The sequence below is a fragment of the Lonchura striata genome, chromosome 27 (assembly GCF_050655825.1).
Source record: "Lonchura striata isolate lonStrDom1 chromosome 27, ASM5065582v1, whole genome shotgun sequence".
NCBI lineage: Eukaryota > Metazoa > Chordata > Aves > Passeriformes > Estrildidae > Lonchura > Lonchura striata.
Genome location: NC_140729.1, coordinates 4,857,401 through 4,929,489, shown reverse-complemented (window position 1 = coordinate 4,929,489; position 72,089 = coordinate 4,857,401).

Below are 72,089 nucleotides of genomic sequence, written 5' to 3'. Positions count from 1 at the left end.
CCAACGTGGGGCCCTGGAATCGCAGCTAGGACCCCGTGGCAGAGGAGTTTGAGGTCCCCCAGACCTCGGGAATTACCCCTCGTGGCCGTCAACTGCCCCTGGTTAGAGCGCGCTCCGTTTTAGAGAGCTGCGCTCCCAGGGGACGGAGCCGGTAGCGCCGGAGGCACCAGCGGCGTCGGTCTCCACCGCGGCGGTTTGGTAAGTTCTGTTTTTTCGTTTCTACCCTCCCCTGGTGGACCCTCACCGTGTAGACGGTGTAGGGGCGGTCCGGCTCTCCCCTAGCCCTCACCGGGTTTGCCTCCCTTCCCGGGCGGGAGTGCGTCGAGGGTGGGGACAGAGCGGGGAGCGGCAGTCTTCTTCGTTCTTTTGGGATTTTCAGAACTTACCTCGCGGGGCACCAATTAACAGCGAGCTATGGGTGCTAAGCTCTCGGTGCCCCAGAAAAGCCTCTATACCCAAGTTGTGGGCATCCTTTTAGTGGGTGGGGTGAAAATTAAGAAAAATGAAGTTAAAAAATTTGTCAGATGGTTGTCGCAGGCTTTTCCCGACGTTTCGGCAGCTAAATTGTACCAGGTCCCCTTTTGGGACCAAGTCGGGAGGGAGATTCTGCGTAAGTCAGATCTTTCTCTCGCAAAATTCACTTTATTGGCTCTCCAAATTCGCGATATTGTTAAAAATAACTACGGAAACCTGCCACAGCCAACTGACAAACAAATCCCCAGTTCAGCGGGTGGGTTTAGCAACCCTAAACCTCTTTCCTCTCCCTCTGCTCCTAATTCTCCCCCAGGCGAGACAGGCGCCGTCTCTGCCTCTCCCCGTTCCCCTGCTTCTCCCAAATGTACAGCCCTGCCCCGTAGAGGGTCTGTTCGTGTTAAGTTATCCCCCGAACCCAAAACCTCTCCCTCGGCCACTCTCCCTGGGCTGCCACAAAATGGCCGCCCATCTCCCTCAGTCTCCCGGGCACAAGATGGCGGAGCCCGCGTGGCTTTTCCCGCCACTTGTGCTCCCCCCTCCCGCAACCCCTTTCTTCCCGCCTCCTGAAGTTCCGCCCCTTCCCCGGATCTCCCCGCCCATGTCCCTCCTCCACCCTATCCCGACCACGCCCCTGCTGACGCGGGGTTTTCCCCGCCCCCTGACTCCGCCTCCGGGGAGGGGAGTTCCCATCCTGCCACTCCCCCCGCTCCTGGCCACGCCCCTTCCGCCCCGCCCCCTGGTTCCCACGCTCTAACTTCCGGTTCCCACGCTATCGGTTCCGGAAGGGAGGGGCGTGGGAACCCGGAACCCTCTCCAACCCTTCCGGCCTTCTCTGCCGCGCCAGTCGTCTACACACCGCGGCAGGGGGCCGGGCCCCTTGCACAGTGGTCACCCATCCCACAGCATGTCATCAAGGAGCTGTGCAAGGCTCAGAGGGAGTTTGGCCGCGAAAGCGAATATTTTCGGGGGTTGCTGAAAGCAACCTTTTCTGCGGCCGAATATGTCCCCGCAGACATTCGGACGCTCATATCATGTCTCATCTCACATGGTGAGTTCCTGATATGGGAGTCGGAATGGAAGCGGGAGATCAGGGATGTTCTCCCTGACCTCTGGGCCTCTGCAGAGACCTCCCGGGATGGGGATGGGGCAGTGATATCCCTCGACCACTTGTGCGGGGAGGGGGATTGGAAGGAGGGGGCAAAGCAGGCGGAAAAAATCCCACGGGGCGCACTGCAGGTCAGTGCGAGAGCGGCGGAAAAGGCACTGGTCACCTTGCGATCGCGCGGGGCGGCCATTGATTTCTTATCTATTAAGCAGGGACCAATCGAGCCATTCGTGACCTTCGTGGACCGCCTGCACAGGGCGATGGAGGCTCAGGTTCCGGACGAGCGCCTGAGGGAGGGGATGCTTGCCACAGTGGCAAAGCAGAACGCAAACGAGCCCTGTCGGCAAGCGATCCTCAGCCTCCCTCTTGAACCTGAGCCCACCCTGCAGGCAATGTTGCAGGTTTGCGCTCGGAAGGTCACGGTCCCTGCGGAGGATCCGCGGAGGACCCCTCAACCGCCATCAAGGAGGGTGTCCTTCGCCGCCGCCCGGACGCCGCCGGCCACACCATCGGCCAACCGTCGTCCACCAGGAGCATCCCCAAGAGGACCCCCGCAGACGGAAAAGTGCCACCTCTGCGGGCAGGGGGGACACTGGGTCAACAAGTGTCCCCTCAGGGAGGAGTTCTTAAATTACAGGCAACACCAGGGGAGGTCTACCCCCAACTTGGGGGCTAGACCAAAAAACTGATCTATGAGCGCAGTCCCTCCCTGCGCTCAGACAGAAATAAGGTGGGGAGATTAACACCGGAGGAGGGGAGGGACAACACCAGCTTTCGCACCCCGCCTGAGGACCTTTCTTTACAGGACATGACCAAGCACCGGACGAACGAACCAGCCTATATGAGGGAGGACGTGGAATTCATTTCCACTGCTTGGCTGGGTCGAGACCCAACCCAGCCCAAGCCAATACTTAACACCACCTCTAATTTCTCCCCATATAGGTTGGCCCTGACCGACGCTCTGCATCTGCGAGACGATCATTGGCATTTCGTCACTGTCAACGCTGACGACCCAGGGACCTGGAGGAACATCCGTAGTAAGTACATCGTCCTTGGGGACACAAAATACACGCCTTTAGACATTACCATCGCTCCCTGTGTAACATCAAGGGATCCGGACCAGGTGGTTTTGTGGCTGCACTGCTCCCACCCTCCGGCTTTCCTTCCCAAGGGCCAAATCATCGCCCAAGCAATTCCGATATCTGGGCCACCGGTACACCCTGAAGATTTGTGGCGCAAGTCTGCCAAACAGGATTACCAGGTGTGCCGGGCCCAGGTCATTGGGAAGGAAAGGCCGAAGTTGGGTTGTTACATGTGGAAGGGCCAGGAGTTCAAGCACATCAATGGACTCCTGGACACAGGGGCAGACGTCACGGTCATTCCCGAACGGGATTGGCCGTCGCGTTGGGAGTTGCAAAACGTAGCGGGAAAAATTTCAGGAGTAGGAGGCACCCAATTGGCAAAACAATCGAAAAACATCGTCAAAATTGAGGGGCCGAATGGGCAATCGGCGTATTTACGCCCATTCGTTTTAGACTATACGGAGCCCTTGTGGGGGAGAGACCTGATGGCCCAATGGGGGGTCACAATTGACATACCGACCCCCCAGGTTTTTCGGGCAGCGACCATTGAGGAGCGTCCCACCCAGAAACTGAATTGGCTGACAGATACTCCAGTGTGGGTGGAGCAATGGCCGCTGAATAAACAAAAATTAAAAGCGCTCCGGGAGCTCGTGGACGAGCAGTTAGCCAAAGGGAATATCCAAGAAACTACATCTCCTTGGAATTCCCCCGTCTTTGTCCTCAAAAAACCGGGCAAAGACGAGTGGCGGCTCCTTCACGACCTCCGTGCAATCAATGCAGTAATTGAAAATATGGGCTCTCCCCAACCTGGGATGCCGTCCCCGGCGATGTTGCCTCAAAATTGGAATCTGGCCATAATTGATATTAAGAATTGCTTCTTCCAAATTCCCCTACATCCTGATGACGCGCCGCGGTTTGCCTTCTCGGTTCCCTCCATCAACCGAGAAGCCCCAATGAAGAGGTACCATTGGAGAGTACTTCCTCAGGGCATGAAAAACAGCCCAAGTATTTGCCAGTGGTACGTTTCTTCATTGTTGTCCCCTGTGCGTGCAGCCACAACTGGCGTGATCATCCACCATTACATGGATGACATTTTAATTTGTGCCCCCAATGACGATCTGCTTACCCACGCGCTTGAACTGACAACCAGTGCGTTGGTTGCTGCAGGGTTCGAGCTGCGCAAGGACAAAATTCAGAAGATGCCGCCCTGGAAATACCTGGGTTTGGAAATTACTAAGCGGACCATTGCTCCGCAGAAATTGGCCATCAAAAATACAATTCGGAACCTAGCAGATGTCCAGCAGCTGTGTGGGTCTTTAAATTGGGTGAGACCCTGGTTAGGTATTTCCAACGAGGACCTAGCCCCTCTTTTCAATTTATTGAAAGGGGGGGATGAGCCTAGTTCTCCCAGGGAGCTCACCCCAGAGGCCAAAGCTGCTTTAGAGAGGGTCCAGGAGGCCATGTCTGCCAGGCAGGCCCACAGGTGCGATCCGGGCCTGCCCTTCAAATTCATCATCATGGGCAGACTGCCACACCTCCATGGCATCATCTTTCAGTGGATGGAGACCCTGGGAAAGGGCACGGACCAAGGCAAAAAGGACCCCCTCTTAATCATAGAGTGGGTGTTCCTGAGCCACAGTCGGTCCAAAAGGCTGACCAAACCACAAGAACTGGTGGCGGAACTCATCCGCAAAGCGCGGATGAGGATCCGGGAGTTGGCAGGTGAGGACTTTAAGTGCATTTACATACCTTTAAAATTGGAATCGGGCCAATTCACCAAGGCCATGTTGGAACACCTACTGCGAGAAAACGAATCCTTGCAGTTTGCTCTGGATAGCTACACGGGCGAAATTTCTGTTTTGAGACCAGCCCACAAAATTTTTGATTCGGACGTCCAATTCGAGCTAAAAGTAACACGGATTCAGAGCAAAAAACCCCTAAAGGCTCTGACAGTTTTTACTGACGCGTCCGGAGGGTCCCACAAGTCCGTAGTGACTTGGAGGGATCCTCAGACTCAGCGGTGGGAGTCTGATGTCGCTGTGGTGGAGGGATCCCCACAGCTAGCTGAGTTGGCCGCAGTCGTCAGGGCTTTTGAGAAGTTCTCTGAACCCTTCAATTTGGTCACAGATTCGGCCTATGTAGCGGGTGTAGTATCTAGGGCACAGGATGCAATCCTGCAGGGTGTTCCCAACGAGGCCCTCAATGAGTTGCTCTCAAAGCTGGTTAGGCTAATCTCCCACCGAGAGCAACCGTTTTATGTAATGCACATAAGGTCCCACACCGACTTGCCGGGGTTCTTGGCCGAAGGTAATCGGCGTGCCGATGCCCTTGCGGCCGCCCCCGTGCAGCTGGCGCCACTCCCGGAGAAGTTCCAGCAAGCTAAGATCAGCCACCAGTTCCATCATCAGAATGCGCCTGGTCTGGTCCGGGAATTCCACCTGACCCGGGACCAGACCAAGGCCATCGTGGCGACTTGCCCGTCCTGTAAGTCGCTCCCCTTGCCATCGGTGAGCGCAGGGGCTAATCCCAGGGGACTCCAATCCTGTGAGGTGTGGCAAATGGACGTTACTCACGTCCCTTCCTTCGGGAAGCAGAAGTACGTCCATGTCTCTGTGGACACCTTCTCTGGGGCAGTTTTCGCCTCTGCCCACACCGGGGAGAGGGCAAAGGACGTTCAGAAACATCTAGTCCAAGCCTTCTCCATGCTGGGCGTCCCCAAATTGATCAAAACCGACAACGCCCCCGGGTATACCTCCAGGGAATTTGCCGGCTTCCTGCAGCAATGGGGAATAGAACACAAGACCGGCATCGCCTATTCCCCCTCAGGTCAAGCCGTGGTGGAAAGGACTCACCAAAACATCAAACGGATGCTGAAACAACAACTCTCAGCATCCAAGCATGAGTCCCCCCAAGTCCAGTTGGCGAGAGCCCTGTTTACTTTGAACTTTCTAAATTGTTCATTTGAGTGTCTCAATCCCCCCATCGTGAGACACTTCGGGGCATCAGAGCAGAGCAAGGTCAGGGAGAGGCCGCCAGTTCTCATCAAAGATCCAGAGACCTGGCGACAGGAGGGACCCTATGACTTAGTCACCTGGGGACGGGGATACGCTTGCGTATCCACGCCCTCAGGCCTGAGATGGGTCCCTTCCAAGTTCGTCCGGCCCTACGTCCCTAAGAACTCGGACAAAAGACCGTCAAGTCCTCAGGTGGGGCACGCGGCCCTCCGCAGGCGGAGGAGGTCCCTTTCCCCCAACTCCGAACCATTTTGTTATGACCTTCCTTTCCCCTTCCTAGGCTCCACGGAGTCCCTTTTCCTTTGGAGGATGGACCTCCCTATTAATTTTAAGTATTAATTTTCGTGTCAGTTTATTTTACAGAGCCGTATCCACCACCACCGGTCCACCCAGCATGTTCCCACCAATCTACCTCATCCTTCTGGGCCTCTCCATCGCCCCACATCTCCTGCATTCGTGGATTGTTCCTCAGCCTTTGGAGTTCGCTGGCGTGTGCTGTGTAAAATCGAGTTCAAGGGCTGAGGACGTCCGGACGTCCATCTCAAGGATGCAGGAGATGATCCATCACATCCAAAAGGAGTCCACAGGATGGCTGGATTCCCTCTTCGAAGGATGGGGCCTCGCTGGGTGGATCCGTTCCCTGATTCAGACGGGCATCATGCTGCTGCTGGGGCTCATCGCCTTCGCCGGGGGCTTCGGGGTGGTCAAGCGGCTGTTGCTGAAGGCCCTCAGCAACAACATCAACATCAACCACGCTACAGTAGCCGACCCGGGTGAGCTCCAGCCACTTAACATCAGTGAGCAGCCAAAAGAAGACCCAAACGATGTCTGGTTTGACGAGGATGCCAAGGACTCTGTCTCCCCAGTTTAAGGACTTGTGTTTACCTCCCTCTCCTTCTTTTTCTTTTAAACACAAAAGGGGGAGATGTGGTGGTGCGTTTTTATTTATTTTATGTACGGTTTTACAATTTTGTATTTCCCCAATGGTTTGTTCCTGTCTTCCCCTATTTGCTGTATTGGTACATCCTTTTGTTCTGTTTTCCCGCCTGGTCCCCCTTTCCCGCCTTCCCAACACCTGTCCGTCATCCCCAAAACTGCCAAGTCATCCCCCTGTCCCCTCCCAGGTACCTTGTCTGTCACTCGGTGTTCCTTCCCCTCTGTCCAGAAACTTCTCCACAGGGCACCGAGTGATTGGACGAGGGCCTGGGGCCACTCCCCTGTCCCCTTCCCATTGGACCAGGCGGAATCACCCCACCGTGGAGCCACTCCCTTCCCCGTCTCCCATTGGTTTTCCCTCCCTGGTTTCCACTCCCATTCCCTTCCCAAATCCTATAATTGCCTGCCCCGAACCCCACTCGGGGTTCCAGCTTGGGGGGGTTTCCTGTTGGTGTATCTTCTTTGCGTTGGCCACGTTGGCTCCAGATTAAAGAAGACTTTTACCCCAGCTGGTTCCGGCTTTTCCTTGCCGCCTTAGGGTAGCCGCTGCTGATTCAGGACCCACGGGGACACCTCTCAAACCCCATCAGGGCGCAGCGAGAGGTGCCTCATTGCCCGTCCTCACCCCAGGTGCCGAGCTAGCCGGGGTTGAGCGCAACATCAGAGGGCACTTGGGGCTGGGGAGCGCGGCACTCTACTCCCACTCCATGTCCAGAGTCAGCTGAAACAGCCACTCCAGCACCAGAGCCAACCTTCAGCTCAACCCCTTTTGAGCAGCCAGAGCCAACACCAACAGAGTCAGGCTGCTCTACTCCCACTCCATGTCCAGAGTCAGCTGAAACAGCCACTCCAGCACCAGAGCCAACCTTCAGCTCAACCTCTTTTGAGCAGCCAGAGCCAACACCAACAGAGTCAGGCTGCTCTACTCCCACTCCATGTCCAGAGTCAGCTGAAACAGCTACTCCAGCACCAGAGCCAACCTTCAGCTCAACCTCTTTTGAGCAGCCAGAGCCAACACCAACAGAGTCAGGCTGCTCTACTCCCACTCCATATCCTGAGTCAGCTGAAACAGCTACTCCAAGACCAGAGCCAACCTTCAGCTCAGCCCCCTTGGAGCAGCCAGAGTCAGCACCAACAGAGTCAGGCTGCTGTACTCCCACTCCTGATCACTCAACTGCAACAGCCACACCAGAGCCAGAGTCGACCTCAAACCCCTCTGAGGAGCCAATGTCAATGCAACCTCTCTTGCCTGCTCCACATCCATACCAGATAGTGGTGAAATTCTTAACTCGGGTGCACCAGATACTGCTGGGCCTCATGAGAAAAAAGACATGGGCAGCAGGATGAACAGGATCCACTGCAGGCTGCAGTGGACCATGACCATTACATACTGGGGCAGTGCCTGCTCGTCCAAAGGCAGCCTCAGGTCAAAGGCGTCCTCTGTCCTGCCAATCTTCCTCCTCTGCATGCACAAATGCTGAAATTTATTTAGTTGTGTAAATAAAGTTGCCTGTTACCACTGTTAGCATGTGTTTGTAGTCCAGTCCAGTCTCCTGTGCAAGGCAAGGACTCCCAAGCCAGGCACCAGCAAAACAAAGCTCTGATGGGAGAAGGGACACAGGTCACAGGGGGCTACAGCTCTTGAGGACAGCAGTTGGGAACACTGTTTTATGCTGCCCAGCAGTGGAATCCCTGGGTGCGGGACTTGAAACTCAACTCTCATGACTCAGGGAACACCGTTCTAGAAAGTCTCAAGGCTGAAGATTGGCCGGACACAGGCTGAGGAGGAGTTCCACAGCCAGAAGTTCCACAGCCAGGAGCAAGGATTTCTGAGCAGTGGGCAGACCAGAAGAGCTTTGTGCCACCCCCAGTGTTGTGATAGATGAACTGTCCACAGCTCCCCTGCAGACACTGCTGGCACTCAGACTGACTCCACATCTGTCAAAGACATAAGGAATATTTTGGCAAAGTGCCTCATGTTCCCCTACTGAGCATCCTTACCACCCTCTCTGAGGAAGCCACATCCCTGTGCTAAGGCTGGAAAGCAAACACCCAAACCCAAACCCTTTACTTCTTCCCTAGCACACCCACCCCAAAGAAACTCAGAACCAAAATTAAAACAAAACACCCCCACCAAATAACACCCCCAAAAAAACCCACCTCCACATTAAAAAATTAAAACTGGACTATTGAATTAATTTCCCATACATTCATAAACTAGATTATCTCTGTGAAGAGGCATCATCTGGCTTTTGCATAACCAATACTTGGCAACTAAAGTTATATTAGGGGATTTTATTATAGGTTGGGTGTTAGGTTTTCTATCCCATATGCAATGGAATGTGAGGTTTTCTATCCCATATGTGAGGGTTTCTGTCCCATATTCAATGGCATGTGAGGTTTTCTATCCCATATATGAAGTTTTCTATCCCATACTCAATGGGATATTAGGTTTTCTATCCCATCTGCATATTTTCCCCATTCCCTGGAGCCTCTTGCACTTTTTGGAACCTCTGCCAGCAACATTCTACTCCTTGATCTCGGTTTTAATAGGTTCAACATATTAATTGTCAAACATTATTAGTGTTTGTTCTTAAGCACACATATGCTTTGGTCAGTACAGAATTCTTAAAAAAAAGGTTTGGCAAAGTAAATGGTTGATAAATCAAGGGAACAGAGAAAAAGTAAACTGTAAGGAGAATGTACATAAATAAATACAAACTTTTACCTTCATCAGGTAGCTGAGACTTCTTTCACTGAAGACATCCCTAAGGAATCCCATTTCCTCTTTATGATTTGAATCAGGTCTTAGCTGAGATGTCAAAAGGGCCAAAGTTTCATGCAACCCTAAATTTAGATTCAGGACAGAACAAAAACATTCTACACAGCATTTCTCACAGGACCTTCTACTGCAGTCTTAACAGTCACTACATTTATTTGGGTATCACATTGATGATCATCACATTTGCAGAGACTTGTGATTATCTCGTGTTTATCCACAGCTCATTTTGCAACACTCCCCTCATAAGTGTCAAGCACACCATCATATTAAGGCAAAATCTAACAAAGCAATATATATTTCTTAAGAAATTATCTTTCACATTTAACACTTCATGTTTATTACTCCTTGTTTCCAGAACCCTTTGTTTCCCCTCTTACAAATTTGAAATTTTAGTACCACAGCAGACTCTCAAACTGATTGAATGACCTTTTTTTGCACAGGTAGCAGCTCTACCTCCCCAGCAGCTTTGCTTACAAGTGTTATCCTGCCCCTTCCACTCTGAGGCACCTATAAAAAGCCAGGCCTGACCAGAGGAAGAAAGGATAAAGTGTAGATTTCCATTGTGGTGGAATCAAAGCTTGTGGCTAGTTTTCTAAAAAAATATTTAAATATCCCAATTTTGCAACACACAGAGCCAGACAAAGGCCAGATTTTTCCCGGTGAACCATGTCTGGGAACACAGGACCAAAACAAAACAGGAAATATAAAAAGGTGGAGGGGGTTCAAATCTATTCCTGTGGCTATTCTCTCCACGAACCTTAGAGTGGATTTTGATCCAGGAGACTCAAACTCACTCCTGCTTTAATCCTAAGCATCATTTATTATCTGTGACTTCTCCTGGGCAGCATACTGGAGAAGCTAGTAAAGTAGCCTCGAACAAAGACACTTATTTTAAGTTAAAAGGAAGGATATTTACAATGTTTATCAACCCCTGTTCAGAAAATATTAAGAAATGACACAGCAAGCAGCAGAGATATATGGGCTGATCTTTAGTAAGCACATGTAGAAGGCACTGTTACACTGAGGGGTCCAATTCTGCCTATCAGAATATATTCAGGTCTATCAGAATATATTCAGATCTATCAGAATATATTCAAGTCTATCAGAGTATATTCAGGTCTATCAGAGTATATTTGGGTGCTCTAGGGTTAGTAGGAAACTGATCCTGACAAACTTTATTAATTTTCACCTTTTACATTCCACCTTCCTTCTTGTAGGTAATTGCTCAGAAACTTCAGTTGAATTATCTTAATTCTATTACATTTTACTCCTATTTAAATTATTTTTATGTGTGAAACAGGTATGACAAGATTTCAGTCACTGCTCTGTTGAAAGCATGCAGCTGAATTACCTGAGTCTTCTGAAAGCACTGGCATGGCTTTGTTCTTACTCTTAGAGACAAATGTTCAACTTCAACCAAGAAGATTTTTCTTCTTTCTGGACTGTGGTTCAGAAGCACTCCTGAAATGAGCAAACATAATACCTAAGCTCAAATATGCAAGAAAAATGTCAGGCATGTAAAAATAGCATTTTTTTTAGTTTTCAGTATAACCTGGATCGAGCAGAGTTCTGCAGTTATTCTGCTGTGCAAGTAACAATGTAAAATACTAGGTTATGTAATGAAATGTAAGTAAAATGAAAAAATACTAGGTTATATAATAACCATATTGTATCTTGGATAAAGCTGAGGCTGAAGAGAGTAGCTCTCAAGATAGGTCTAAATAACCATCTGAAAAAACAGAAGGGAAGGGATGTTTGAAAGCACTGGAAAACATCACGTGCAGAAACAGAGCATGCAGGAAGATGTCACACCACCAGATGTTCTGGGGCTTCCTAAAAGCTCATCTCAAAGAAATGTCCACATCCCTGGGATTCTGAGGAAACGAGGGTACACTTACATGCAGCTCCTTAAAGCTGGCAGGACTGGCACTCTACCAACCCTGGTCACAGGTACTAAGAATGTTATAAAAAATAAAGCTACTTCCACTGCCCAGAAATTGGTTTGGATATTTCTCTTGCAGATGACTCTTGTTACCGAGAGCAAATTACTCCAGAGAAATATTTTTATTTTTATTTTAAAGAAAATCAAAACTGAATCCATGTATGTAATTGCCAGTCCAAGAATAAACATGTTTCAGGGCACTTACAATCTTTTACATGCTTATAAAATTCATTGGAGTAGTTTATAAAAATAAACCTCCGTAACAGCACAACATACTCCAGCTCTTTGCTGAGTACAAAAAAGGATGCTCCTTGTGTTTCTATTTGTAGATAAGTCTCTCAGAGTTTTATTGTATGAAACAAGTTTGACGGTCTTCCAATTCAAATTTTCTTGATTAGCTGCCTGAAAATACCATAGTACTGCATGACAAATTAGCATTTACTTATTTAGAATTTTCTTGATTCTTGAGTTTCTCTACAACATAGTGATATACTAAGCTCAACAGTCAGCTGTGTTTTACACCCTGTATTTTCTACCACTACAATTAATTAATCCATCTGGGCATAGGTGGACTTCTCTAAGTAAAGGAACTGAGTGTTGAAATTTCACTCTAATCCATGGATTGTGCTCCAGTGCATTATATATACTATACCTTTATTTAAACACTCTTATGACCTATTGCTTAGAAGAAATAAACATTTCACTCAACACGCTTCATGCCAAAGGAATTTATAGGCAATTCATTCGACTGCTTTGGTTCCTTGACTATGGCATTTCATTTGACATATATTTAAATCATCTCAAATTATTAGAAAGAACTTTAATTGCATGCTTCATCTTTGCAACAATGTGGTTCCTACAGTCAAACCTATTTTGCACTAAACCCCACGAAAAGCCAAGATATTTTCTAGATTCTTAGTGAAAAATAGCCCACACAGGAACCTGGAAAACACACATTTCAGCATCGTAAAAACCTGACAGCAAACTCAGGAGTATCAGAATTAGTCTAGGCACAGCAATCAAAATGGAGACTTCCCCTAGAGGCATCTTCCATGCTCTGTAAAGATCTCGTTACACAGAACTGCCTGGAATGAACACTCCAAAGAATGAAAAGCATTCCATACCCAGGGCTGGCTTCAGAGCTATGACAATCAGCCTCAGCATGTGGTATTTTGCAAGATGGGTCTCAAAACCACAAATCACTGCAGCATCAATAGGCACAAATACATTTTTCCTCTTTAAAAATATCTACCTAAAAGTTAATTCATTTTTCACACAAAATGTGAAAAATGCTAAGAGCTAAATAAAGGGCTAATAAAGAGCTAAATAAACCCAACTGATGCTTGCCATAGGGTCAAAACAGAAGATAAAACAGAAGTGTAACATGATCTGGCATATCCCTATTAACTTGTAGAATAAACCTATTGTGGTTCACAGCCTAACACTACATAAAGCTTCTGTAATCCAGATTGTACCATTCAAAGCACTAGTTGCTTTCAGAAAGCATCTGCAGTTTAACATTTTACACGACCCTAGCGAATAGGTCAGAAAATCCATCAGTATCCTGACCGGGCCATAGGTGATAGCTGACGGCCACACAGATTTCTCCTCCTGTCAAACCTGAGCGATGCTCTTTCGCGGGGTAGCGTAGGTACTGTAGCAGGGAAAAACTCTACTCTGGTGCTGCCCGAGCACAGACAGAACCGCGCATCCCTGCTGGGCACCGCGGGCCGGACTCTGCCCCAGAGCCCCACGTCAGGGGCGGCCCCGGGCTCAGCCGGGCAACCCTCGGCCGGCCCGGGGCCCGCCCGACACCCCACGGGCAAGGGCTGTCCCGCCCCAGGGAGAGCTTCGTGTGAGCTCCACCGAGCCGCTGATTCTGCCGGAGGCGACACCCGAGGGCCCAGACCGCCTCACGGCCGCGTCCGGAGGAGGCTGCGCTCCGCACGGAGCGGACAGCGGCGGCCCTGCCCGAGCTGCTCGCCGAGCCGCGAGGCCGCCCTCAGCAGCGAGCACATTCCCGCACCACTGCGAGGGTGGTGGAGGGCCGTACGTGTCTGGCAGGGCGGCTCGGAGGCGCTGGTGTTCCCCTGGCCGCTGCAGACCCTCACGCTGAAGTTTCCTTCTCTCGTGCCCTCAGGGCTCCCAGAGCCGCCCTGGGCTCTGGTGGAGCAGGCCGGGGCTGCTCCATCCCGGGGCACTGGGCAAAGCCATTCCTTGGTGTGGGTTTGATGTTCCCCACACAGACAGCGCCGGGCTGTTTTGGGGGCTGTTTTGGGGAATTGGGGCTGTTCTGAAGACTCGGCTGCAGCCCTGCTCAGAGGGACCGGGAGAGGCCCAGCAGCACGGAGCCAGCCTGTCTGGAGCACTGGGGCACCGAGCAGGACGCAAAACCTGCTACAGAGAGGTGCCACTGGCCACAGCAGCAAATGAGGAAATCTTCCTCTGGCTGCAGGTCAGGGAGCAGCGGGTGTGATCAGCGGCGTTCCATGCCCCTGTAAGGTGGAGGTGGAGATTGGAAGAGCCTCTGGAGGGACTGGCTGGACGCTGCAGTGGTCAGTGTGACACGGAGCTGTGGCCGGCCTGGTCAGTGCAGGTCACTCTGGCCCCTCTGTTTGGAGGCACAGGTCACCTCGGGGCTGGAGCCCAGCTGGAGTCAGGAGAGGCTGCGCTCAGCAGTGCCTCTGGAGTTGATAATCTCTCTCTGATTCCCGTGTGGTTCATGTGCCACTTCCCAAACAGCACGGAGAAGCCCACCTCTGCCTTTAGTGTGCTTTGAGAAAGCCCAGCTCAAACCTGCTTAGTTTTCTAGTGAGGGAATTTGTCTTTCTCCACAGGCTGCAGAACCCAGGAGTAGGTTGCCAAGTGTGGACAGTTGGATGTTTTCCTTTCACTGACCACTGGGGCTTTGGGGTCCTGTGTAAATCCATGGGGCAGAGGGATGCTGGGATCAGGTGGCAGTGCTGGCTGCTGGAACGTGCCAGGATCCTTGTCTGCAAGCTGCAGTTGAGTGCATTCTGTAATTCCTGAACCAGAGGTGCTCACCTGCCTCTCCCATCGAGTGGGTTTGTTTTTTGGGGTCCTGTATTTCTTTCTTGTTGTCTTCCACAAATCCAGGGAAAAACACGCATTTTATTTCAGTTCTTCTCCTCACCTAATCCTCTAGCTGCTCATCTAGAGGTCTCTTGCAGCCCCTGATACTGAAGGAGTCTTTTCAGGGTTACCTAGGGGCTCTGTGGGGTGAGAGCTCATGGATGAAGTGCTGCTTGTGGCCAGGGAGCAATGGAATGGCAAGCAGCTGGCTCTCTGGGTAGAGAGGTCTCATTTCTAGCTAAGGGAACCTATTTCTGGCTCTGATCCACAAACTGGGTCAGGTCCAGGCAGTTCTCTCTGGACTGCCCACACTGGTAAATGCAGCTGCCTCAACTTCTAATTTTTCTTTTTTTCAGACTCCATTGATGATGTGTCTTATGACCTCCTGGAATGCCATGGCAAAAGGAACCTTCTTTTCAGCTGCAGGGGTGGCACCTTCATCATGTGCTGCCCTTCTGGAGCAGGAGCTGCTGGCACATCAGCCATTGATCTGAGGGAATGAAGCAGGGTGCACAGGAGAGCATTTCTCAGAGCCAGAGGCCATGGAACAGGGTGGATGCAAGCTTGGGGAGTTCACCTCATATTAAAATCCTCTGTGGCCTATGGGGAAACAGCAAATCTCTCTCTGCAAAGCCTAAGACTGGAATATGCCAGCACCCATCATGCCAATATGTCCCTGTCTTGTTTCCAGACAAACCTCCTGTTAAACCTGCCAGAGTTGCCAAGATGACCAGAAAAGTGAGGGCCTTTCAGACAAATCCTCTTCCCCTTGAAGACCTCTCTGAGCTCCCCAGCTCCTTCTGATCTCTGCCCCATCCTTGGCTTTCCACCCCTCTCCCTGCCTCAGGAGCCATTGCTGGGAAGGATTTACCAGCTTTGGGAACTGGGAGCTTCAAGATTGAAGACTTCCAGCAGGAGCCCCAGTTCCCAGATGTACCCAGTACATCTGTAAATCTCCCCCACAACTGTTATTTGCTAAATGGAGCAGTCCCAGCAGTGCTGTATTTCATCCCAGCATTTATTTAGCTTTATTTTTTGTGCTGTACAATGTGGCTGCTTCAGTGAGGCCGTGGTCCCCCCACCTTCCCCTGCCTGGCCTGGCTGTCCCCAGGGCACCTTGCTGAACTCTCCCATGGTGCTGCTTACTCCTGGGCTTGTGTCACATGTCCTTTCTAGAGGATGATTTTATTCAGCAAACTCCTGGTGCAGGACAGCAAAGCTGCAGAGATGAGCACAGACGCCAACAGAGAACCTGGGTGTGCTGAGGCAGGACATGGAACTGATGCAGGCCAAAACTGCCCCAGGGTCACCCCATTCCAGTCAGGAGTGTGGTATCAGGGCTACCAAACCGTGAAGTGTGGTAGCCCCTCTGTGCATCCCTGTGGGATGAGGAGGACAAGGCAGGGGAGTGTGTGAATGGGGAGGGAAGAGCTTCCAGGTGTTCTGGATGAGGTGTGGTAGAGCCAGGGCAGCCTTCCTGTGCACCTCAGGTGAAGTGCTGAGGGAGTGACCTTCACACAAAGCCTTGGGTTTTCCCACTGCATTCCCCAGGTGCAGCAGAATGTCAGAGAAGGAATCAAAGCACGGAGGATTTCCAGTGAAGGAGATACTGGGAGGAGTTGGACATGTGTTCTTCCATTCCATAAAACAAGGAAAACCAGGGGCCAGAGAGAGGGATAAGGAGTTTCCAACGTCTGCCAATCCCTGGTGACTGCCCTCCCTGCCCTGCCAGACCTTCTGGCACAGATTCCAAAGCTGTGGGGCAGATCATGAGGGTGAATGTCCTGGTTCTGGCCAGGATGGGGTAAATTTTTGCCATAACCAGGACAGGGCATGGCCAGGACGTGGAGGTTGTTCTGAACCACTCCACAACATTTTCCAGGGACAGGGGAAGAAATCTCCGCTGGATAACATGCATGACAGCCTGGTTGGGTACTGCCAGGCTCTATGGGGTGGATGGTTGCATGTGAATTGTCCCAGTCCATTATTAATATTGTTGCGGTTACTGCTCATTTTCTTGTTTCATTGCTGTTTCCATTATATTGTTCTTGTCTCAACCCACAGTCTTTAACTTTTGTGCTTCCAGTTCTATTCTCAAGCCCACCAGAGAAGGGAGGGGAGAGGGAGAAGGGAGTGAGGAGCAGTGGTTTGCAGTGTTCCAGTGGAAACACCAGACTGGGGAATGCCATTCCCAAACCACAAAAGTGAGTGCATGAGCACTCTCCATCTCAGTCCCTTGTTTTCTGCAGCCATGACCTCCAGCACCAGTCTCCAAAGCAAGAGGCAGCACTGAGGCATTTGCAGTACTCACCCTGCTCCAGACATGGAGAATGTATAAACAGACTCAGAAGGGCTTCCTCATGGCATTGAAACTCCTGTCAGCTTCTCGCACTCTGCCATGGTCAGCAATTCCTCTTGCAACACTCAGGAGTTTCCAGGTTTGTTCCATCAGCTAAGGCTTATGTGCCTTGAAGCATCCCCCCAAGTAGTTTGCACATGGCATTGTTCCTTCCTGTCCTCTTTCTAGCTTTGATGTGCTAGTTTTCTCCATCGTGTGGTGGCTCTGAGCACCCTCTCTGACCAAACACTGCCTTTGGAGTGACTTTCCCTCTGTGCCAGATTTGTCTGCCCATGGTGTCGTTTTGCATGTGCGAGGCAAGGGACCCCTTTTGCCTTTCACAACCTTCAAGGTCCCTTCCAGCCCAAACCATTCTGTGGTTCTGTGAGGCTGTGGCCTTTCCCTGCCCTCTGAGGACACTGTGCCCAGAACCTGGAACCACCCACTCTGTGACATCAGCCCCAGGTGCCATGGACAGTGCAGTTGCTGCAGCACTCGTCAGAGACTGCACTGGAAGAGACAAGCTTTTGTCTCTTTCAGCTGACAGATGCTGCTGACAGCGATGAATCTTCTGTACCTGTACCTCTTCATCCTGCTGGCTGTGTACAGACCTGCACATGGTACCTGGGGCAACTGCAGGTATGGCCCCAGGCTCTAGGAGGGTGCTTGTCCCCCATTGCCATACCCCAAACCCCATGTGGGAGCCTCCTTGCCAGCACCCAGGTACTGGAACAGAAGGGCAGTAATGATTTTGTGCTTCCAGAGGGACCTGTGGGCTCCGGCCCATGGCTTCTGACTACAACTCCATAGATGCTGACTACCGAATTGTGACTGGCACAGGTGCCCTGCCAGGGGCCTGGCCCTGGATTGTCAGCATCCAGGACCCCAGGAAAATAGGCACCGGCCATACATGTGGAGGGTCCCTCATCAGCCCACAGTGGGTCCTCACAGCAGCCCATTGCTTCCTCCAGGCCAGGTAAGGAGGAGCAGGGAATGAGGGTATCCTCACCACACAAACAGTTGCCCAGCCTGCAGCACCTCAATACTACGGGGCCCAACTGAGGGACTGCTCAGAAGGCTGGGCTCGTGCCACTGCTGCCCAGCAGCCTCCAGTGTGGCATTCCTGGAGCCTAAGGCATGCTAGGGCAGTCACACTCCTCATTGCCCTGCTTTCCTCTCTGCCTTGAGAAGCAGAAGGAAGGGAAGTGCTGAGCTGCCACAGTGATGCCTTTTCAGGACTACCTAAAAACAGGCCAGACAAGGAATAAAAAGTGATTATATTTATTGAAGGGCCTCCAGGTCCATTTTAGGCAAAACAAAAGACCCCCCCAAGTGCTACAACCCAAAATTGACCACGGGTCAAAGGTTTTCACACCTATAAATTTGGTCCATTTGCATATTTAGGGTTAATCTTCTAATTACAGCTTCAGGTAATGAAGTCATTTACCCCCAGTTTGCTCCCCTCAACTCACTTTTGTTTCCATCTCTCGAGGCCTGAGGCAGTGAGGTATCCTTGATTGCCAGGCCTGGAGAGGAATTTTTGTGACCAGAATGGGAAAGCAGCAGCAGCTCACACTGTGTGCAGAATTTAGTTATACAGTAAAAAACTGCAGGATTACAAATGGATGAAAAATACAAAAGCTAAAATCCTAAGGCATCAACAGCACACGGCTCTGCTCTTCCTCAGACCCCTCTCTGCCTTGCAGGAATGTCACCATGTGGCGTGTGCTGATCGGGGCCACCAAGCTGACCCATCTGGGCCCTGAAACTCAGGTGCGCCACATCAAGCGGCTCCTGGCCCACCAGGAGTACACGGCTGATTCCCAGCAGAACGACATCGCCCTGCTGGAGCTGGACAAGCCCGTGGAGTGCAGTGACTACGTCCAGCTTGCCTGCGTGCCCAACGCCTCGCTCACAGTGTCAGAGCTGAAAACCTGCTACATTGCTGGCTGGGGTTCTGCCACTGCAAAAGGTGAGTTCCCAAAAAGGGCCCTGAGGGTGAGCTGGGCACACCAGCAAGATGGGTTTGGCTTCCTGACAGCACAAACCAAAGTCAGGCTGTAGGATGTATGCCTCTGGAGAGCTGGGCCTGGCCTGCTCCCCAAAGGCAGACAGAAAGGACACAGCGCTTCAACAACTGCTCCAGAGGCAAAGCCAAGCCCTAGGGAATGAGTTCACCCCCAGACAGGGGAGTGGAACTGGCAAAGAGCTGCTGGGTGCCCATTCCTTCCTGTGCTTGCAGCTCAGGGTCCGAGTGATGTCCTGCAGGAAGCCAAGGTCCGTCTCCTGGATATCCGGCTGGTTAACAGCAGCCGTCGGTACGCTGGGGCCATCCACACCCACAACCTGTGTGCTGGCTACCCACGGGGTGGCATGGACACCTGCCAGGTATGAGTGCTGGGAGCCAGCAGCGAAGGTACCCCGTCACCATGGGCTTTGTCTGGCAAACCACTTTTCCTCCACTGCTGGAGTTTCCTTGCCAAGTGACCGTGTTCCCCAGGCCTGCCCCTCTGCCCAGAAAGCCCATCCAGTGTTCTCAGCAGCCCACAGATCCAGATTCTGGATGATCTATGCTCTGCCCATCCAGGATCACTGTGCAGATACAAAAGGGGGCCTTCACAGACACCCACCCTGTTCCCAGCTAAGGTTCTTGAGACTCCAGCACCTGAGCAAAGCCTTTTTGTACCATGAATACAGTGTGGCAGGGGCTGCAAGAGAGAAACAGGCCTCTAGTGCTGACAGCAGCCACCCAACAGCACCCTAATCCTCTTTCCTCTGTTGCAGGGTGACAGTGGAGGGCCTCTGGTGTGCAAAGATAACCATGCTGGCTACTTTTGGCTTGTTGGAGTGACCAGCTGGGGAAAAGGCTGTGTCAGAACAAAACGCCCGGGAGTCTACACCTCCACTCAGTACTTCTACAACTGGATCCTGATTCAGATGGGCATGCGTCCACCTGGAACAGACACTCTAGCACCAGAGACAACCTACATCTCAACCCCTCTTGAGCAGCCAGAGCCAACACTGACAGAGTCAAACTGCTCTACTCCCACTCCATATCCTGAGTCAGCTGAAACAGCTACTCCAAGACCAGAGCCAACCTTCAGCTCAGCCCCCTTGGAGCAGCCAGAGTCAGCACCAACAGAGTCAGGCTGCTCTACTCCCACTCCATGTCCAGAGTCAGCTGAAACAGCCACTCCAGCACCAGAGCCAACCTTCAGCTCAACCTCTTTTGAGCAGCCAGAGCCAACACCAACAGAGTCAGGCTGCTCTACTCCCACTCCATGTCCAGAGTCAGCTGAAACAGCTACTCCAGCACCAGAGCCAACCTTCAGCTCAACCTCTTTTGAGCAGCCAGAGCCAACACCAACAGAGTCAGGCTGCTCTACTCCCACTCCATGTCCAGAGTCAGCTGAAACAGCCACTCCAGCACCAGAGCCAACCTTCAGCTCAACCTCTTTTGAGCAGCCAGAGCCAACACCAACAGAGTCAGGCTGCTCTACTCCCACTCCATATCCTGAGTCAGCTGAAACAGCCACTCCAACACCAGAGCCAACCTTCAGCTCAACCTCTTTTGAGCAGCCAGAGCCAACACCAACAGAGTCAGGCTGCTCTACTCCCACTCCATATCCTGAGTCAGCTGAAACAGCTACTCCAAGACCAGAGCCAACCTTCAGCTCAGCCCCCTTGGAGCAGCCAGAGTCAGCACCAACAGAGTCAGGCTGCTGTACTCCCACTCCTGATCACTCAACTGCAACAGCCACACCAGAGCCAGAGTCGACCTCAAACCCCTCTGAGGAGCCAATGTCAATGCAACCTCTCTTGCCTGCTCCACATCCATACCAGATAGTGGTGAAATTCTTAACTCGGGTGCACCAGATACTGCTGGGCCTCATGAGAAAAAAGACATGGGCAGCAGGATGAACAGGATCCACTGCAGGCTGCAGTGGACCATGACCATTACATACTGGGGCAGTGCCTGCTCGTCCAAAGGCAGCCTCAGGTCAAAGGCGTCCTCTGTCCTGCCAATCTTCCTCCTCTGCATGCACAAATGCTGAAATTTATTTAGTTGTGTAAATAAAGTTGCCTGTTACCACTGTTAGCATGTGTTTGTAGTCCAGTCCAGTCTCCTGTGCAAGGCAAGGACTCCCAAGCCAGGCACCAGCAAAACAAAGCTCTGATGGGAGAAGGGACACAGGTCACAGGGGGCTACAGCTCTTGAGGACAGCAGTTGGGAACACTGTTTTATGCTGCCCAGCAGTGGAATCCCTGGGTGCGGGACTTGAAACTCAACTCTCATGACTCAGGGAACACCGTTCTAGAAAGTCTCAAGGCTGAAGATTGGCCGGACACAGGCTGAGGAGGAGTTCCACAGCCAGAAGTTCCACAGCCAGGAGCAAGGATTTCTGAGCAGTGGGCAGACCAGAAGAGCTTTGTGCCACCCCCAGTGTTGTGATAGATGAACTGTCCACAGCTCCCCTGCAGACACTGCTGGCACTCAGACTGACTCCACATCTGTCAAAGACATAAGGAATATTTTGGCAAAGTGCCTCATGTTCCCCTACTGAGCATCCTTACCACCCTCTCTGAGGAAGCCACATCCCTGTGCTAAGGCTGGAAAGCAAACACCCAAACCCAAACCCTTTACTTCTTCCCTAGCACACCCACCCCAAAGAAACTCAGAACCAAAATTAAAACAAAACACCCCCACCAAATAACACCCCCAAAAAAACCCACCTCCACATTAAAAAATTAAAACTGGACTATTGAATTAATTTCCCATACATTCATAAACTAGATTATCTCTGTGAAGAGGCATCATCTGGCTTTTGCATAACCAATACTTGGCAACTAAAGTTATATTAGGGGATTTTATTATAGGTTGGGTGTTAGGTTTTCTATCCCATATGCAATGGAATGTGAGGTTTTCTATCCCATATGTGAGGGTTTCTGTCCCATATTCAATGGCATGTGAGGTTTTCTATCCCATATATGAAGTTTTCTATCCCATACTCAATGGGATATTAGGTTTTCTATCCCATCTGCATATTTTCCCCATTCCCTGGAGCCTCTTGCACTTTTTGGAACCTCTGCCAGCAACATTCTACTCCTTGATCTCGGTTTTAATATGTTCAACATATTAATTGTCAAACATTATTAGTGTTTGTTCTTAAGCACACATATGCTTTGGTCAGTACAGAATTCTTAAAAAAAAGGTTTGGCAAAGTAAATGGTTGATAAATCAAGGGAACAGAGAAAAAGTAAACTGTAAGGAGAATGTACATAAATAAATACAAACTTTTACCTTCATCAGGTAGCTGAGACTTCTTTCACTGAAGACATCCCTAAGGAATCCCATTTCCTCTTTATGATTTGAATCAGGTCTTAGCTGAGATGTCAAAAGGGCCAAAGTTTCATGCAACCCTAAATTTAGATTCAGGACAGAACAAAAACATTCTACACAGCATTTCTCACAGGACCTTCTACTGCAGTCTTAACAGTCACTACATTTATTTGGGTATCACATTGATGATCATCACATTTGCAGAGACTTGTGATTATCTCGTGTTTATCCACAGCTCATTTTGCAACACTCCCCTCATAAGTGTCAAGCACACCATCATATTAAGGCAAAATCTAACAAAGCAATATATATTTCTTAAGAAATTATCTTTCACATTTAACACTTCATGTTTATTACTCCTTGTTTCCAGAACCCTTTGTTTCCCCTCTTACAAATTTGAAATTTTAGTACCACAGCAGACTCTCAAACTGATTGAATGACCTTTTTTTGCACAGGTAGCAGCTCTACCTCCCCAGCAGCTTTGCTTACAAGTGTTATCCTGCCCCTTCCACTCTGAGGCACCTATAAAAAGCCAGGCCTGACCAGAGGAAGAAAGGATAAAGTGTAGATTTCCATTGTGGTGGAATCAAAGCTTGTGGCTAGTTTTCTAAAAAAATATTTAAATATCCCAATTTTGCAACACACAGAGCCAGACAAAGGCCAGATTTTTCCCGGTGAACCATGTCTGGGAACACAGGACCAAAACAAAACAGGAAATATAAAAAGGTGGAGGGGGTTCAAATCTATTCCTGTGGCTATTCTCTCCACGAACCTTAGAGTGGCTTTTGATCCAGGAGACTCAAACTCACTCCTGCTTTAATCCTAAGCATCATTTATTATCTGTGACTTCTCCTGGGCAGCATACTGGAGAAGCTAGTAAAGTAGCCTTGAACAAAGACACTTATTTTAAGTTAAAAGGAAGGATATTTACAATGTTTATCAACCCCTGTTCAGAAAATATTAAGAAATGACACAGCAAGCAGCAGAGATATATGGGCTGATCTTTAGTAAGCACATGTAGAAGGCACTGTTACACTGAGGGGTCCAATTCTGCCTATCAGAATATATTCAGGTCTATCAGAATATATTCAGATCTATCAGAATATATTCAAGTCTATCAGAGTATATTCAGGTCTATCAGAGTATATTTGGGTGCTCTAGGGTTAGTAGGAAACTGATCCTGACAAACTTTATTAATTTTCACCTTTTACATTCCACCTTCCTTCTTGTAGGTAATTGCTCAGAAACTTCAGTTGAATTATCTTAATTCTATTACATTTTACTCCTATTTAAATTATTTTTATGTGTGAAACAGGTATGACAAGATTTCAGTCACTGCTCTGTTGAAAGCATGCAGCTGAATTACCTGAGTCTTCTGAAAGCACTGGCATGGCTTTGTTCTTACTCTTAGAGACAAATGTTCAACTTCAACCAAGAAGATTTTTCTTCTTTCTGGACTGTGGTTCAGAAGCACTCCTGAAATGAGCAAACATAATACCTAAGCTCAAATATGCAAGAAAAATGTCAGGCATGTAAAAATAGCATTTTTTTTAGTTTTCAGTATAACCTGGATCGAGCAGAGTTCTGCAGTTATTCTGCTGTGCAAGTAACAATGTAAAATACTAGGTTATGTAATGAAATGTAAGTAAAATGAAAAAATACTAGGTTATATAATAACCATATTGTATCTTGGATAAAGCTGAGGCTGAAGAGAGTAGCTCTCAAGATAGGTCTAAATAACCATCTGAAAAAACAGAAGGGAAGGGATGTTTGAAAGCACTGGAAAACATCACGTGCAGAAACAGAGCATGCAGGAAGATGTCACACCACCAGATGTTCTGGGGCTTCCTAAAAGCTCATCTCAAAGAAATGTCCACATCCCTGGGATTCTGAGGAAACGAGGGTACACTTACATGCAGCTCCTTAAAGCTGGCAGGACTGGCACTCTACCAACCCTGGTCACAGGTACTAAGAATGTTATAAAAAATAAAGCTACTTCCACTGCCCAGAAATTGGTTTGGATATTTCTCTTGCAGATGACTCTTGTTACCGAGAGCAAATTACTCCAGAGAAATATTTTTATTTTTATTTTAAAGAAAATCAAAACTGAATCCATGTATGTAATTGCCAGTCCAAGAATAAACATGTTTCAGGGCACTTACAATCTTTTACATGCTTATAAAATTCATTGGAGTAGTTTATAAAAATAAACCTCCGTAACAGCACAACATACTCCAGCTCTTTGCTGAGTACAAAAAAGGATGCTCCTTGTGTTTCTATTTGTAGATAAGTCTCTCAGAGTTTTATTGTATGAAACAAGTTTGACGGTCTTCCAATTCAAATTTTCTTGATTAGCTGCCTGAAAATACCATAGTACTGCATGACAAATTAGCATTTACTTATTTAGAATTTTCTTGATTCTTGAGTTTCTCTACAACATAGTGATATACTAAGCTCAACAGTCAGCTGTGTTTTACACCCTGTATTTTCTACCACTACAATTAATTAATCCATCTGGGCATAGGTGGACTTCTCTAAGTAAAGGAACTGAGTGTTGAAATTTCACTCTAATCCATGGATTGTGCTCCAGTGCATTATATATACTATACCTTTATTTAAACACTCTTATGACCTATTGCTTAGAAGAAATAAACATTTCACTCAACACGCTTCATGCCAAAGGAATTTATAGGCAATTCATTCGACTGCTTTGGTTCCTTGACTATGGCATTTCATTTGACATATATTTAAATCATCTCAAATTATTAGAAAGAACTTTAATTGCATGCTTCATCTTTGCAACAATGTGGTTCCTACAGTCAAACCTATTTTGCACTAAACCCCACGAAAAGCCAAGATATTTTCTAGATTCTTAGTGAAAAATAGCCCACACAGGAACCTGGAAAACACACATTTCAGCATCGTAAAAACCTGACAGCAAACTCAGGAGTATCAGAATTAGTCTAGGCACAGCAATCAAAATGGAGACTTCCCCTAGAGGCATCTTCCATGCTCTGTAAAGATCTCGTTACACAGAACTGCCTGGAATGAACACTCCAAAGAATGAAAAGCATTCCATACCCAGGGCTGGCTTCAGAGCTATGACAATCAGCCTCAGCATGTGGTATTTTGCAAGATGGGTCTCAAAACCACAAATCACTGCAGCATCAATAGGCACAAATACATTTTTCCTCTTTAAAAATATCTACCTAAAAGTTAATTCATTTTTCACACAAAATGTGAAAAATGCTAAGAGCTAAATAAAGGGCTAATAAAGAGCTAAATAAACCCAACTGATGCTTGCCATAGGGTCAAAACAGAAGATAAAACAGAAGTGTAACATGATCTGGCATATCCCTATTAACTTGTAGAATAAACCTATTGTGGTTCACAGCCTAACACTACATAAAGCTTCTGTAATCCAGATTGTACCATTCAAAGCACTAGTTGCTTTCAGAAAGCATCTGCAGTTTAACATTTTACACGACCCTAGCGAATAGGTCAGAAAATCCATCAGTATCCTGACCGGGCCATAGGTGATAGCTGACGGCCACACAGATTTCTCCTCCTGTCAAACCTGAGCGATGCTCTTTCGCGGGGTAGCGTAGGTACTGTAGCAGGGAAAAACTCTACTCTGGTGCTGCCCGAGCACAGACAGAACCGCGCATCCCTGCTGGGCACCGCGGGCCGGACTCTGCCCCAGAGCCCCACGTCAGGGGCGGCCCCGGGCTCAGCCGGGCAACCCTCGGCCGGCCCGGGGCCCGCCCGACACCCCACGGGCAAGGGCTGTCCCGCCCCAGGGAGAGCTTCGTGTGAGCTCCACCGAGCCGCTGATTCTGCCGGAGGCGACACCCGAGGGCCCAGACCGCCTCACGGCCGCGTCCGGAGGAGGCTGCGCTCCGCACGGAGCGGACAGCGGCGGCCCTGCCCGAGCTGCTCGCCGAGCCGCGAGGCCGCCCTCAGCAGCGAGCACATTCCCGCACCACTGCGAGGGTGGTGGAGGGCCGTACGTGTCTGGCAGGGCGGCTCGGAGGCGCTGGTGTTCCCCTGGCCGCTGCAGACCCTCACGCTGAAGTTTCCTTCTCTCGTGCCCTCAGGGCTCCCAGAGCCGCCCTGGGCTCTGGTGGAGCAGGCCGGGGCTGCTCCATCCCGGGGCACTGGGCAAAGCCATTCCTTGGTGTGGGTTTGATGTTCCCCACACAGACAGCGCCGGGCTGTTTTGGGGGCTGTTTTGGGGAATTGGGGCTGTTCTGAAGACTCGGCTGCAGCCCTGCTCAGAGGGACCGGGAGAGGCCCAGCAGCACGGAGCCAGCCTGTCTGGAGCACTGGGGCACCGAGCAGGACGCAAAACCTGCTACAGAGAGGTGCCACTGGCCACAGCAGCAAATGAGGAAATCTTCCTCTGGCTGCAGGTCAGGGAGCAGCGGGTGTGATCAGCGGCGTTCCATGCCCCTGTAAGGTGGAGGTGGAGATTGGAAGAGCCTCTGGAGGGACTGGCTGGACGCTGCAGTGGTCAGTGTGACATGGAGCTGTGGCCGGCCTGGTCAGTGCAGGTCACTCTGGCCCCTCTGTTTGGAGGCACAGGTCACCTCGGGGCTGGAGCCCAGCTGGAGTCAGGAGAGGCTGCGCTCAGCAGTGCCTCTGGAGTTGATAATCTCTCTCTGATTCCCGTGTGGTTCATGTGCCACTTCCCAAACAGCACGGAGAAGCCCACCTCTGCCTTTAGTGTGCTTTGAGAAAGCCCAGCTCAAACCTGCTTAGTTTTCTAGTGAGGGAATTTGTCTTTCTCCACAGGCTGCAGAACCCAGGAGTAGGTTGCCAAGTGTGGACAGTTGGATGTTTTCCTTTCACTGACCACTGGGGCTTTGGGGTCCTGTGTAAATCCATGGGGCAGAGGGATGCTGGGATCAGGTGGCAGTGCTGGCTGCTGGAACGTGCCAGGATCCTTGTCTGCAAGCTGCAGTTGAGTGCATTCTGTAATTCCTGAACCAGAGGTGCTCACCTGCCTCTCCCATCGAGTGGGTTTGTTTTTTGGGGTCCTGTATTTCTTTCTTGTTGTCTTCCACAAATCCAGGGAAAAACACGCATTTTATTTCAGTTCTTCTCCTCACCTAATCCTCTAGCTGCTCATCTAGAGGTCTCTTGCAGCCCCTGATACTGAAGGAGTCTTTTCAGGGTTACCTAGGGGCTCTGTGGGGTGAGAGCTCATGGATGAAGTGCTGCTTGTGGCCAGGGAGCAATGGAATGGCAAGCAGCTGGCTCTCTGGGTAGAGAGGTCTCATTTCTAGCTAAGGGAACCTATTTCTGGCTCTGATCCACAAACTGGGTCAGGTCCAGGCAGTTCTCTCTGGACTGCCCACACTGGTAAATGCAGCTGCCTCAACTTCTAATTTTTCTTTTTTTCAGACTCCATTGATGATGTGTCTTATGACCTCCTGGAATGCCATGGCAAAAGGAACCTTCTTTTCAGCTGCAGGGGTGGCACCTTCATCATGTGCTGCCCTTCTGGAGCAGGAGCTGCTGGCACATCAGCCATTGATCTGAGGGAATGAAGCAGGGTGCACAGGAGAGCATTTCTCAGAGCCAGAGGCCATGGAACAGGGTGGATGCAAGCTTGGGGAGTTCACCTCATATTAAAATCCTCTGTGGCCTATGGGGAAACAGCAAATCTCTCTCTGCAAAGCCTAAGACTGGAATATGCCAGCACCCATCATGCCAATATGTCCCTGTCTTGTTTCCAGACAAACCTCCTGTTAAACCTGCCAGAGTTGCCAAGATGACCAGAAAAGTGAGGGCCTTTCAGACAAATCCTCTTCCCCTTGAAGACCTCTCTGAGCTCCCCAGCTCCTTCTGATCTCTGCCCCATCCTTGGCTTTCCACCCCTCTCCCTGCCTCAGGAGCCATTGCTGGGAAGGATTTACCAGCTTTGGGAACTGGGAGCTTCAAGATTGAAGACTTCCAGCAGGAGCCCCAGTTCCCAGATGTACCCAGTACATCTGTAAATCTCCCCCACAACTGTTATTTGCTAAATGGAGCAGTCCCAGCAGTGCTGTATTTCATCCCAGCATTTATTTAGCTTTATTTTTTGTGCTGTACAATGTGGCTGCTTCAGTGAGGCCGTGGTCCCCCCACCTTCCCCTGCCTGGCCTGGCTGTCCCCAGGGCACCTTGCTGAACTCTCCCATGGTGCTGCTTACTCCTGGGCTTGTGTCACATGTCCTTTCTAGAGGATGATTTTATTCAGCAAACTCCTGGTGCAGGACAGCAAAGCTGCAGAGATGAGCACAGACGCCAACAGAGAACCTGGGTGTGCTGAGGCAGGACATGGAACTGATGCAGGCCAAAACTGCCCCAGGGTCACCCCATTCCAGTCAGGAGTGTGGTATCAGGGCTACCAAACCGTGAAGTGTGGTAGCCCCTCTGTGCATCCCTGTGGGATGAGGAGGACAAGGCAGGGGAGTGTGTGAATGGGGAGGGAAGAGCTTCCAGGTGTTCTGGATGAGGTGTGGTAGAGCCAGGGCAGCCTTCCTGTGCACCTCAGGTGAAGTGCTGAGGGAGTGACCTTCACACAAAGCCTTGGGTTTTCCCACTGCATTCCCCAGGTGCAGCAGAATGTCAGAGAAGGAATCAAAGCACGGAGGATTTCCAGTGAAGGAGATACTGGGAGGAGTTGGACATGTGTTCTTCCATTCCATAAAACAAGGAAAACCAGGGGCCAGAGAGAGGGATAAGGAGTTTCCAACGTCTGCCAATCCCTGGTGACTGCCCTCCCTGCCCTGCCAGACCCTCTGGCACAGATTCCAAAGCTGTGGGGCAGATCATGAGGGTGAATGTCCTGGTTCTGGCCAGGATGGGGTAAATTTTTGCCATAACCAGGACAGGGCATGGCCAGGACGTGGAGGTTGTTCTGAACCACTCCACAACATTTTCCAGGGACAGGGGAAGAAATCTCCGCTGGATAACATGCATGACAGCCTGGTTGGGTACTGCCAGGCTCTATGGGGTGGATGGTTGCATGTGAATTGTCCCAGTCCATTATTAATATTGTTGCGGTTACTGCTCATTTTCTTGTTTCATTGCTGTTTCCATTATATTGTTCTTGTCTCAACCCACAGTCTTTAACTTTTGTGCTTCCAGTTCTATTCTCAAGCCCACCAGAGAAGGGAGGGGAGAGGGAGAAGGGAGTGAGGAGCAGTGGTTTGCAGTGTTCCAGTGGAAACACCAGACTGGGGAATGCCATTCCCAAACCACAAAAGTGAGTGCATGAGCACTCTCCATCTCAGTCCCTTGTTTTCTGCAGCCATGACCTCCAGCACCAGTCTCCAAAGCAAGAGGCAGCACTGAGGCATTTGCAGTACTCACCCTGCTCCAGACATGGAGAATGTATAAACAGACTCAGAAGGGCTTCCTCATGGCATTGAAACTCCTGTCAGCTTCTCGCACTCTGCCATGGTCAGCAATTCCTCTTGCAACACTCAGGAGTTTCCAGGTTTGTTCCATCAGCTAAGGCTTATGTGCCTTGAAGCATCCCCCCAAGTAGTTTGCACATGGCATTGTTCCTTCCTGTCCTCTTTCTAGCTTTGATGTGCTAGTTTTCTCCATCGTGTGGTGGCTCTGAGCACCCTCTCTGACCAAACACTGCCTTTGGAGTGACTTTCCCTCTGTGCCAGATTTGTCTGCCCATGGTGTCGTTTTGCATGTGCGAGGCAAGGGACCCCTTTTGCCTTTCACAACCTTCAAGGTCCCTTCCAGCCCAAACCATTCTGTGGTTCTGTGAGGCTGTGGCCTTTCCCTGCCCTCTGAGGACACTGTGCCCAGAACCTGGAACCACCCACTCTGTGACATCAGCCCCAGGTGCCATGGACAGTGCAGTTGCTGCAGCACTCGTCAGAGACTGCACTGGAAGAGACAAGCTTTTGTCTCTTTCAGCTGACAGATGCTGCTGACAGCGATGAATCTTCTGTACCTGTACCTCTTCATCCTGCTGGCTGTGTACAGACCTGCACATGGTACCTGGGGCAACTGCAGGTATGGCCCCAGGCTCTAGGAGGGTGCTTGTCCCCCATTGCCACACCCCAAACCCCATGTGGGAGCCTCCTTGCCAGCACCCAGGTACTGGAACAGAAGGGCAGTAATGATTTTGTGCTTCCAGAGGGACCTGTGGGCTCCGGCCCATGGCTTCTGACTACAACTCCATAGATGCTGACTACCGAATTGTGACTGGCACAGGTGCCCTGCCAGGGGCCTGGCCCTGGATTGTCAGCATCCAGGACCCCAGGAAAATAGGCACCGGCCATACATGTGGAGGGTCCCTCATCAGCCCACAGTGGGTCCTCACAGCAGCCCATTGCTTCCTCCAGGCCAGGTAAGGAGGAGCAGGGAATGAGGGTATCCTCACCACACAAACAGTTGCCCAGCCTGCAGCACCTCAATACTACGGGGCCCAACTGAGGGACTGCTCAGAAGGCTGGGCTCGTGCCACTGCTGCCCAGCAGCCTCCAGTGTGGCATTCCTGGAGCCTAAGGCATGCTAGGGCAGTCACACTCCTCATTGCCCTGCTTTCCTCTCTGCCTTGAGAAGCAGAAGGAAGGGAAGTGCTGAGCTGCCACAGTGATGCCTTTTCAGGACTACCTAAAAACAGGCCAGACAAGGAATAAAAAGTGATTATATTTATTGAAGGGCCTCCAGGTCCATTTTAGGCAAAACAAAAGACCCCCCCCAAGTGCTACAACCCAAAATTGACCACGGGTCAAAGGTTTTCACACCTATAAATTTGGTCCATTTGCATATTTAGGGTTAATCTTCTAATTACAGCTTCAGGTAATGAAGTCATTTACCCCCAGTTTGCTCCCCTCAACTCACTTTTGTTTCCATCTCTCGAGGCCTGAGGCAGTGAGGTATCCTTGATTGCCAGGCCTGGAGAGGAATTTTTGTGACCAGAATGGGAAAGCAGCAGCAGCTCACACTGTGTGCAGAATTTAGTTATACAGTAAAAAACTGCAGGATTACAAATGGATGAAAAATACAAAAGCTAAAATCCTAAGGCATCAACAGCACACGGCTCTGCTCTTCCTCAGACCCCTCTCTGCCTTGCAGGAATGTCACCATGTGGCGTGTGCTGATCGGGGCCACCAAGCTGACCCATCTGGGCCCTGAAACTCAGGTGCGCCACATCAAGCGGCTCCTGGCCCACCAGGAGTACACGGCTGATTCCCAGCAGAACGACATCGCCCTGCTGGAGCTGGACAAGCCCGTGGAGTGCAGTGACTACGTCCAGCTTGCCTGCGTGCCCAATGCCTCGCTCACAGTGTCAGAGCTGAAAACCTGCTACATTGCTGGCTGGGGTTCTGCCACTGCAAAAGGTGAGTTCCCAAAAAGGGCCCTGAGGGTGAGCTGGGCACACCAGCAAGATGGGTTTGGCTTCCTGACAGCACAAACCAAAGTCAGGCTGTAGGATGTATGCCTCTGGAGAGCTGGGCCTGGCCTGCTCCCCAAAGGCAGACAGAAAGGACACAGCGCTTCAACAACTGCTCCAGAGGCAAAGCCAAGCCCTAGGGAATGAGTTCACCCCCAGACAGGGGAGTGGAACTGGCAAAGAGCTGCTGGGTGCCCATTCCTTCCTGTGCTTGCAGCTCAGGGTCCGAGTGATGTCCTGCAGGAAGCCAAGGTCTGTCTCCTGGATATCCGGCTGGTTAACAGCAGCCGTCGGTACGCTGGGGCCATCCACACCCACAACCTGTGTGCTGGCTACCCACGGGGTGGCATGGACACCTGCCAGGTATGAGTGCTGGGAGCCAGCAGCGAAGGTACCCCGTCACCATGGGCTTTGTCTGGCAAACCACTTTTCCTCCACTGCTGGAGTTTCCTTGCCAAGTGACCGTGTTCCCCAGGCCTGCCCCTCTGCCCAGAAAGCCCATCCAGTGTTCTCAGCAGCCCACAGATCCAGATTCTGGATGATCTATGCTCTGCCCATCCAGGATCACTGTGCAGATACAAAAGGGGGCCTTCACAGACACCCACCCTGTTCCCAGCTAAGGTTCTTGAGACTCCAGCACCTGAGCAAAGCCTTTTTGTACCATGAATACAGCTGTGGCAGGGGCTGCAAGAGAGAAACAGGCCTCTAGTGCTGACAGCAGCCACCCAACAGCACCCTAATCCTCTTTCCTCTGTTGCAGGGTGACAGTGGAGGGCCTCTGGTGTGCAAAGATAACCATGCTGGCTACTTTTGGCTTGTTGGAGTGACCAGCTGGGGAAAAGGCTGTGTCAGAACAAAACGCCCGGGAGTCTACACCTCCACTCAGTACTTCTACAACTGGATCCTGATTCAGATGGGCATGCGTCCACCTGGAACAGACACTCTAGCACCAGAGACAACCTACATCTCAACCCCTCTTGAGCAGCCAGAGCCAACACTGACAGAGTCAAACTGCTCTACTCCCACTCCATATCCTGAGTCAGCTGAAACAGCTACTCCAAGACCAGAGCCAACCTTCAGCTCAGCCCCCTTGGAGCAGCCAGAGTCAGCACCAACAGAGTCAGGCTGCTCTACTCCCACTCCATGTCCAGAGTCAGCTGAAACAGCCACTCCAGCACCAGAGCCAACCTTCAGCTCAACCTCTTTTGAGCAGCCAGAGCCAACACCAACAGAGTCAAACTGCTCTACTCCCACTCCATGTCCAGAGTCAGCTGAAACAGCCACTCCAGCACCAGAGCCAACCTTCAGCTCAACCCCTTTTGAGCAGCCAGAGCCAACACCAACAGAGTCAGGCTGCTCCACTCCCACTCCATGTCCAGAGTCAGCTGAAACAGCTACTCCAGCACCAGAGCCAACCTTCAGCTCAACCCCTTTTGAGCAGCCAGAGTCAGCACCAACAGAGTCAGGCTGCTCTACTCCCACTCCATGTCCAGTCTCAGCTGAAACAGCCACTCCAGCACCAGAGCCAACCTTCAGCTCAACCTCTTTTGAGCAGCCAGAGCCAACACCAACAGAGTCAGGCTGCTCCACTCCCACTCCATGTCCAGAGTCAGCTGAAACAGCCACTCCAGCACCAGAGCCAACCTTCAGCTCAACCCCTTTTGAGCAGCCAGAGCCAACACCAACAGAGTCAGGCTGCTCTACTCCCACTCCATATCCTGAGTCAGCTGAAACAGCTACTCCAAGACCAGAGCCAACCTTCAGCTCAGCCCCCTTGGAGCAGCCAGAGTCAGCACCAACAGAGTCAGGCTGCTGTACTCCCACTCCTGATCACTCAACTGCAACAGCCACACCAGAGCCAGAGTCGACCTCAAACCCCTCTGAGGAGCCAATGTCAATGCAACCTCTCTTGCCTGCTCCACATCCATACCAGATAGTGGTGAAATTCTTAACTCGGGTGCACCAGATACTGCTGGGCCTCATGAGAAAAAAGACATGGGCAGCAGGATGAACAGGATCCACTGCAGGCTGCAGTGGACCATGACCATTACATACTGGGGCAGTGCCTGCTCGTCCAAAGGCAGCCTCAGGTCAAAGGCGTCCTCTGTCCTGCCAATCTTCCTCCTCTGCATGCACAAATGCTGAAATTTATTTAGTTGTGTAAATAAAGTTGCCTGTTACCACTGTTAGCATGTGTTTGTAGTCCAGTCCAGTCTCCTGTGCAAGGCAAGGACTCCCAAGCCAGGCACCAGCAAAACAAAGCTCTGATGGGAGAAGGGACACAGGTCACAGGGGGCTACAGCTCTTGAGGACAGCAGTTGGGAACACTGTTTTATGCTGCCCAGCAGTGGAATCCCTGGGTGCGGGACTTGAAACTCAACTCTCATGACTCAGGGAACACCGTTCTAGAAAGTCTCAAGGCTGAAGATTGGCCGGACACAGGCTGAGGAGGAGTTCCACAGCCAGAAGTTCCACAGCCAGGAGCAAGGATTTCTGAGCAGTGGGCAGACCAGAAGAGCTTTGTGCCACCCCCAGTGTTGTGATAGATGAACTGTCCACAGCTCCCCTGCAGACACTGCTGGCACTCAGACTGACTCCACATCTGTCAAAGACATAAGGAATATTTTGGCAAAGTGCCTCATGTTCCCCTACTGAGCATCCTTACCACCCTCTCTGAGGAAGCCACATCCCTGTGCTAAGGCTGGAAAGCAAACACCCAAACCCAAACCCTTTACTTCTTCCCTAGCACACCCACCCCAAAGAAACTCAGAACCAAAATTAAAACAAAACACCCCCACCAAATAACACCCCCAAAAAAACCCACCTCCACATTAAAAAATTAAAACTGGACTATTGAATTAATTTCCCATACATTCATAAACTAGATTATCTCTGTGAAGAGGCATCATCTGGCTTTTGCATAACCAATACTTGGCAACTAAAGTTATATTAGGGGATTTTATTATAGGTTGGGTGTTAGGTTTTCTATCCCATATGCAATGGAATGTGAGGTTTTCTATCCCATATGTGAGGGTTTCTGTCCCATATTCAATGGCATGTGAGGTTTTCTATCCCATATATGAAGTTTTCTATCCCATACTCAATGGGATATTAGGTTTTCTATCCCATCTGCATATTTTCCCCATTCCCTGGAGCCTCTTGCACTTTTTGGAACCTCTGCCAGCAACATTCTACTCCTTGATCTCGGTTTTAATATGTTCAACATATTAATTGTCAAACATTATTAGTGTTTGTTCTTAAGCACACATATGCTTTGGTCAGTACAGAATTCTTAAAAAAAAGGTTTGGCAAAGTAAATGGTTGATAAATCAAGGGAACAGAGAAAAAGTAAACTGTAAGGAGAATGTACATAAATAAATACAAACTTTTACCTTCATCAGGTAGCTGAGACTTCTTTCACTGAAGACATCCCTAAGGAATCCCATTTCCTCTTTATGATTTGAATCAGGTCTTAGCTGAGATGTCAAAAGGGCCAAAGTTTCATGCAACCCTAAATTTAGATTCAGGACAGAACAAAAACATTCTACACAGCATTTCTCACAGGACCTTCTACTGCAGTCTTAACAGTCACTACATTTATTTGGGTATCACATTGATGATCATCACATTTGCAGAGACTTGTGATTATCTCGTGTTTATCCACAGCTCATTTTGCAACACTCCCCTCATAAGTGTCAAGCACACCATCATATTAAGGCAAAATCTAACAAAGCAATATATATTTCTTAAGAAATTATCTTTCACATTTAACACTTCATGTTTATTACTCCTTGTTTCCAGAACCCTTTGTTTCCCCTCTTACAAATTTGAAATTTTAGTACCACAGCAGACTCTCAAACTGATTGAATGACCTTTTTTTGCACAGGTAGCAGCTCTACCTCCCCAGCAGCTTTGCTTACAAGTGTTATCCTGCCCCTTCCACTCTGAGGCACCTATAAAAAGCCAGGCCTGACCAGAGGAAGAAAGGATAAAGTGTAGATTTCCATTGTGGTGGAATCAAAGCTTGTGGCTAGTTTTCTAAAAAAATATTTAAATATCCCAATTTTGCAACACACAGAGCCAGACAAAGGCCAGATTTTTCCCGGTGAACCATGTCTGGGAACACAGGACCAAAACAAAACAGGAAATATAAAAAGGTGGAGGGGGTTCAAATCTATTCCTGTGGCTATTCTCTCCACGAACCTTAGAGTGGATTTTGATCCAGGAGACTCAAACTCACTCCTGCTTTAATCCTAAGCATCATTTATTATCTGTGACTTCTCCTGGGCAGCATACTGGAGAAGCTAGTAAAGTAGCCTCGAACAAAGACACTTATTTTAAGTTAAAAGGAAGGATATTTACAATGTTTATCAACCCCTGTTCAGAAAATATTAAGAAATGACACAGCAAGCAGCAGAGATATATGGGCTGATCTTTAGTAAGCACATGTAGAAGGCACTGTTACACTGAGGGGTCCAATTCTGCCTATCAGAATATATTCAGGTCTATCAGAATATATTCAGATCTATCAGAATATATTCAAGTCTATCAGAGTATATTCAGGTCTATCAGAGTATATTTGGGTGCTCTAGGGTTAGTAGGAAACTGATCCTGACAAACTTTATTAATTTTCACCTTTTACATTCCACCTTCCTTCTTGTAGGTAATTGCTCAGAAACTTCAGTTGAATTATCTTAATTCTATTACATTTTACTCCTATTTAAATTATTTTTATGTGTGAAACAGGTATGACAAGATTTCAGTCACTGCTCTGTTGAAAGCATGCAGCTGAATTACCTGAGTCTTCTGAAAGCACTGGCATGGCTTTGTTCTTACTCTTAGAGACAAATGTTCAACTTCAACCAAGAAGATTTTTCTTCTTTCTGGACTGTGGTTCAGAAGCACTCCTGAAATGAGCAAACATAATACCTAAGCTCAAATATGCAAGAAAAATGTCAGGCATGTAAAAATAGCATTTTTTTTAGTTTTCAGTATAACCTGGATCGAGCAGAGTTCTGCAGTTATTCTGCTGTGCAAGTAACAATGTAAAATACTAGGTTATGTAATGAAATGGAAGTAAAATGAAAAAATACTAGGTTATATAATAACCATATTGTATCTTGGATAAAGCTGAGGCTGAAGAGAGTAGCTCTCAAGATAGGTCTAAATAACCATCTGAAAAAACAGAAGGGAAGGGATGTTTGAAAGCACTGGAAAACATCACGTGCAGAAACAGAGCATGCAGGAAGATGTCACACCACCAGATGTTCTGGGGCTTCCTAAAAGCTCATCTCAAAGAAATGTCCACATCCCTGGGATTCTGAGGAAACGAGGGTACACTTACATGCAGCTCCTTAAAGCTGGCAGGACTGGCACTCTACCAACCCTGGTCACAGGTACTAAGAATGTTATAAAAAATAAAGCTACTTCCACTGCCCAGAAATTGGTTTGGATATTTCTCTTGCAGATGACTCTTGTTACCGAGAGCAAATTACTCCAGAGAAATATTTTTATTTTTATTTTAAAGAAAATCAAAACTGAATCCATGTATGTAATTGCCAGTCCAAGAATAAACATGTTTCAGGGCACTTACAATCTTTTACATGCTTATAAAATTCATTGGAGTAGTTTATAAAAATAAACCTCCGTAACAGCACAACATACTCCAGCTCTTTGCTGAGTACAAAAAAGGATGCTCCTTGTGTTTCTATTTGTAGATAAGTCTCTCAGAGTTTTATTGTATGAAACAAGTTTGACGGTCTTCCAATTCAAATTTTCTTGATTAGCTGCCTGAAAATACCATAGTACTGCATGACAAATTAGCATTTACTTATTTAGAATTTTCTTGATTCTTGAGTTTCTCTACAACATAGTGATATACTAAGCTCAACAGTCAGCTGTGTTTTACACCCTGTATTTTCTACCACTACAATTAATTAATCCATCTGGGCATAGGTGGACTTCTCTAAGTAAAGGAACTGAGTGTTGAAATTTCACTCTAATCCATGGATTGTGCTCCAGTGCATTATATATACTATACCTTTATTTAAACACTCTTATGACCTATTGCTTAGAAGAAATAAACATTTCACTCAACACGCTTCATGCCAAAGGAATTTATAGGCAATTCATTCGACTGCTTTGGTTCCTTGACTATGGCATTTCATTTGACATATATTTAAATCATCTCAAATTATTAGAAAGAACTTTAATTGCATGCTTCATCTTTGCAACAATGTGGTTCCTACAGTCAAACCTATTTTGCACTAAACCCCACGAAAAGCCAAGATATTTTCTAGATTCTTAGTGAAAAATAGCCCACACAGGAACCTGGAAAACACACATTTCAGCATCGTAAAAACCTGACAGCAAACTCAGGAGTATCAGAATTAGTCTAGGCACAGCAATCAAAATGGAGACTTCCCCTAGAGGCATCTTCCATGCTCTGTAAAGATCTCGTTACACAGAACTGCCTGGAATGAACACTCCAAAGAATGAAAAGCATTCCATACCCAGGGCTGGCTTCAGAGCTATGACAATCAGCCTCAGCATGTGGTATTTTGCAAGATGGGTCTCAAAACCACAAATCACTGCAGCATCAATAGGCACAAATACATTTTTCCTCTTTAAAAATATCTACCTAAAAGTTAATTCATTTTTCACACAAAATGTGAAAAATGCTAAGAGCTAAATAAAGGGCTAATAAAGAGCTAAATAAACCCAACTGATGCTTGCCATAGGGTCAAAACAGAAGATAAAACAGAAGTGTAACATGATCTGGCATATCCCTATTAACTTGTAGAATAAACCTATTGTGGTTCACAGCCTAACACTACATAAAGCTTCTGTAATCCAGATTGTACCATTCAAAGCACTAGTTGCTTTCAGAAAGCATCTGCAGTTTAACATTTTACACGACCCTAGCGAATAGGTCAGAAAATCCATCAGTATCCTGACCGGGCCATAGGTGATAGCTGACGGCCACACAGATTTCTCCTCCTGTCAAACCTGAGCGATGCTCTTTCGCGGGGTAGCGTAGGTACTGTAGCAGGGAAAAACTCTACTCTGGTGCTGCCCGAGCACAGACAGAACCGCGCATCCCTGCTGGGCACCGCGGGCCGGACTCTGCCCCAGAGCCCCACGTCAGGGGCGGCCCCGGGCTCAGCCGGGCAACCCTCGGCCGGCCCGGGGCCCGCCCGACACCCCACGGGCAAGGGCTGTCCCGCCCCAGGGAGAGCTTCGTGTGAGCTCCACCGAGCCGCTGATTCTGCCGGAGGCGACACCCGAGGGCCCAGACCGCCTCACGGCCGCGTCCGGAGGAGGCTGCGCTCCGCACGGAGCGGACAGCGGCGGCCCTGCCCGAGCTGCTCGCCGAGCCGCGAGGCCGCCCTCAGCAGCGAGCACATTCCCGCACCACTGCGAGGGTGGTGGAGGGCCGTACGTGTCTGGCAGGGCGGCTCGGAGGCGCTGGTGTTCCCCTGGCCGCTGCAGACCCTCACGCTGAAGTTTCCTTCTCTCGTGCCCTCAGGGCTCCCAGAGCCGCCCTGGGCTCTGGTGGAGCAGGCCGGGGCTGCTCCATCCCGGGGCACTGGGCAAAGCCATTCCTTGGTGTGGGTTTGATGTTCCCCACACAGACAGCGCCGGGCTGTTTTGGGGGCTGTTTTGGGGAATTGGGGCTGTTCTGAAGACTCGGCTGCAGCCCTGCTCAGAGGGACCGGGAGAGGCCCAGCAGCACGGAGCCAGCCTGTCTGGAGCACTGGGGCACCGAGCAGGACGCAAAACCTGCTACAGAGAGGTGCCACTGGCCACAGCAGCAAATGAGGAAATCTTCCTCTGGCTGCAGGTCAGGGAGCAGCGGGTGTGATCAGCGGCGTTCCATGCCCCTGTAAGGTGGAGGTGGAGATTGGAAGAGCCTCTGGAGGGACTGGCTGGACGCTGCAGTGGTCAGTGTGACACGGAGCTGTGGCCGGCCTGGTCAGTGCAGGTCACTCTGGCCCCTCTGTTTGGAGGCACAGGTCACCTCGGGGCTGGAGCCCAGCTGGAGTCAGGAGAGGCTGCGCTCAGCAGTGCCTCTGGAGTTGATAATCTCTCTCTGATTCCCGTGTGGTTCATGTGCCACTTCCCAAACAGCACGGAGAAGCCCACCTCTGCCTTTAGTGTGCTTTGAGAAAGCCCAGCTCAAACCTGCTTAGTTTTCTAGTGAGGGAATTTGTCTTTCTCCACAGGCTGCAGAACCCAGGAGTAGGTTGCCAAGTGTGGACAGTTGGATGTTTTCCTTTCACTGACCACTGGGGCTTTGGGGTCCTGTGTAAATCCATGGGGCAGAGGGATGCTGGGATCAGGTGGCAGTGCTGGCTGCTGGAACGTGCCAGGATCCTTGTCTGCAAGCTGCAGTTGAGTGCATTCTGTAATTCCTGAACCAGAGGTGCTCACCTGCCTCTCCCATCGAGTGGGTTTGTTTTTTGGGGTCCTGTATTTCTTTCTTGTTGTCTTCCACAAATCCAGGGAAAAACACGCATTTTATTTCAGTTCTTCTCCTCACCTAATCCTCTAGCTGCTCATCTAGAGGTCTCTTGCAGCCCCTGATACTGAAGGAGTCTTTTCAGGGTTACCTAGGGGCTCTGTGGGGTGAGAGCTCATGGATGAAGTGCTGCTTGTGGCCAGGGAGCAATGGAATGGCAAGCAGCTGGCTCTCTGGGTAGAGAGGTCTCATTTCTAGCTAAGGGAACCTATTTCTGGCTCTGATCCACAAACTGGGTCAGGTCCAGGCAGTTCTCTCTGGACTGCCCACACTGGTAAATGCAGCTGCCTCAACTTCTAATTTTTCTTTTTTTCAGACTCCATTGATGATGTGTCTTATGACCTCCTGGAATGCCATGGCAAAAGGAACCTTCTTTTCAGCTGCAGGGGTGGCACCTTCATCATGTGCTGCCCTTCTGGAGCAGGAGCTGCTGGCACATCAGCCATTGATCTGAGGGAATGAAGCAGGGTGCACAGGAGAGCATTTCTCAGAGCCAGAGGCCATGGAACAGGGTGGATGCAAGCTTGGGGAGTTCACCTCATATTAAAATCCTCTGTGGCCTATGGGGAAACAGCAAATCTCTCTCTGCAAAGCCTAAGACTGGAATATGCCAGCACCCATCATGCCAATATGTCCCTGTCTTGTTTCCAGACAAACCTCCTGTTAAACCTGCCAGAGTTGCCAAGATGACCAGAAAAGTGAGGGCCTTTCAGACAAATCCTCTTCCCCTTGAAGACCTCTCTGAGCTCCCCAGCTCCTTCTGATCTCTGCCCCATCCTTGGCTTTCCACCCCTCTCCCTGCCTCAGGAGCCATTGCTGGGAAGGATTTACCAGCTTTGGGAACTGGGAGCTTCAAGATTGAAGACTTCCAGCAGGAGCCCCAGTTCCCAGATGTACCCAGTACATCTGTAAATCTCCCCCACAACTGTTATTTGCTAAATGGAGCAGTCCCAGCAGTGCTGTATTTCATCCCAGCATTTATTTAGCTTTATTTTTTGTGCTGTACAATGTGGCTGCTTCAGTGAGGCCGTGGTCCCCCCACCTTCCCCTGCCTGGCCTGGCTGTCCCCAGGGCACCTTGCTGAACTCTCCCATGGTGCTGCTTACTCCTGGGCTTGTGTCACATGTCCTTTCTAGAGGATGATTTTATTCAGCAAACTCCTGGTGCAGGACAGCAAAGCTGCAGAGATGAGCACAGACGCCAACAGAGAACCTGGGTGTGCTGAGGCAGGACATGGAACTGATGCAGGCCAAAACTGCCCCAGGGTCACCCCATTCCAGTCAGGAGTGTGGTATCAGGGCTACCAAACCGTGAAGTGTGGTAGCCCCTCTGTGCATCCCTGTGGGATGAGGAGGACAAGGCAGGGGAGTGTGTGAATGGGGAGGGAAGAGCTTCCAGGTGTTCTGGATGAGGTGTGGTAGAGCCAGGGCAGCCTTCCTGTGCACCTCAGGTGAAGTGCTGAGGGAGTGACCTTCACACAAAGCCTTGGGTTTTCCCACTGCATTCCCCAGGTGCAGCAGAATGTCAGAGAAGGAATCAAAGCACGGAGGATTTCCAGTGAAGGAGATACTGGGAGGAGTTGGACATGTGTTCTTCCATTCCATAAAACAAGGAAAACCAGGGGCCAGAGAGAGGGATAAGGAGTTTCCAACGTCTGCCAATCCCTGGTGACTGCCCTCCCTGCCCTGCCAGACCCTCTGGCACAGATTCCAAAGCTGTGGGGCAGATCATGAGGGTGAATGTCCTGGTTCTGGCCAGGATGGGGTAAATTTTTGCCATAACCAGGACAGGGCATGGCCAGGACGTGGAGGTTGTTCTGAACCACTCCACAACATTTTCCAGGGACAGGGGAAGAAATCTCCGCTGGATAACATGCATGACAGCCTGGTTGGGTACTGCCAGGCTCTATGGGGTGGATGGTTGCATGTGAATTGTCCCAGTCCATTATTAATATTGTTGCGGTTACTGCTCATTTTCTTGTTTCATTGCTGTTTCCATTATATTGTTCTTGTCTCAACCCACAGTCTTTAACTTTTGTGCTTCCAGTTCTATTCTCAAGCCCACCAGAGAAGGGAGGGGAGAGGGAGAAGGGAGTGAGGAGCAGTGGTTTGCAGTGTTCCAGTGGAAACACCAGACTGGGGAATGCCATTCCCAAACCACAAAAGTGAGTGCATGAGCACTCTCCATCTCAGTCCCTTGTTTTCTGCAGCCATGACCTCCAGCACCAGTCTCCAAAGCAAGAGGCAGCACTGAGGCATTTGCAGTACTCACCCTGCTCCAGACATGGAGAATGTATAAACAGACTCAGAAGGGCTTCCTCATGGCATTGAAACTCCTGTCAGCTTCTCGCACTCTGCCATGGTCAGCAATTCCTCTTGCAACACTCAGGAGTTTCCAGGTTTGTTCCATCAGCTAAGGCTTATGTGCCTTGAAGCATCCCCCCAAGTAGTTTGCACATGGCATTGTTCCTTCCTGTCCTCTTTCTAGCTTTGATGTGCTAGTTTTCTCCATCGTGTGGTGGCTCTGAGCACCCTCTCTGACCAAACACTGCCTTTGGAGTGACTTTCCCTCTGTGCCAGATTTGTCTGCCCATGGTGTCGTTTTGCATGTGCGAGGCAAGGGACCCCTTTTGCCTTTCACAACCTTCAAGGTCCCTTCCAGCCCAAACCATTCTGTGGTTCTGTGAGGCTGTGGCCTTTCCCTGCCCTCTGAGGACACTGTGCCCAGAACCTGGAACCACCCACTCTGTGACATCAGCCCCAGGTGCCATGGACAGTGCAGTTGCTGCAGCACTCGTCAGAGACTGCACTGGAAGAGACAAGCTTTTGTCTCTTTCAGCTGACAGATGCTGCTGACAGCGATGAATCTTCTGTACCTGTACCTCTTCATCCTGCTGGCTGTGTACAGACCTGCACATGGTACCTGGGGCAACTGCAGGTATGGCCCCAGGCTCTAGGAGGGTGCTTGTCCCCCATTGCCACACCCCAAACCCCATGTGGGAGCCTCCTTGCCAGCACCCAGGTACTGGAACAGAAGGGCAGTAATGATTTTGTGCTTCCAGAGGGACCTGTGGGCTCCGGCCCATGGCTTCTGACTACAACTCCATAGATGCTGACTACCGAATTGTGACTGGCACAGGTGCCCTGCCAGGGGCCTGGCCCTGGATTGTCAGCATCCAGGACCCCAGGAAAATAGGCACCGGCCATACATGTGGAGGGTCCCTCATCAGCCCACAGTGGGTCCTCACAGCAGCCCATTGCTTCCTCCAGGCCAGGTAAGGAGGAGCAGGGAATGAGGGTATCCTCACCACACAAACAGTTGCCCAGCCTGCAGCACCTCAATACTACGGGGCCCAACTGAGGGACTGCTCAGAAGGCTGGGCTCGTGCCACTGCTGCCCAGCAGCCTCCAGTGTGGCATTCCTGGAGCCTAAGGCATGCTAGGGCAGTCACACTCCTCATTGCCCTGCTTTCCTCTCTGCCTTGAGAAGCAGAAGGAAGGGAAGTGCTGAGCTGCCACAGTGATGCCTTTTCAGGACTACCTAAAAACAGGCCAGACAAGGAATAAAAAGTGATTATATTTATTGAAGGGCCTCCAGGTCCATTTTAGGCAAAACAAAAGACCCCCCCAAGTGCTACAACCCAAAATTGACCACGGGTCAAAGGTTTTCACACCTATAAATTTGGTCCATTTGCATATTTAGGGTTAATCTTCTAATTACAGCTTCAGGTAATGAAGTCATTTACCCCCAGTTTGCTCCCCTCAACTCACTTTTGTTTCCATCTCTCGAGGCCTGAGGCAGTGAGGTATCCTTGATTGCCAGGCCTGGAGAGGAATTTTTGTGACCAGAATGGGAAAGCAGCAGCAGCTCACACTGTGTGCAGAATTTAGTTATACAGTAAAAAACTGCAGGATTACAAATGGATGAAAAATACAAAAGCTAAAATCCTAAGGCATCAACAGCACACGGCTCTGCTCTTCCTCAGACCCCTCTCTGCCTTGCAGGAATGTCACCATGTGGCGTGTGCTGATCGGGGCCACCAAGCTGACCCATCTGGGCCCTGAAACTCAGGTGCGCCACATCAAGCGGCTCCTGGCCCACCAGGAGTACACGGCTGATTCCCAGCAGAACGACATCGCCCTGCTGGAGCTGGACAAGCCCGTGGAGTGCAGTGACTACGTCCAGCTTGCCTGCGTGCCCAACGCCTCGCTCACAGTGTCAGAGCTGAAAACCTGCTACATTGCTGGCTGGGGTTCTGCCACTGCAAAAGGTGAGTTCCCAAAAAGGGCCCTGAGGGTGAGCTGGGCACACCAGCAAGATGGGTTTGGCTTCCTGACAGCACAAACCAAAGTCAGGCTGTAGGATGTATGCCTCTGGAGAGCTGGGCCTGGCCTGCTCCCCAAAGGCAGACAGAAAGGACACAGCGCTTCAACAACTGCTCCAGAGGCAAAGCCAAGCCCTAGGGAATGAGTTCACCCCCAGACAGGGGAGTGGAACTGGCAAAGAGCTGCTGGGTGCCCATTCCTTCCTGTGCTTGCAGCTCAGGGTCCGAGTGATGTCCTGCAGGAAGCCAAGGTCCGTCTCCTGGATATCCGGCTGGTTAACAGCAGCCGTCGGTACGCTGGGGCCATCCACACCCACAACCTGTGTGCTGGCTACCCACGGGGTGGCATGGACACCTGCCAGGTATGAGTGCTGGGAGCCAGCAGCGAAGGTACCCCGTCACCATGGGCTTTGTCTGGCAAACCACTTTTCCTCCACTGCTGGAGTTTCCTTGCCAAGTGACCGTGTTCCCCAGGCCTGCCCCTCTGCCCAGAAAGCCCATCCAGTGTTCTCAGCAGCCCACAGATCCAGATTCTGGATGATCTATGCTCTGCCCATCCAGGATCACTGTGCAGATACAAAAGGGGGCCTTCACAGACACCCACCCTGTTCCCAGCTAAGGTTCTTGAGACTCCAGCACCTGAGCAAAGCCTTTTTGTACCATGAATACAGCTGTGGCAGGGGCTGCAAGAGAGAAACAGGCCTCTAGTGCTGACAGCAGCCACCCAACAGCACCCTAATCCTCTTTCCTCTGTTGCAGGGTGACAGTGGAGGGCCTCTGGTGTGCAAAGATAACCATGCTGGCTACTTTTGGCTTGTTGGAGTGACCAGCTGGGGAAAAGGCTGTGTCAGAACAAAACGCCCGGGAGTCTACACCTCCACTCAGTACTTCTACAACTGGATCCTGATTCAGATGGGCATGCGTCCACCTGGAACAGACACTCTAGCACCAGAGACAACCTACATCTCAACCCCTCTTGAGCAGCCAGAGCCAACACTGACAGAGTCAAACTGCTCTACTCCCACTCCATATCCTGAGTCAGCTGAAACAGCTACTCCAAGACCAGAGCCAACCTTCAGCTCAGCCCCCTTGGAGCAGCCAGAGTCAGCACCAACAGAGTCAGGCTGCTCTACTCCCACTCCATGTCCAGTCTCAGCTGAAACAGCCACTCCAGCACCAGAGCCAACCTTCAGCTCAACCTCTTTTGAGCAGCCAGAGCCAACACCAACAGAGTCAGGCTGCTCCACTCCCACTCCATGTCCAGAGTCAGCTGAAACAGCCACTCCAGCACCAGAGCCAACCTTCAGCTCAACCCCTTTTGAGCAGCCAGAGCCAACACCAACAGAGTCAGGCTGCTCTACTCCCACTCCATATCCTGAGTCAGCTGAAACAGCTACTCCAAGACCAGAGCCAACCTTCAGCTCAGCCCCCTTGGAGCAGCCAGAGTCAGCACCAACAGAGTCAGGCTGCTGTACTCCCACTCCTGATCACTCAACTGCAACAGCCACACCAGAGCCAGAGTCGACCTCAAACCCCTCTGAGGAGCCAATGTCAATGCAACCTCTCTTGCCTGCTCCACATCCATACCAGATAGTGGTGAAATTCTTAACTCGGGTGCACCAGATACTGCTGGGCCTCATGAGAAAAAAGACATGGGCAGCAGGATGAACAGGATCCACTGCAGGCTGCAGTGGACCATGACCATTACATACTGGGGCAGTGCCTGCTCGTCCAAAGGCAGCCTCAGGTCAAAGGCGTCCTCTGTCCTGCCAATCTTCCTCCTCTGCATGCACAAATGCTGAAATTTATTTAGTTGTGTAAATAAAGTTGCCTGTTACCACTGTTAGCATGTGTTTGTAGTCCAGTCCAGTCTCCTGTGCAAGGCAAGGACTCCCAAGCCAGGCACCAGCAAAACAAAGCTCTGATGGGAGAAGGGACACAGGTCACAGGGGGCTACAGCTCTTGAGGACAGCAGTTGGGAACACTGTTTTATGCTGCCCAGCAGTGGAATCCCTGGGTGCGGGACTTGAAACTCAACTCTCATGACTCAGGGAACACCGTTCTAGAAAGTCTCAAGGCTGAAGATTGGCCGGACACAGGCTGAGGAGGAGTTCCACAGCCAGAAGTTCCACAGCCAGGAGCAAGGATTTCTGAGCAGTGGGCAGACCAGAAGAGCTTTGTGCCACCCCCAGTGTTGTGATAGATGAACTGTCCACAGCTCCCCTGCAGACACTGCTGGCACTCAGACTGACTCCACATCTGTCAAAGACATAAGGAATATTTTGGCAAAGTGCCTCATGTTCCCCTACTGAGCATCCTTACCACCCTCTCTGAGGAAGCCACATCCCTGTGCTAAGGCTGGAAAGCAAACACCCAAACCCAAACCCTTTACTTCTTCCCTAGCACACCCACCCCAAAGAAACTCAGAACCAAAATTAAAACAAAACACCCCCACCAAATAACACCCCCAAAAAAACCCACCTCCACATTAAAAAATTAAAACTGGACTATTGAATTAATTTCCCATACATTCATAAACTAGATTATCTCTGTGAAGAGGCATCATCTGGCTTTTGCATAACCAATACTTGGCAACTAAAGTTATATTAGGGGATTTTATTATAGGTTGGGTGTTAGGTTTTCTATCCCATATGCAATGGAATGTGAGGTTTTCTATCCCATATGTGAGGGTTTCTGTCCCATATTCAATGGCATGTGAGGTTTTCTATCCCATATATGAAGTTTTCTATCCCATACTCAATGGGATATTAGGTTTTCTATCCCATCTGCATATTTTCCCCATTCCCTGGAGCCTCTTGCACTTTTTGGAACCTCTGCCAGCAACATTCTACTCCTTGATCTCGGTTTTAATATGTTCAACATATTAATTGTCAAACATTATTAGTGTTTGTTCTTAAGCACACATATGCTTTGGTCAGTACAGAATTCTTAAAAAAAAGGTTTGGCAAAGTAAATGGTTGATAAATCAAGGGAACAGAGAAAAAGTAAACTGTAAGGAGAATGTACATAAATAAATACAAACTTTTACCTTCATCAGGTAGCTGAGACTTCTTTCACTGAAGACATCCCTAAGGAATCCCATTTCCTCTTTATGATTTGAATCAGGTCTTAGCTGAGATGTCAAAAGGGCCAAAGTTTCATGCAACCCTAAATTTAGATTCAGGACAGAACAAAAACATTCTACACAGCATTTCTCACAGGACCTTCTACTGCAGTCTTAACAGTCACTACATTTATTTGGGTATCACATTGATGATCATCACATTTGCAGAGACTTGTGATTATCTCGTGTTTATCCACAGCTCATTTTGCAACACTCCCCTCATAAGTGTCAAGCACACCATCATATTAAGGCAAAATCTAACAAAGCAATATATATTTCTTAAGAAATTATCTTTCACATTTAACACTTCATGTTTATTACTCCTTGTTTCCAGAACCCTTTGTTTCCCCTCTTACAAATTTGAAATTTTAGTACCACAGCAGACTCTCAAACTGATTGAATGACCTTTTTTTGCACAGGTAGCAGCTCTACCTCCCCAGCAGCTTTGCTTACAAGTGTTATCCTGCCCCTTCCACTCTGAGGCACCTATAAAAAGCCAGGCCTGACCAGAGGAAGAAAGGATAAAGTGTAGATTTCCATTGTGGTGGAATCAAAGCTTGTGGCTAGTTTTCTAAAAAAATATTTAAATATCCCAATTTTGCAACACACAGAGCCAGACAAAGGCCAGATTTTTCCCGGTGAACCATGTCTGGGAACACAGGACCAAAACAAAACAGGAAATATAAAAAGGTGGAGGGGGTTCAAATCTATTCCTGTGGCTATTCTCTCCACGAACCTTAGAGTGGATTTTGATCCAGGAGACTCAAACTCACTCCTGCTTTAATCCTAAGCATCATTTATTATCTGTGACTTCTCCTGGGCAGCATACTGGAGAAGCTAGTAAAGTAGCCTTGAACAAAGACACTTATTTTAAGTTAAAAGGAAGGATATTTACAATGTTTATCAACCCCTGTTCAGAAAATATTAAGAAATGACACAGCAAGCAGCAGAGATATATGGGCTGATCTTTAGTAAGCACATGTAGAAGGCACTGTTACACTGAGGGGTCCAATTCTGCCTATCAGAATATATTCAGGTCTATCAGAATATATTCAGATCTATCAGAATATATTCAAGTCTATCAGAGTATATTCAGGTCTATCAGAGTATATTTGGGTGCTCTAGGGTTAGTAGGAAACTGATCCTGACAAACTTTATTAATTTTCACCTTTTACATTCCACCTTCCTTCTTGTAGGTAATTGCTCAGAAACTTCAGTTGAATTATCTTAATTCTATTACATTTTACTCCTATTTAAATTATTTTTATGTGTGAAACAGGTATGACAAGATTTCAGTCACTGCTCTGTTGAAAGCATGCAGCTGAATTACCTGAGTCTTCTGAAAGCACTGGCATGGCTTTGTTCTTACTCTTAGAGACAAATGTTCAACTTCAACCAAGAAGATTTTTCTTCTTTCTGGACTGTGGTTCAGAAGCACTCCTGAAATGAGCAAACATAATACCTAAGCTCAAATATGCAAGAAAAATGTCAGGCATGTAAAAATAGCATTTTTTTTAGTTTTCAGTATAACCTGGATCGAGCAGAGTTCTGCAGTTATTCTGCTGTGCAAGTAACAATGTAAAATACTAGGTTATGTAATGAAATGGAAGTAAAATGAAAAAATACTAGGTTATATAATAACCATATTGTATCTTGGATAAAGCTGAGGCTGAAGAGAGTAGCTCTCAAGATAGGTCTAAATAACCATCTGAAAAAACAGAAGGGAAGGGATGTTTGAAAGCACTGGAAAACATCACGTGCAGAAACAGAGCATGCAGGAAGATGTCACACCACCAGATGTTCTGGGGCTTCCTAAAAGCTCATCTCAAAGAAATGTCCACATCCCTGGGATTCTGAGGAAACGAGGGTACACTTACATGCAGCTCCTTAAAGCTGGCAGGACTGGCACTCTACCAACCCTGGTCACAGGTACTAAGAATGTTATAAAAAATAAAGCTACTTCCACTGCCCAGAAATTGGTTTGGATATTTCTCTTGCAGATGACTCTTGTTACCGAGAGCAAATTACTCCAGAGAAATATTTTTATTTTTATTTTAAAGAAAATCAAAACTGAATCCATGTATGTAATTGCCAGTCCAAGAATAAACATGTTTCAGGGCACTTACAATCTTTTACATGCTTATAAAATTCATTGGAGTAGTTTATAAAAATAAACCTCCGTAACAGCACAACATACTCCAGCTCTTTGCTGAGTACAAAAAAGGATGCTCCTTGTGTTTCTATTTGTAGATAAGTCTCTCAGAGTTTTATTGTATGAAACAAGTTTGACGGTCTTCCAATTCAAATTTTCTTGATTAGCTGCCTGAAAATACCATAGTACTGCATGACAAATTAGCATTTACTTATTTAGAATTTTCTTGATTCTTGAGTTTCTCTACAACATAGTGATATACTAAGCTCAACAGTCAGCTGTGTTTTACACCCTGTATTTTCTACCACTACAATTAATTAATCCATCTGGGCATAGGTGGACTTCTCTAAGTAAAGGAACTGAGTGTTGAAATTTCACTCTAATCCATGGATTGTGCTCCAGTGCATTATATATACTATACCTTTATTTAAACACTCTTATGACCTATTGCTTAGAAGAAATAAACATTTCACTCAACACGCTTCATGCCAAAGGAATTTATAGGCAATTCATTCGACTGCTTTGGTTCCTTGACTATGGCATTTCATTTGACATATATTTAAATCATCTCAAATTATTAGAAAGAACTTTAATTGCATGCTTCATCTTTGCAACAATGTGGTTCCTACAGTCAAACCTATTTTGCACTAAACCCCACGAAAAGCCAAGATATTTTCTAGATTCTTAGTGAAAAATAGCCCACACAGGAACCTGGAAAACACACATTTCAGCATCGTAAAAACCTGACAGCAAACTCAGGAGTATCAGAATTAGTCTAGGCACAGCAATCAAAATGGAGACTTCCCCTAGAGGCATCTTCCATGCTCTGTAAAGATCTCGTTACACAGAACTGCCTGGAATGAACACTCCAAAGAATGAAAAGCATTCCATACCCAGGGCTGGCTTCAGAGCTATGACAATCAGCCTCAGCATGTGGTATTTTGCAAGATGGGTCTCAAAACCACAAATCACTGCAGCATCAATAGGCACAAATACATTTTTCCTCTTTAAAAATATCTACCTAAAAGTTAATTCATTTTTCACACAAAATGTGAAAAATGCTAAGAGCTAAATAAAGGGCTAATAAAGAGCTAAATAAACCCAACTGATGCTTGCCATAGGGTCAAAACAGAAGATAAAACAGAAGTGTAACATGATCTGGCATATCCCTATTAACTTGTAGAATAAACCTATTGTGGTTCACAGCCTAACACTACATAAAGCTTCTGTAATCCAGATTGTACCATTCAAAGCACTAGTTGCTTTCAGAAAGCATCTGCAGTTTAACATTTTACACGACCCTAGCGAATAGGTCAGAAAATCCATCAGTATCCTGACCGGGCCATAGGTGATAGCTGACGGCCACACAGATTTCTCCTCCTGTCAAACCTGAGCGATGCTCTTTCGCGGGGTAGCGTAGGTACTGTAGCAGGGAAAAACTCTACTCTGGTGCTGCCCGAGCACAGACAGAACCGCGCATCCCTGCTGGGCACCGCGGGCCGGACTCTGCCCCAGAGCCCCACGTCAGGGGCGGCCCCGGGCTCAGCCGGGCAACCCTCGGCCGGCCCGGGGCCCGCCCGACACCCCACGGGCAAGGGCTGTCCCGCCCCAGGGAGAGCTTCGTGTGAGCTCCACCGAGCCGCTGATTCTGCCGGAGGCGACACCCGAGGGCCCAGACCGCCTCACGGCCGCGTCCGGAGGAGGCTGCGCTCCGCACGGAGCGGACAGCGGCGGCCCTGCCCGAGCTGCTCGCCGAGCCGCGAGGCCGCCCTCAGCAGCGAGCACATTCCCGCACCACTGCGAGGGTGGTGGAGGGCCGTACGTGTCTGGCAGGGCGGCTCGGAGGCGCTGGTGTTCCCCTGGCCGCTGCAGACCCTCACGCTGAAGTTTCCTTCTCTCGTGCCCTCAGGGCTCCCAGAGCCGCCCTGGGCTCTGGTGGAGCAGGCCGGGGCTGCTCCATCCCGGGGCACTGGGCAAAGCCATTCCTTGGTGTGGGTTTGATGTTCCCCACACAGACAGCGCCGGGCTGTTTTGGGGGCTGTTTTGGGGAATTGGGGCTGTTCTGAAGACTCGGCTGCAGCCCTGCTCAGAGGGACCGGGAGAGGCCCAGCAGCACGGAGCCAGCCTGTCTGGAGCACTGGGGCACCGAGCAGGACGCAAAACCTGCTACAGAGAGGTGCCACTGGCCACAGCAGCAAATGAGGAAATCTTCCTCTGGCTGCAGGTCAGGGAGCAGCGGGTGTGATCAGCGGCGTTCCATGCCCCTGTAAGGTGGAGGTGGAGATTGGAAGAGCCTCTGGAGGGACTGGCTGGACGCTGCAGTGGTCAGTGTGACACGGAGCTGTGGCCGGCCTGGTCAGTGCAGGTCACTCTGGCCCCTCTGTTTGGAGGCACAGGTCACCTCGGGGCTGGAGCCCAGCTGGAGTCAGGAGAGGCTGCGCTCAGCAGTGCCTCTGGAGTTGATAATCTCTCTCTGATTCCCGTGTGGTTCATGTGCCACTTCCCAAACAGCACGGAGAAGCCCACCTCTGCCTTTAGTGTGCTTTGAGAAAGCCCAGCTCAAACCTGCTTAGTTTTCTAGTGAGGGAATTTGTCTTTCTCCACAGGCTGCAGAACCCAGGAGTAGGTTGCCAAGTGTGGACAGTTGGATGTTTTCCTTTCACTGACCACTGGGGCTTTGGGGTCCTGTGTAAATCCATGGGGCAGAGGGATGCTGGGATCAGGTGGCAGTGCTGGCTGCTGGAACGTGCCAGGATCCTTGTCTGCAAGCTGCAGTTGAGTGCATTCTGTAATTCCTGAACCAGAGGTGCTCACCTGCCTCTCCCATCGAGTGGGTTTGTTTTTTGGGGTCCTGTATTTCTTTCTTGTTGTCTTCCACAAATCCAGGGAAAAACACGCATTTTATTTCAGTTCTTCTCCTCACCTAATCCTCTAGCTGCTCATCTAGAGGTCTCTTGCAGCCCCTGATACTGAAGGAGTCTTTTCAGGGTTACCTAGGGGCTCTGTGGGGTGAGAGCTCATGGATGAAGTGCTGCTTGTGGCCAGGGAGCAATGGAATGGCAAGCAGCTGGCTCTCTGGGTAGAGAGGTCTCATTTCTAGCTAAGGGAACCTATTTCTGGCTCTGATCCACAAACTGGGTCAGGTCCAGGCAGTTCTCTCTGGACTGCCCACACTGGTAAATGCAGCTGCCTCAACTTCTAATTTTTCTTTTTTTCAGACTCCATTGATGATGTGTCTTATGACCTCCTGGAATGCCATGGCAAAAGGAACCTTCTTTTCAGCTGCAGGGGTGGCACCTTCATCATGTGCTGCCCTTCTGGAGCAGGAGCTGCTGGCACATCAGCCATTGATCTGAGGGAATGAAGCAGGGTGCACAGGAGAGCATTTCTCAGAGCCAGAGGCCATGGAACAGGGTGGATGCAAGCTTGGGGAGTTCACCTCATATTAAAATCCTCTGTGGCCTATGGGGAAACAGCAAATCTCTCTCTGCAAAGCCTAAGACTGGAATATGCCAGCACCCATCATGCCAATATGTCCCTGTCTTGTTTCCAGACAAACCTCCTGTTAAACCTGCCAGAGTTGCCAAGATGACCAGAAAAGTGAGGGCCTTTCAGACAAATCCTCTTCCCCTTGAAGACCTCTCTGAGCTCCCCAGCTCCTTCTGATCTCTGCCCCATCCTTGGCTTTCCACCCCTCTCCCTGCCTCAGGAGCCATTGCTGGGAAGGATTTACCAGCTTTGGGAACTGGGAGCTTCAAGATTGAAGACTTCCAGCAGGAGCCCCAGTTCCCAGATGTACCCAGTACATCTGTAAATCTCCCCCACAACTGTTATTTGCTAAATGGAGCAGTCCCAGCAGTGCTGTATTTCATCCCAGCATTTATTTAGCTTTATTTTTTGTGCTGTACAATGTGGCTGCTTCAGTGAGGCCGTGGTCCCCCCACCTTCCCCTGCCTGGCCTGGCTGTCCCCAGGGCACCTTGCTGAACTCTCCCATGGTGCTGCTTACTCCTGGGCTTGTGTCACATGTCCTTTCTAGAGGATGATTTTATTCAGCAAACTCCTGGTGCAGGACAGCAAAGCTGCAGAGATGAGCACAGACGCCAACAGAGAACCTGGGTGTGCTGAGGCAGGACATGGAACTGATGCAGGCCAAAACTGCCCCAGGGTCACCCCATTCCAGTCAGGAGTGTGGTATCAGGGCTACCAAACCGTGAAGTGTGGTAGCCCCTCTGTGCATCCCTGTGGGATGAGGAGGACAAGGCAGGGGAGTGTGTGAATGGGGAGGGAAGAGCTTCCAGGTGTTCTGGATGAGGTGTGGTAGAGCCAGGGCAGCCTTCCTGTGCACCTCAGGTGAAGTGCTGAGGGAGTGACCTTCACACAAAGCCTTGGGTTTTCCCACTGCATTCCCCAGGTGCAGCAGAATGTCAGAGAAGGAATCAAAGCACGGAGGATTTCCAGTGAAGGAGATACTGGGAGGAGTTGGACATGTGTTCTTCCATTCCATAAAACAAGGAAAACCAGGGGCCAGAGAGAGGGATAAGGAGTTTCCAACGTCTGCCAATCCCTGGTGACTGCCCTCCCTGCCCTGCCAGACCCTCTGGCACAGATTCCAAAGCTGTGGGGCAGATCATGAGGGTGAATGTCCTGGTTCTGGCCAGGATGGGGTAAATTTTTGCCATAACCAGGACAGGGCATGGCCAGGACGTGGAGGTTGTTCTGAACCACTCCACAACATTTTCCAGGGACAGGGGAAGAAATCTCCGCTGGATAACATGCATGACAGCCTGGTTGGGTACTGCCAGGCTCTATGGGGTGGATGGTTGCATGTGAATTGTCCCAGTCCATTATTAATATTGTTGCGGTTACTGCTCATTTTCTTGTTTCATTGCTGTTTCCATTATATTGTTCTTGTCTCAACCCACAGTCTTTAACTTTTGTGCTTCCAGTTCTATTCTCAAGCCCACCAGAGAAGGGAGGGGAGAGGGAGAAGGGAGTGAGGAGCAGTGGTTTGCAGTGTTCCAGTGGAAACACCAGACTGGGGAATGCCATTCCCAAACCACAAAAGTGAGTGCATGAGCACTCTCCATCTCAGTCCCTTGTTTTCTGCAGCCATGACCTCCAGCACCAGTCTCCAAAGCAAGAGGCAGCACTGAGGCATTTGCAGTACTCACCCTGCTCCAGACATGGAGAATGTATAAACAGACTCAGAAGGGCTTCCTCATGGCATTGAAACTCCTGTCAGCTTCTCGCACTCTGCCATGGTCAGCAATTCCTCTTGCAACACTCAGGAGTTTCCAGGTTTGTTCCATCAGCTAAGGCTTATGTGCCTTGAAGCATCCCCCCAAGTAGTTTGCACATGGCATTGTTCCTTCCTGTCCTCTTTCTAGCTTTGATGTGCTAGTTTTCTCCATCGTGTGGTGGCTCTGAGCACCCTCTCTGACCAAACACTGCCTTTGGAGTGACTTTCCCTCTGTGCCAGATTTGTCTGCCCATGGTGTCGTTTTGCATGTGCGAGGCAAGGGACCCCTTTTGCCTTTCACAACCTTCAAGGTCCCTTCCAGCCCAAACCATTCTGTGGTTCTGTGAGGCTGTGGCCTTTCCCTGCCCTCTGAGGACACTGTGCCCAGAACCTGGAACCACCCACTCTGTGACATCAGCCCCAGGTGCCATGGACAGTGCAGTTGCTGCAGCACTCGTCAGAGACTGCACTGGAAGAGACAAGCTTTTGTCTCTTTCAGCTGACAGATGCTGCTGACAGCGATGAATCTTCTGTACCTGTACCTCTTCATCCTGCTGGCTGTGTACAGACCTGCACATGGTACCTGGGGCAACTGCAGGTATGGCCCCAGGCTCTAGGAGGGTGCTTGTCCCCCATTGCCACACCCCAAACCCCATGTGGGAGCCTCCTTGCCAGCACCCAGGTACTGGAACAGAAGGGCAGTAATGATTTTGTGCTTCCAGAGGGACCTGTGGGCTCCGGCCCATGGCTTCTGACTACAACTCCATAGATGCTGACTACCGAATTGTGACTGGCACAGGTGCCCTGCCAGGGGCCTGGCCCTGGATTGTCAGCATCCAGGACCCCAGGAAAATAGGCACCGGCCATACATGTGGAGGGTCCCTCATCAGCCCACAGTGGGTCCTCACAGCAGCCCATTGCTTCCTCCAGGCCAGGTAAGGAGGAGCAGGGAATGAGGGTATCCTCACCACACAAACAGTTGCCCAGCCTGCAGCACCTCAATACTACGGGGCCCAACTGAGGGACTGCTCAGAAGGCTGGGCTCGTGCCACTGCTGCCCAGCAGCCTCCAGTGTGGCATTCCTGGAGCCTAAGGCATGCTAGGGCAGTCACACTCCTCATTGCCCTGCTTTCCTCTCTGCCTTGAGAAGCAGAAGGAAGGGAAGTGCTGAGCTGCCACAGTGATGCCTTTTCAGGACTACCTAAAAACAGGCCAGACAAGGAATAAAAAGTGATTATATTTATTGAAGGGCCTCCAGGTCCATTTTAGGCAAAACAAAAGACCCCCCCAAGTGCTACAACCCAAAATTGACCACGGGTCAAAGGTTTTCACACCTATAAATTTGGTCCATTTGCATATTTAGGGTTAATCTTCTAATTACAGCTTCAGGTAATGAAGTCATTTACCCCCAGTTTGCTCCCCTCAACTCACTTTTGTTTCCATCTCTCGAGGCCTGAGGCAGTGAGGTATCCTTGATTGCCAGGCCTGGAGAGGAATTTTTGTGACCAGAATGGGAAAGCAGCAGCAGCTCACACTGTGTGCAGAATTTAGTTATACAGTAAAAAACTGCAGGATTACAAATGGATGAAAAATACAAAAGCTAAAATCCTAAGGCATCAACAGCACACGGCTCTGCTCTTCCTCAGACCCCTCTCTGCCTTGCAGGAATGTCACCATGTGGCGTGTGCTGATCGGGGCCACCAAGCTGACCCATCTGGGCCCTGAAACTCAGGTGCGCCACATCAAGCGGCTCCTGGCCCACCAGGAGTACACGGCTGATTCCCAGCAGAACGACATCGCCCTGCTGGAGCTGGACAAGCCCGTGGAGTGCAGTGACTACGTCCAGCTTGCCTGCGTGCCCAACGCCTCGCTCACAGTGTCAGAGCTGAAAACCTGCTACATTGCTGGCTGGGGTTCTGCCACTGCAAAAGGTGAGTTCCCAAAAAGGGCCCTGAGGGTGAGCTGGGCACACCAGCAAGATGGGTTTGGCTTCCTGACAGCACAAACCAAAGTCAGGCTGTAGGATGTATGCCTCTGGAGAGCTGGGCCTGGCCTGCTCCCCAAAGGCAGACAGAAAGGACACAGCGCTTCAACAACTGCTCCAGAGGCAAAGCCAAGCCCTAGGGAATGAGTTCACCCCCAGACAGGGGAGTGGAACTGGCAAAGAGCTGCTGGGTGCCCATTCCTTCCTGTGCTTGCAGCTCAGGGTCCGAGTGATGTCCTGCAGGAAGCCAAGGTCCGTCTCCTGGATATCCGGCTGGTTAACAGCAGCCGTCGGTACGCTGGGGCCATCCACACCCACAACCTGTGTGCTGGCTACCCACGGGGTGGCATGGACACCTGCCAGGTATGAGTGCTGGGAGCCAGCAGCGAAGGTACCCCGTCACCATGGGCTTTGTCTGGCAAACCACTTTTCCTCCACTGCTGGAGTTTCCTTGCCAAGTGACCGTGTTCCCCAGGCCTGCCCCTCTGCCCAGAAAGCCCATCCAGTGTTCTCAGCAGCCCACAGATCCAGATTCTGGATGATCTATGCTCTGCCCATCCAGGATCACTGTGCAGATACAAAAGGGGGCCTTCACAGACACCCACCCTGTTCCCAGCTAAGGTTCTTGAGACTCCAGCACCTGAGCAAAGCCTTTTTGTACCATGAATACAGCTGTGGCAGGGGCTGCAAGAGAGAAACAGGCCTCTAGTGCTGACAGCAGCCACCCAACAGCACCCTAATCCTCTTTCCTCTGTTGCAGGGTGACAGTGGAGGGCCTCTGGTGTGCAAAGATAACCATGCTGGCTACTTTTGGCTTGTTGGAGTGACCAGCTGGGGAAAAGGCTGTGTCAGAACAAAACGCCCGGGAGTCTACACCTCCACTCAGTACTTCTACAACTGGATCCTGATTCAGATGGGCATGCGTCCACCTGGAACAGACACTCTAGCACCAGAGACAACCTACATCTCAACCCCTCTTGAGCAGCCAGAGCCAACACTGACAGAGTCAAACTGCTCTACTCCCACTCCATATCCTGAGTCAGCTGAAACAGCTACTCCAAGACCAGAGCCAACCTTCAGCTCAGCCCCCTTGGAGCAGCCAGAGTCAGCACCAACAGAGTCAGGCTGCTCTACTCCCACTCCATGTCCAGTCTCAGCTGAAACAGCCACTCCAGCACCAGAGCCAACCTTCAGCTCAACCTCTTTTGAGCAGCCAGAGCCAACACCAACAGAGTCAGGCTGCTCCACTCCCACTCCATGTCCAGAGTCAGCTGAAACAGCCACTCCAGCACCAGAGCCAACCTTCAGCTCAACCCCTTTTGAGCAGCCAGAGCCAACACCAACAGAGTCAGGCTGCTCTACTCCCACTCCATATCCTGAGTCAGCTGAAACAGCTACTCCAAGACCAGAGCCAACCTTCAGCTCAGCCCCCTTGGAGCAGCCAGAGTCAGCACCAACAGAGTCAGGCTGCTGTACTCCCACTCCTGATCACTCAACTGCAACAGCCACACCAGAGCCAGAGTCGACCTCAAACCCCTCTGAGGAGCCAATGTCAATGCAACCTCTCTTGCCTGCTCCACATCCATACCAGATAGTGGTGAAATTCTTAACTCGGGTGCACCAGATACTGCTGGGCCTCATGAGAAAAAAGACATGGGCAGCAGGATGAACAGGATCCACTGCAGGCTGCAGTGGACCATGACCATTACATACTGGGGCAGTGCCTGCTCGTCCAAAGGCAGCCTCAGGTCAAAGGCGTCCTCTGTCCTGCCAATCTTCCTCCTCTGCATGCACAAATGCTGAAATTTATTTAGTTGTGTAAATAAAGTTGCCTGTTACCACTGTTAGCATGTGTTTGTAGTCCAGTCCAGTCTCCTGTGCAAGGCAAGGACTCCCAAGCCAGGCACCAGCAAAACAAAGCTCTGATGGGAGAAGGGACACAGGTCACAGGGGGCTACAGCTCTTGAGGACAGCAGTTGGGAACACTGTTTTATGCTGCCCAGCAGTGGAATCCCTGGGTGCGGGACTTGAAACTCAACTCTCATGACTCAGGGAACACCGTTCTAGAAAGTCTCAAGGCTGAAGATTGGCCGGACACAGGCTGAGGAGGAGTTCCACAGCCAGAAGTTCCACAGCCAGGAGCAAGGATTTCTGAGCAGTGGGCAGACCAGAAGAGCTTTGTGCCACCCCCAGTGTTGTGATAGATGAACTGTCCACAGCTCCCCTGCAGACACTGCTGGCACTCAGACTGACTCCACATCTGTCAAAGACATAAGGAATATTTTGGCAAAGTGCCTCATGTTCCCCTACTGAGCATCCTTACCACCCTCTCTGAGGAAGCCACATCCCTGTGCTAAGGCTGGAAAGCAAACACCCAAACCCAAACCCTTTACTTCTTCCCTAGCACACCCACCCCAAAGAAACTCAGAACCAAAATTAAAACAAAACACCCCCACCAAATAACACCCCCAAAAAAACCCACCTCCACATTAAAAAATTAAAACTGGACTATTGAATTAATTTCCCATACATTCATAAACTAGATTATCTCTGTGAAGAGGCATCATCTGGCTTTTGCATAACCAATACTTGGCAACTAAAGTTATATTAGGGGATTTTATTATAGGTTGGGTGTTAGGTTTTCTATCCCATATGCAATGGAATGTGAGGTTTTCTATCCCATATGTGAGGGTTTCTGTCCCATATTCAATGGCATGTGAGGTTTTCTATCCCATATATGAAGTTTTCTATCCCATACTCAATGGGATATTAGGTTTTCTATCCCATCTGCATATTTTCCCCATTCCCTGGAGCCTCTTGCACTTTTTGGAACCTCTGCCAGCAACATTCTACTCCTTGATCTCGGTTTTAATATGTTCAACATATTAATTGTCAAACATTATTAGTGTTTGTTCTTAAGCACACATATGCTTTGGTCAGTACAGAATTCTTAAAAAAAAGGTTTGGCAAAGTAAATGGTTGATAAATCAAGGGAACAGAGAAAAAGTAAACTGTAAGGAGAATGTACATAAATAAATACAAACTTTTACCTTCATCAGGTAGCTGAGACTTCTTTCACTGAAGACATCCCTAAGGAATCCCATTTCCTCTTTATGATTTGAATCAGGTCTTAGCTGAGATGTCAAAAGGGCCAAAGTTTCATGCAACCCTAAATTTAGATTCAGGACAGAACAAAAACATTCTACACAGCATTTCTCACAGGACCTTCTACTGCAGTCTTAACAGTCACTACATTTATTTGGGTATCACATTGATGATCATCACATTTGCAGAGACTTGTGATTATCTCGTGTTTATCCACAGCTCATTTTGCAACACTCCCCTCATAAGTGTCAAGCACACCATCATATTAAGGCAAAATCTAACAAAGCAATATATATTTCTTAAGAAATTATCTTTCACATTTAACACTTCATGTTTATTACTCCTTGTTTCCAGAACCCTTTGTTTCCCCTCTTACAAATTTGAAATTTTAGTACCACAGCAGACTCTCAAACTGATTGAATGACCTTTTTTTGCACAGGTAGCAGCTCTACCTCCCCAGCAGCTTTGCTTACAAGTGTTATCCTGCCCCTTCCACTCTGAGGCACCTATAAAAAGCCAGGCCTGACCAGAGGAAGAAAGGATAAAGTGTAGATTTCCATTGTGGTGGAATCAAAGCTTGTGGCTAGTTTTCTAAAAAAATATTTAAATATCCCAATTTTGCAACACACAGAGCCAGACAAAGGCCAGATTTTTCCCGGTGAACCATGTCTGGGAACACAGGACCAAAACAAAACAGGAAATATAAAAAGGTGGAGGGGGTTCAAATCTATTCCTGTGGCTATTCTCTCCACGAACCTTAGAGTGGATTTTGATCCAGGAGACTCAAACTCACTCCTGCTTTAATCCTAAGCATCATTTATTATCTGTGACTTCTCCTGGGCAGCATACTGGAGAAGCTAGTAAAGTAGCCTTGAACAAAGACACTTATTTTAAGTTAAAAGGAAGGATATTTACAATGTTTATCAACCCCTGTTCAGAAAATATTAAGAAATGACACAGCAAGCAGCAGAGATATATGGGCTGATCTTTAGTAAGCACATGTAGAAGGCACTGTTACACTGAGGGGTCCAATTCTGCCTATCAGAATATATTCAGGTCTATCAGAATATATTCAGATCTATCAGAATATATTCAAGTCTATCAGAGTATATTCAGGTCTATCAGAGTATATTTGGGTGCTCTAGGGTTAGTAGGAAACTGATCCTGACAAACTTTATTAATTTTCACCTTTTACATTCCACCTTCCTTCTTGTAGGTAATTGCTCAGAAACTTCAGTTGAATTATCTTAATTCTATTACATTTTACTCCTATTTAAATTATTTTTATGTGTGAAACAGGTATGACAAGATTTCAGTCACTGCTCTGTTGAAAGCATGCAGCTGAATTACCTGAGTCTTCTGAAAGCACTGGCATGGCTTTGTTCTTACTCTTGGAGACAAATGTTCAACTTCAACCAAGAAGATTTTTCTTCTTTCTGGACTGTGGTTCAGAAGCACTCCTGAAATGAGCAAACATAATACCTAAGCTCAAATATGCAAGAAAAATGTCAGGCATGTAAAAATAGCATTTTTTTTAGTTTTCAGTATAACCTGGATCGAGCAGAGTTCTGCAGTTATTCTGCTGTGCAAGTAACAATGTAAAATACTAGGTTATGTAATGAAATGGAAGTAAAATGAAAAAATACTAGGTTATATAATAACCATATTGTATCTTGGATAAAGCTGAGGCTGAAGAGAGTAGCTCTCAAGATAGGTCTAAATAACCATCTGAAAAAACAGAAGGGAAGGGATGTTTGAAAGCACTGGAAAACATCACGTGCAGAAACAGAGCATGCAGGAAGATGTCACACCACCAGATGTTCTGGGGCTTCCTAAAAGCTCATCTCAAAGAAATGTCCACATCCCTGGGATTCTGAGGAAACGAGGGTACACTTACATGCAGCTCCTTAAAGCTGGCAGGACTGGCACTCTACCAACCCTGGTCACAGGTACTAAGAATGTTATAAAAAATAAAGCTACTTCCACTGCCCAGAAATTGGTTTGGATATTTCTCTTGCAGATGACTCTTGTTACCGAGAGCAAATTACTCCAGAGAAATATTTTTATTTTTATTTTAAAGAAAATCAAAACTGAATCCATGTATGTAATTGCCAGTCCAAGAATAAACATGTTTCAGGGCACTTACAATCTTTTACATGCTTATAAAATTCATTGGAGTAGTTTATAAAAATAAACCTCCGTAACAGCACAACATACTCCAGCTCTTTGCTGAGTACAAAAAAGGATGCTCCTTGTGTTTCTATTTGTAGATAAGTCTCTCAGAGTTTTATTGTATGAAACAAGTTTGACGGTCTTCCAATTCAAATTTTCTTGATTAGCTGCCTGAAAATACCATAGTACTGCATGACAAATTAGCATTTACTTATTTAGAATTTTCTTGATTCTTGAGTTTCTCTACAACATAGTGATATACTAAGCTCAACAGTCAGCTGTGTTTTACACCCTGTATTTTCTACCACTACAATTAATTAATCCATCTGGGCATAGGTGGACTTCTCTAAGTAAAGGAACTGAGTGTTGAAATTTCACTCTAATCCATGGATTGTGCTCCAGTGCATTATATATACTATACCTTTATTTAAACACTCTTATGACCTATTGCTTAGAAGAAATAAACATTTCACTCAACACGCTTCATGCCAAAGGAATTTATAGGCAATTCATTCAACTGCTTTGGTTCCTTGACTATGGCATTTCATTTGACATATATTTAAATCATCTCAAATTATTAGAAAGAACTTTAATTGCATGCTTCATCTTTGCAACAATGTGGTTCCTACAGTCAAACCTATTTTGCACTAAACCCCACGAAAAGCCAAGATATTTTCTAGATTCTTAGTGAAAAATAGCCCACACAGGAACCTGGAAAACACACATTTCAGCATCGTAAAAACCTGACAGCAAACTCAGGAGTATCAGAATTAGTCTAGGCACAGCAATCAAAATGGAGACTTCCCCTAGAGGCATCTTCCATGCTCTGTAAAGATCTCGTTACACAGAACTGCCTGGAATGAACACTCCAAAGAATGAAAAGCATTCCATACCCAGGGCTGGCTTCAGAGCTATGACAATCAGCCTCAGCATGTGGTATTTTGCAAGATGGGTCTCAAAACCACAAATCACTGCAGCATCAATAGGCACAAATACATTTTTCCTCTTTAAAAATATCTACCTAAAAGTTAATTCATTTTTCACACAAAATGTGAAAAATGCTAAGAGCTAAATAAAGGGCTAATAAAGAGCTAAATAAACCCAACTGATGCTTGCCATAGGGTCAAAACAGAAGATAAAACAGAAGTGTAACATGATCTGGCATATCCCTATTAACTTGTAGAATAAACCTATTGTGGTTCACAGCCTAACACTACATAAAGCTTCTGTAATCCAGATTGTACCATTCAAAGCACTAGTTGCTTTCAGAAAGCATCTGCAGTTTAACATTTTACACGACCCTAGCGAATAGGTCAGAAAATCCATCAGTATCCTGACCGGGCCATAGGTGATAGCTGACGGCCACACAGATTTCTCCTCCTGTCAAACCTGAGCGATGCTCTTTCGCGGGGTAGCGTAGGTACTGTAGCAGGGAAAAACTCTACTCTGGTGCTGCCCGAGCACAGACAGAACCGCGCATCCCTGCTGGGCACCGCGGGCCGGACTCTGCCCCAGAGCCCCACGTCAGGGGCGGCCCCGGGCTCAGCCGGGCAACCCTCGGCCGGCCCGGGGCCCGCCCGACACCCCACGGGCAAGGGCTGTCCCGCCCCAGGGAGAGCTTCGTGTGAGCTCCACCGAGCCGCTGATTCTGCCGGAGGCGACACCCGAGGGCCCAGACCGCCTCACGGCCGCGTCCGGAGGAGGCTGCGCTCCGCACGGAGCGGACAGCGGCGGCCCTGCCCGAGCTGCTCGCCGAGCCGCGAGGCCGCCCTCAGCAGCGAGCACATTCCCGCACCACTGCGAGGGTGGTGGAGGGCCGTACGTGTCTGGCAGGGCGGCTCGGAGGCGCTGGTGTTCCCCTGGCCGCTGCAGACCCTCACGCTGAAGTTTCCTTCTCTCGTGCCCTCAGGGCTCCCAGAGCCGCCCTGGGCTCTGGTGGAGCAGGCCGGGGCTGCTCCATCCCGGGGCACTGGGCAAAGCCATTCCTTGGTGTGGGTTTGATGTTCCCCACACAGACAGCGCCGGGCTGTTTTGGGGGCTGTTTTGGGGAATTGGGGCTGTTCTGAAGACTCGGCTGCAGCCCTGCTCAGAGGGACCGGGAGAGGCCCAGCAGCACGGAGCCAGCCTGTCTGGAGCACTGGGGCACCGAGCAGGACGCAAAACCTGCTACAGAGAGGTGCCACTGGCCACAGCAGCAAATGAGGAAATCTTCCTCTGGCTGCAGGTCAGGGAGCAGCGGGTGTGATCAGCGGCGTTCCATGCCCCTGTAAGGTGGAGGTGGAGATTGGAAGAGCCTCTGGAGGGACTGGCTGGACGCTGCAGTGGTCAGTGTGACACGGAGCTGTGGCCGGCCTGGTCAGTGCAGGTCACTCTGGCCCCTCTGTTTGGAGGCACAGGTCACCTCGGGGCTGGAGCCCAGCTGGAGTCAGGAGAGGCTGCGCTCAGCAGTGCCTCTGGAGTTGATAATCTCTCTCTGATTCCCGTGTGGTTCATGTGCCACTTCCCAAACAGCACGGAGAAGCCCACCTCTGCCTTTAGTGTGCTTTGAGAAAGCCCAGCTCAAACCTGCTTAGTTTTCTAGTGAGGGAATTTGTCTTTCTCCACAGGCTGCAGAACCCAGGAGTAGGTTGCCAAGTGTGGACAGTTGGATGTTTTCCTTTCACTGACCACTGGGGCTTTGGGGTCCTGTGTAAATCCATGGGGCAGAGGGATGCTGGGATCAGGTGGCAGTGCTGGCTGCTGGAACGTGCCAGGATCCTTGTCTGCAAGCTGCAGTTGAGTGCATTCTGTAATTCCTGAACCAGAGGTGCTCACCTGCCTCTCCCATCGAGTGGGTTTGTTTTTTGGGGTCCTGTATTTCTTTCTTGTTGTCTTCCACAAATCCAGGGAAAAACACGCATTTTATTTCAGTTCTTCTCCTCACCTAATCCTCTAGCTGCTCATCTAGAGGTCTCTTGCAGCCCCTGATACTGAAGGAGTCTTTTCAGGGTTACCTAGGGGCTCTGTGGGGTGAGAGCTCATGGATGAAGTGCTGCTTGTGGCCAGGGAGCAATGGAATGGCAAGCAGCTGGCTCTCTGGGTAGAGAGGTCTCATTTCTAGCTAAGGGAACCTATTTCTGGCTCTGATCCACAAACTGGGTCAGGTCCAGGCAGTTCTCTCTGGACTGCCCACACTGGTAAATGCAGCTGCCTCAACTTCTAATTTTTCTTTTTTTCAGACTCCATTGATGATGTGTCTTATGACCTCCTGGAATGCCATGGCAAAAGGAACCTTCTTTTCAGCTGCAGGGGTGGCACCTTCATCATGTGCTGCCCTTCTGGAGCAGGAGCTGCTGGCACATCAGCCATTGATCTGAGGGAATGAAGCAGGGTGCACAGGAGAGCATTTCTCAGAGCCAGAGGCCATGGAACAGGGTGGATGCAAGCTTGGGGAGTTCACCTCATATTAAAATCCTCTGTGGCCTATGGGGAAACAGCAAATCTCTCTCTGCAAAGCCTAAGACTGGAATATGCCAGCACCCATCATGCCAATATGTCCCTGTCTTGTTTCCAGACAAACCTCCTGTTAAACCTGCCAGAGTTGCCAAGATGACCAGAAAAGTGAGGGCCTTTCAGACAAATCCTCTTCCCCTTGAAGACCTCTCTGAGCTCCCCAGCTCCTTCTGATCTCTGCCCCATCCTTGGCTTTCCACCCCTCTCCCTGCCTCAGGAGCCATTGCTGGGAAGGATTTACCAGCTTTGGGAACTGGGAGCTTCAAGATTGAAGACTTCCAGCAGGAGCCCCAGTTCCCAGATGTACCCAGTACATCTGTAAATCTCCCCCACAACTGTTATTTGCTAAATGGAGCAGTCCCAGCAGTGCTGTATTTCATCCCAGCATTTATTTAGCTTTATTTTTTGTGCTGTACAATGTGGCTGCTTCAGTGAGGCCGTGGTCCCCCCACCTTCCCCTGCCTGGCCTGGCTGTCCCCAGGGCACCTTGCTGAACTCTCCCATGGTGCTGCTTACTCCTGGGCTTGTGTCACATGTCCTTTCTAGAGGATGATTTTATTCAGCAAACTCCTGGTGCAGGACAGCAAAGCTGCAGAGATGAGCACAGACGCCAACAGAGAACCTGGGTGTGCTGAGGCAGGACATGGAACTGATGCAGGCCAAAACTGCCCCAGGGTCACCCCATTCCAGTCAGGAGTGTGGTATCAGGGCTACCAAACCGTGAAGTGTGGTAGCCCCTCTGTGCATCCCTGTGGGATGAGGAGGACAAGGCAGGGGAGTGTGTGAATGGGGAGGGAAGAGCTTCCAGGTGTTCTGGATGAGGTGTGGTAGAGCCAGGGCAGCCTTCCTGTGCACCTCAGGTGAAGTGCTGAGGGAGTGACCTTCACACAAAGCCTTGGGTTTTCCCACTGCATTCCCCAGGTGCAGCAGAATGTCAGAGAAGGAATCAAAGCACGGAGGATTTCCAGTGAAGGAGATACTGGGAGGAGTTGGACATGTGTTCTTCCATTCCATAAAACAAGGAAAACCAGGGGCCAGAGAGAGGGATAAGGAGTTTCCAACGTCTGCCAATCCCTGGTGACTGCCCTCCCTGCCCTGCCAGACCCTCTGGCACAGATTCCAAAGCTGTGGGGCAGATCATGAGGGTGAATGTCCTGGTTCTGGCCAGGATGGGGTAAATTTTTGCCATAACCAGGACAGGGCATGGCCAGGACGTGGAGGTTGTTCTGAACCACTCCACAACATTTTCCAGGGACAGGGGAAGAAATCTCCGCTGGATAACATGCATGACAGCCTGGTTGGGTACTGCCAGGCTCTATGGGGTGGATGGTTGCATGTGAATTGTCCCAGTCCATTATTAATATTGTTGCGGTTACTGCTCATTTTCTTGTTTCATTGCTGTTTCCATTATATTGTTCTTGTCTCAACCCACAGTCTTTAACTTTTGTGCTTCCAGTTCTATTCTCAAGCCCACCAGAGAAGGGAGGGGAGAGGGAGAAGGGAGTGAGGAGCAGTGGTTTGCAGTGTTCCAGTGGAAACACCAGACTGGGGAATGCCATTCCCAAACCACAAAAGTGAGTGCATGAGCACTCTCCATCTCAGTCCCTTGTTTTCTGCAGCCATGACCTCCAGCACCAGTCTCCAAAGCAAGAGGCAGCACTGAGGCATTTGCAGTACTCACCCTGCTCCAGACATGGAGAATGTATAAACAGACTCAGAAGGGCTTCCTCATGGCATTGAAACTCCTGTCAGCTTCTCGCACTCTGCCATGGTCAGCAATTCCTCTTGCAACACTCAGGAGTTTCCAGGTTTGTTCCATCAGCTAAGGCTTATGTGCCTTGAAGCATCCCCCCAAGTAGTTTGCACATGGCATTGTTCCTTCCTGTCCTCTTTCTAGCTTTGATGTGCTAGTTTTCTCCATCGTGTGGTGGCTCTGAGCACCCTCTCTGACCAAACACTGCCTTTGGAGTGACTTTCCCTCTGTGCCAGATTTGTCTGCCCATGGTGTCGTTTTGCATGTGCGAGGCAAGGGACCCCTTTTGCCTTTCACAACCTTCAAGGTCCCTTCCAGCCCAAACCATTCTGTGGTTCTGTGAGGCTGTGGCCTTTCCCTGCCCTCTGAGGACACTGTGCCCAGAACCTGGAACCACCCACTCTGTGACATCAGCCCCAGGTGCCATGGACAGTGCAGTTGCTGCAGCACTCGTCAGAGACTGCACTGGAAGAGACAAGCTTTTGTCTCTTTCAGCTGACAGATGCTGCTGACAGCGATGAATCTTCTGTACCTGTACCTCTTCATCCTGCTGGCTGTGTACAGACCTGCACATGGTACCTGGGGCAACTGCAGGTATGGCCCCAGGCTCTAGGAGGGTGCTTGTCCCCCATTGCCACACCCCAAACCCCATGTGGGAGCCTCCTTGCCAGCACCCAGGTACTGGAACAGAAGGGCAGTAATGATTTTGTGCTTCCAGAGGGACCTGTGGGCTCCGGCCCATGGCTTCTGACTACAACTCCATAGATGCTGACTACCGAATTGTGACTGGCACAGGTGCCCTGCCAGGGGCCTGGCCCTGGATTGTCAGCATCCAGGACCCCAGGAAAATAGGCACCGGCCATACATGTGGAGGGTCCCTCATCAGCCCACAGTGGGTCCTCACAGCAGCCCATTGCTTCCTCCAGGCCAGGTAAGGAGGAGCAGGGAATGAGGGTATCCTCACCACACAAACAGTTGCCCAGCCTGCAGCACCTCAATACTACGGGGCCCAACTGAGGGACTGCTCAGAAGGCTGGGCTCGTGCCACTGCTGCCCAGCAGCCTCCAGTGTGGCATTCCTGGAGCCTAAGGCATGCTAGGGCAGTCACACTCCTCATTGCCCTGCTTTCCTCTCTGCCTTGAGAAGCAGAAGGAAGGGAAGTGCTGAGCTGCCACAGTGATGCCTTTTCAGGACTACCTAAAAACAGGCCAGACAAGGAATAAAAAGTGATTATATTTATTGAAGGGCCTCCAGGTCCATTTTAGGCAAAACAAAAGACCCCCCCAAGTGCTACAACCCAAAATTGACCACGGGTCAAAGGTTTTCACACCTATAAATTTGGTCCATTTGCATATTTAGGGTTAATCTTCTAATTACAGCTTCAGGTAATGAAGTCATTTACCCCCAGTTTGCTCCCCTCAACTCACTTTTGTTTCCATCTCTCGAGGCCTGAGGCAGTGAGGTATCCTTGATTGCCAGGCCTGGAGAGGAATTTTTGTGACCAGAATGGGAAAGCAGCAGCAGCTCACACTGTGTGCAGAATTTAGTTATACAGTAAAAAACTGCAGGATTACAAATGGATGAAAAATACAAAAGCTAAAATCCTAAGGCATCAACAGCACACGGCTCTGCTCTTCCTCAGACCCCTCTCTGCCTTGCAGGAATGTCACCATGTGGCGTGTGCTGATCGGGGCCACCAAGCTGACCCATCTGGGCCCTGAAACTCAGGTGCGCCACATCAAGCGGCTCCTGGCCCACCAGGAGTACACGGCTGATTCCCAGCAGAACGACATCGCCCTGCTGGAGCTGGACAAGCCCGTGGAGTGCAGTGACTACGTCCAGCTTGCCTGCGTGCCCAACGCCTCGCTCACAGTGTCAGAGCTGAAAACCTGCTACATTGCTGGCTGGGGTTCTGCCACTGCAAAAGGTGAGTTCCCAAAAAGGGCCCTGAGGGTGAGCTGGGCACACCAGCAAGATGGGTTTGGCTTCCTGACAGCACAAACCAAAGTCAGGCTGTAGGATGTATGCCTCTGGAGAGCTGGGCCTGGCCTGCTCCCCAAAGGCAGACAGAAAGGACACAGCGCTTCAACAACTGCTCCAGAGGCAAAGCCAAGCCCTAGGGAATGAGTTCACCCCCAGACAGGGGAGTGGAACTGGCAAAGAGCTGCTGGGTGCCCATTCCTTCCTGTGCTTGCAGCTCAGGGTCCGAGTGATGTCCTGCAGGAAGCCAAGGTCCGTCTCCTGGATATCCGGCTGGTTAACAGCAGCCGTCGGTACGCTGGGGCCATCCACACCCACAACCTGTGTGCTGGCTACCCACGGGGTGGCATGGACACCTGCCAGGTATGAGTGCTGGGAGCCAGCAGCGAAGGTACCCCGTCACCATGGGCTTTGTCTGGCAAACCACTTTTCCTCCACTGCTGGAGTTTCCTTGCCAAGTGACCGTGTTCCCCAGGCCTGCCCCTCTGCCCAGAAAGCCCATCCAGTGTTCTCAGCAGCCCACAGATCCAGATTCTGGATGATCTATGCTCTGCCCATCCAGGATCACTGTGCAGATACAAAAGGGGGCCTTCACAGACACCCACCCTGTTCCCAGCTAAGGTTCTTGAGACTCCAGCACCTGAGCAAAGCCTTTTTGTACCATGAATACAGCTGTGGCAGGGGCTGCAAGAGAGAAACAGGCCTCTAGTGCTGACAGCAGCCACCCAACAGCACCCTAATCCTCTTTCCTCTGTTGCAGGGTGACAGTGGAGGGCCTCTGGTGTGCAAAGATAACCATGCTGGCTACTTTTGGCTTGTTGGAGTGACCAGCTGGGGAAAAGGCTGTGTCAGAACAAAACGCCCGGGAGTCTACACCTCCACTCAGTACTTCTACAACTGGATCCTGATTCAGATGGGCATGCGTCCACCTGGAACAGACACTCTAGCACCAGAGACAACCTACATCTCAACCCCTCTTGAGCAGCCAGAGCCAACACTGACAGAGTCAAACTGCTCTACTCCCACTCCATATCCTGAGTCAGCTGAAACAGCTACTCCAAGACCAGAGCCAACCTTCAGCTCAGCCCCCTTGGAGCAGCCAGAGTCAGCACCAACAGAGTCAGGCTGCTCTACTCCCACTCCATGTCCAGAGTCAGCTGAAACAGCCACTCCAGCACCAGAGCCAACCTTCAGCTCAACCTCTTTTGAGCAGCCAGAGCCAACACCAACAGAGTCAGGCTGCTCCACTCCCACTCCATGTCCAGAGTCAGCTGAAACAGCCACTCCAGCACCAGAGCCAACCTTCAGCTCAACCCCTTTTGAGCAGCCAGAGCCAACACCAACAGAGTCAGGCTGCTCTACTCCCACTCCATGTCCAGAGTCAGCTGAAACAGCTACTCCAGCACCAGAGCCAACCTTCAGCTCAACCTCTTTTGAGCAGCCAGAGCCAACACCAACAGAGTCAGGCTGCTCTACTCCCACTCCATGTCCAGAGTCAGCTGAAACAGCTACTCCAGCACCAGAGCCAACCTTCAGCTCAACCTCTTTTGAGCAGCCAGAGCCAACACCAACAGAGTCAGGCTGCTCTACTGTGGTGGTGCGTTTTTATTTATTTTATGTACGGTTTTACAATTTTGTATTTCCCCAATGGTTTGTTCCTGTCTTCCCCTATTTGCTGTATTGGTACATCCTTTTGTTCTGTTTTCCCGCCTGGTCCCCCTTTCCCGCCTTCCCAACACCTGTCCGTCATCCCCAAAACTGCCAAGTCATCCCCCTGTCCCCTCCCAGGTACCTTGTCTGTCACTCGGTGTTCCTTCCCCTCTGTCCAGAAACTTCTCCACAGGGCACCGAGTGATTGGACGAGGGCCTGGGGCCACTCCCCTGTCCCCTTCCCATTGGACCAGGCGGAATCACCCCACCGTGGAGCCACTCCCTTCCCCGTCTCCCATTGGTTTTCCCTCCCTGGTTTCCACTCCCATTCCCTTCCCAAATCCTATAATTGCCTGCCCCGAACCCCACTCGGGGTTCCAGCTTGGGGGGGTTTCCTGTTGGTGTATCTTCTTTGCGTTGGCCACGTTGGCTCCAGATTAAAGAAGACTTTTACCCCAGCTGGTTCCGGCTTTTCCTTGCCGCCTTAGGGTAGCCACTGCTGATTCAGGACCCACGGGGACACCTCTCAAACCCCATCAGGGCGCAGCGAGAGGTGCCTCATTGCCCGTCCTCACCCCAGGTGCCGAGCTAGCCGGGGTTGAGCGCAACATCAGAGGGCACTTGGGGCTGGGGAGCGCGGCACTCTACTCCCACTCCATGTCCAGAGTCAGCTGAAACAGCCACTCCAGCACCAGAGCCAACCTTCAGCTCAACCCCTTTTGAGCAGCCAGAGCCAACACCAACAGAGTCAGGCTGCTCTACTCCCACTCCATGTCCAGAGTCAGCTGAAACAGCCACTCCAGCACCAGAGCCAACCTTCAGCTCAACCTCTTTTGAGCAGCCAGAGCCAACACCAACAGAGTCAGGCTGCTCTACTCCCACTCCATATCCTGAGTCAGCTGAAACAGCTACTCCAAGACCAGAGCCAACCTTCAGCTCAGCCCCCTTGGAGCAGCCAGAGTCAGCACCAACAGAGTCAGGCTGCTGTACTCCCACTCCTGATCACTCAACTGCAACAGCCACACCAGAGCCAGAGTCGACCTCAAACCCCTCTGAGGAGCCAATGTCAA